This window comes from Zingiber officinale, chromosome 8A, assembly GCF_018446385.1.
Source record: "Zingiber officinale cultivar Zhangliang chromosome 8A, Zo_v1.1, whole genome shotgun sequence".
NCBI lineage: Eukaryota > Viridiplantae > Streptophyta > Magnoliopsida > Zingiberales > Zingiberaceae > Zingiber > Zingiber officinale.
Window position 1 is genome coordinate 7,546,664 of NC_056000.1, and position 68,997 is coordinate 7,615,660.

General features: G+C 39.0%; 5 protein-coding genes and 1 long non-coding RNA gene across 6 annotated transcripts; 2 read left to right on the top strand and 4 right to left on the bottom strand.

Moving 5' to 3' along the window:
• The first annotated feature begins 11,971 nt into the window (after positions 1-11,971).
• LOC122012200 (auxin-induced protein 22D-like) lies at positions 11,972-13,222 on the top strand. Its single transcript, XM_042568660.1, has 4 exons — positions 11,972-12,288; positions 12,372-12,583; positions 12,681-12,780; positions 12,871-13,222. Exons 1-4 carry the CDS (start codon positions 12,095-12,097, stop codon positions 12,944-12,946), a joined length of 582 nt encoding a protein of 193 aa, XP_042424594.1. The 5' UTR covers positions 11,972-12,094; the 3' UTR covers positions 12,947-13,222.
• A 1,587-nt stretch (positions 13,223-14,809) lies between these two features.
• LOC122012203 lies at positions 14,810-18,586 on the bottom strand. The gene is made up of 2 exons (XR_006120158.1): positions 18,324-18,586; positions 14,810-15,090 (listed from the first exon to the last, which is right to left on the bottom strand). It is a non-coding gene; the product is annotated as an uncharacterized LOC122012203 (long non-coding RNA).
• A 269-nt stretch (positions 18,587-18,855) lies between these two features.
• On the top strand, positions 18,856-22,344 carry LOC122012202 (bZIP transcription factor RISBZ2-like). The gene is made up of 5 exons (XM_042568662.1): positions 18,856-19,657; positions 20,274-20,370; positions 20,830-20,947; positions 21,563-21,839; positions 22,095-22,344. The coding sequence occupies exons 1-4, from the start codon at positions 19,184-19,186 to the stop codon at positions 21,657-21,659; spliced, it is 786 nt and encodes a 261-aa protein (XP_042424596.1). The 5' UTR covers positions 18,856-19,183; the 3' UTR covers positions 21,660-21,839; positions 22,095-22,344.
• A 228-nt stretch (positions 22,345-22,572) lies between these two features.
• LOC122012201 (guanylate-binding protein 5-like) lies at positions 22,573-30,160 on the bottom strand. Its single transcript, XM_042568661.1, has 17 exons — positions 29,772-30,160; positions 29,191-29,293; positions 28,843-28,912; positions 28,722-28,760; positions 28,467-28,584; positions 28,339-28,396; positions 28,142-28,206; positions 28,033-28,039; positions 27,894-27,954; positions 27,267-27,326; positions 27,148-27,167; positions 26,911-26,976; positions 26,012-26,179; positions 25,611-25,868; positions 24,970-25,182; positions 23,057-23,328; positions 22,573-22,946 (listed from the first exon to the last, which is right to left on the bottom strand). The coding sequence occupies exons 1-17, from the start codon at positions 29,867-29,869 to the stop codon at positions 22,799-22,801; spliced, it is 1,824 nt and encodes a 607-aa protein (XP_042424595.1). The 5' UTR covers positions 29,870-30,160; the 3' UTR covers positions 22,573-22,798.
• Positions 30,161-32,502: 2,342 nt separating this feature from the next.
• Positions 32,503-37,445, bottom strand: LOC122010479 (circumsporozoite protein-like). Its single transcript, XM_042567020.1, has 2 exons — positions 37,260-37,445; positions 32,503-32,916 (listed from the first exon to the last, which is right to left on the bottom strand). The coding sequence occupies exons 1-2, from the start codon at positions 37,443-37,445 to the stop codon at positions 32,503-32,505; spliced, it is 600 nt and encodes a 199-aa protein (XP_042422954.1).
• A 19,978-nt stretch (positions 37,446-57,423) lies between these two features.
• On the bottom strand, positions 57,424-59,502 carry LOC122012205. The gene is made up of 3 exons (XM_042568664.1): positions 58,561-59,502; positions 58,266-58,455; positions 57,424-58,173 (listed from the first exon to the last, which is right to left on the bottom strand). Exons 1-3 carry the CDS (start codon positions 58,951-58,953, stop codon positions 57,653-57,655), a joined length of 1,104 nt encoding a protein of 367 aa, XP_042424598.1. The 5' UTR covers positions 58,954-59,502; the 3' UTR covers positions 57,424-57,652.
• Between the last annotated feature and the right edge of the window lie 9,495 nt (positions 59,503-68,997).

Genomic DNA, 68,997 nt, shown 5'->3' on the forward strand with positions numbered 1-68,997 from the left:
ATTATCCTTAAGAGTCATGGATTCTAATTTTTTGTTAAGCATACTAATCTCATTTTTCAAGGATTTGTTTTTCTTTTTATTCTTAAGCAAATCTTTATTTGTACTTGAAATAATTTTAACTAAAGTATGAGTGGGTAGATTGTATACCACACTTACCGAAAAGTCCGAATCCAATGTTTTCCCTCCACTTCACTTGAGCTCCCTTCTTCTTTTTCTTTACTTAAGCTTTTTCCTTCTTTATTTTTAGATGTGGCGGAGGCAATGTCATCAATTCCTATTAGAGTCAAATAGGATATATGGTGTTCTTCTTCTTCTTCCGATGATGATAGATCATCCCATGTTACCTTTAGACTTTTAACCTTTTTCCCTTTTTCTTTTGTTTCCTTCTTTTCTTCCTTCTTATTTTCTTCCTTTTTTTTCAAGAGGGGGCATTGATCCCTCATATGTCCTTCTTCTTGCAATTGTAGCAAATAACTCTCCTTGTCCTACTTTTGCCTCTTGAACTTCTCCTATCATGAGATTTGTTAGTTGAAATTAAATGCTTTTATCATTTTTCTTACCATATACGCCTCTTGATTGCTATCCATTGAGACACTTAATTCTTCATAGTCGAAGGATGGTGTGGATGAAGACTTCTTCTTACCCTTTCCCTTGTTTGCCACAAGTGCTACTCCTCTTGATCTATGAGCTTTTCCATCTAACTATTCAATTCTAGTTTGATAAAGCTCCATTGTTGAGAAAAATCCATCTAAAGAATGTTGGGTTTTTCGGGCCGCGAAAACCGCTTTTCGCGTCGCGGAAACCCCGAATCACCCAAAGCCGTAGATCCGTGCAAGGAAAAATTTCGAAAACACAAATACGAGTTTTATACTACGATCTACGGTAGATCTACAAAGGAAAAATCATTTTACCTTCGATGCGTGCCCTTGCAAAATCCCGCTCGTCCAAGGTACTTGTCGGATCTCCAAAGTATCAAGGTAGATACTTCTCTAGTGATATCCACACGAACAAGGAGTGTCTTTCACACTCAAAGGATGGAGAAGAGAGCCCCAAGTGTGCTAGCACTTTCTAGAGCTCTCGGATAGGATTTAAATGGAGGGAAAAAGAAAGAAGAAAGGAAACTCTTACACTCAAGAAGTAGTCTCCTCTTTTGTGACCTTCACCCTTTCTTTCTTCTCTTGGAATATAACTCAACCACTTTCTCTCCCTTCATGGAACCCACGACCAAAAGAGAGGAGAAAGCAAGAGAGAGCTAAGGAGGAAGAAGATGGAATGAATGAGAATGAATTGCATTCACTCTCCTTCATGTGTGTGTAACCCCCTTCCCATTTAATGTGGCCATTAAAGAGGGGATTTGTAACCTCTATGAGGTGTCACACACATGTGCAACCATGATGATGTGGAGCATCATCAATGGTCCACCTTATGCCAACTCACAAATGAGGTGGCAAATGGTCAATTCAAAATTGACCTTTGATCTTCCTTCTCAAATCAAGTCAAACTTGATCAAATCTCTCTCATGGTTGATCTAATCTAACCATTTGATTCAAGCCAACTTAATATAATGAATCTAATTCATTTAATTAAATTGATTCAATGAGTCATAATCCAAATTAGACTCATTGAACACATGAATCAACTTGAGTCTAACTCAATTAGCCCAATTTGGATTACTCTTAATCCAATTTGGTTCATCACATGAACCTAATCCAATTGGTTCATCACATGAACCTAATCTCCATCCACTTGTTCTTTGTGTGTGACCCAATAGGTTCTTGTAACGTTGGCAATGTTTCTAAACTCCTTTAGAAACATAAGCAATGAGCGGCATCTAGCAATACATCATTGCTACCCAAGTTACAAGAATGTTGAGATCCAACATCACCTTGTGACTACTAATTGTGACTCCTCACAATATGTGACAAGTGTCCTTCTATCCTAGACATCTAGATTGATTAATGTGAGGCATAGACCGTGTTATCCTCTAATCAATCAAAATCTTGAACTCCAAGTAGACTCACTCGATCAAATGAGCTCAACATCTAATGTTGACTCATTTGGGCATGACCATGCACTTCGTGGTCTCACTCTATCAAGAATAGCGATGTCGCTCCCGTCATATGGGAGGGATAAATCCCATCTACATCACTCACATCCCTCTGCATAATTCGTTACATACCCAGTAATCGCCTTTATAGTCCACCCAGTTACGGGTGACGTTTGACGAAACTAAAGTACATAACTCCTTATGTAGGGATCCATGGTGACTTCAGGTCTAAGGACTAATAGTCATACTAATAGCCACATGAGAAAGTATATGACACTCATATAACGATCCATGATACTTTCTCATGGCGGGTCATTCAGTATACATTCTCCAATGTATACCCATGTGTCAGCATGATATCTCTATATCCATGACTTGTGAGATCAAGTCATCGAGTTGACCTACATGCTAGTCTTATTGCATTAACATTGTCCCTGAATGTTAATACTCGACTAGGAATGATTTAGAGTAGTGTTCCCTATATCATCTCACTATCGATTCAACTAATCGATTGATATAGGTATGAACCTTCTACTCAAGGACGCTATTATACTTAGTCTATTTGGCACTAATACAAATAAGTATAATAACCAAACAAATGCTTTTATTAATATACAAGAATATGATACAATGAGTCCATACAATCATCAAATGATTGGCTCTAGGGCTCTAACTAACAAAGAACACTTCTCTAGATCCTTTGAAATGTATAATAAGTCTACAATTGAGCTTCAAGTTGTGGTTTTGGGGAAAACATTGATATCTTTCATCATTATGCCACGGTTGGAGAGTTTCTCACCTACACTTATTAGTCCACTTAAAATTTCTTTAATTTTAGCATGAAGTGAAGATGTCTTTTCTCTTTTTTGAGTTGATATTGTTGAGTTGAGTTCAGAGAAGGTCTCTTCTTGCCAACTTTGCTTCCGATGTGTCTTCATAAAGTTCTACTAGTTTTTCCCATAAATCCTTAGCACTCGTGTAGTTTCCAATCCGGGTTACTTCTTGTTGGGGAAGAATACTTAGGAGGTGATGCATTGCTCTTGAGTATGCTACGTGCTCTTCCCTTTGCTTCTTGCTTCTTCTTATTTTCTTGATTAACTTATTGTTTTGATCCCTACGCATCGCAAAACCATTTTCTATAATTGGTATAATATCAAAGTCGGTTTCAAAAAATACCTCCATTTTCTTCTTCGACCAAGAGAAGTTTCCTTCGAATTTGAGTGGTTGAATGTGTGAGCCGACCATTTTGTTTAAAGTACTCTTCTCGACGATTAGTCCATTGAAGGGCGTCCTCGCTCTAATACCATTTGTTGAGGATTGTTGACCAGCTAGAAGGAGGGCTAAATAGACGGTGCCCTCAAATCTTGTGCTTCTCTACAAATTGTTAGTTGCTCAAGAGGAATAATAATAAAACAAAGTAAAGAGAAAATAAACTCTAACACAATTCCTTTTACGTGGTTCAGAGATTGCTTGCTCCTACCCCACGGCTTGTTCTTGAGGTAGACGAACCCTTAATCCTTCGGTAGATTAGTCCCCGACAATCTTTAGCTAGAGCTTACTCCTTATCGGTGGAGTACAACTTCTCACAATGCACTCTTCTTCTTTTACAAGATGGAGATTAAGAGTAGGAAGAAGAGTGTGGTTTGGAAGCTTTGGGCAATGACTAAGGAGTGATTCAACAACATGAGTAATCTCCTTCATACTCCAAAGCTCTCCTTAAGTAAGAGGAGAGAGTTGATTATTAAGTCAACTCATCTCGGCACCAGTAGACTGGTCCATGCCCCAGTCGATTGGTGTAGCCGTTGGACACAGCCAACGGCTCTCCGCAGAATCTGGGATTCTGCCAATGGCTTTCTATCAGTCGATTGGTGTCCACACTAGTCAACTGGTCTTCGCAACCATCGGGCATAGAAGCATTTTGTGTTCTCATGAGTTTGGATCAGTCGACTGGTCTTAGTACTAGTCGACTGATACCTTACATTCACTCATACTCATCCTTTCTGGAGTCACCCCTGAAACTCTCTTCCTTGGCCTTCGTCCCTCAGATGTACTTGAGCCCACGACTCCTCTCCGTGTCATCCTCCACGTTGCCTTAAATCACCTCCCTCGGCTCAACTCCGTTGCTCCTCGTCTGCGGTCCCTCAGATGTACCATCCTTCATCAATCTTCATAGACCGGAGCCGTAAGATGAGATTCCTAAGCTTGACTGCACCAAACTCCTCATGTGAGTCCTGCATGACTCAAACTCATATCAAAACAATATGAAACTTAACTAAAACTCTTTGATACACACATCAAAATTATGATCATACCGATCAAACCTAAGTCGATTGCATTCACAGATTATAGTTTGGATCGGGGCGAGTAGCCGGAGGCCGCTGACAGTGGGTAAGTGGCCATGCAACCTGGAGTCGAATGGGGAGCGGCCTTCGGGTGGCCTCCGACCACCAGGCCCGACCCAAACTATAACTATATATATATATAGATGTCCTGCGCGCCGAACAGTGCACGACTGTATGCACGCAGGACATCAACATCATTTTTTATTAATCTTTTTTTATTTTAAATTAAAATAAATTAACATTTTCTCCCATAAATCCCAAATACATTAATATATCCCATAAACACATTACTATACCCTTAAACACTTAAATTTTTTCTATTTTTATTTTTTTTAATTGAATACTATAATCCAATTAGAAAGTTTGAATCCTAGAGGTAAAGTCTTAAAAAAATTTAGCTTAAACACTATAACCCAATTGGAAAACTTAAACCCTAAGGGTATGCCTAAATTTTTTTCATTTTTAATTTTTCTTTTAACTAAACACTATAATCCAATGGGGAAGCTTAAACCCTATAAGATCTTAAAATTTTTTAGCGTGAACACTATAACCCAATTGGGAAGTCTAAACTCTAAAGGTAAGTCTATTTTTTTATTTTTAATTAGATTATAATGTTTAAGTTAAAAATTTTAAGATTTTACCTTTAGGATTTAGACTTCCCAATTAGATTATAGTGTTCGGTTAAAAGAAAGAATAAAAAAAAGAGGTGTTTACAAGCTCTAATATTATATTTATTGAGTATAATAATTATTTAAGATTTATATTTAAGAAAATATTAGTTTTAAAATATTAAAAAAATAAAGAAAATAAAAAAACAGGCACTGATATCCTACGTGCATAGCCAGGCGCTGATATCCTACGCGCATAGCCGTGCACTGTGTAACATGTAGGATAATAATTTTGTAGTGATGTCCTACGACGTCGCACCATGCATGACTGTAAGCGCATGACATCAACATTATTTTTTATTAATTTTTATTTTTTTTTAATTTTAAATTAAAAAAATTAACATTTCCTCCTATAAATTTAAAATACATTAATATATCCCATAAATACATTACTATACTATGTTAACATTTAAATTTTTTGTGTTTTTAATTTTTCTTTTAACTTACATTAATATATCCCATAAATACATTACTATACTCTATACTAGGTAAACATTTAAATTTTTTCCGTTTTTAAATTTTCTTTTAATTGAATACTATAACCCAATTAGAAAGTCTAAGTCCTAGAGATAAAATCTTAAAAAATTTTAGCTTGAACACTATAACCCAATTAGAAAATCTAAACACTAAGGGTGCGTTTGATTCAAGTCATCATGTATAACCTTGGTTATGTGATTACCAGGTAATCACGTAACCAAGGTTATAGGGAATAAAACATAACCAAATGTTATTTGGTTCAACTTAGGTAATGCAACAAAAACTTGTTTGTTTGAAGGTTTTAATGAATACCCTAATTTAATATTTTACCGTATTACCCTCAGTTACAAAACCAACTATACAAAATAATAATAATATTATTATTATTTATTTATTTATTTTTTAATGTTTTTTTACTTTTCTTTTTCCTTGTATATTTTTTTACTTTTTATGTGTTTTTTTTATTTTTTAATGTTTTTATATTTTTATATTATTTATATTTATATTTTTTTATTTTTTTACATTTTTTAAATTTTAATTTTTATTTTTAAAATTTTTAAAATTTTATAATTTTTTTTTATTTTTTTTTAATTTTTTAAAAAAAATTAAATTTTTATAAATTTTTTAAAATTTTTAAAAAAAATTTAACATTTTTAAAATTTTTTTTTTATTTTTTTAAAATTATTTATTTTTTTAAAAAATAAATTTTTAAATTTTTTAAAACATTTTTTTATTTTTTTACATTTTTTAATATTTTTTTACATTTTTTCTTTTTTTTTTTTTCATGTTTTTGCTTATCGGAGGGTATTTTTGGTAAAAAAAATTCGTTAACCCCGGAATCAACAAAAACCTTAGTTTTCTGAGGTTTTCCGATTCCGGGCTGAATGACCCTTTTGCTGACGTGTCGGGCATGGAACATTACTTGGGAATTATCAAATACCTAAACTAAACAAGGTTTTTGTTGATAACCTTGGATGGATAACCAAGGTTATCAAGAATAACCCCGAACCAAACGCACCCCAAGGGTGCGTTTGATTCGGGGTTATCTTTAATAACCTTGGTTATCCATCTAAGGTTATCAACGAAACCTTATTTAGTTTAGGTAATTGATGATTTATGAGTAATGTTCCATGCCCGACACGTCAGCAAAAGGGGCATGCAACCTAGAATCGGAAAACCTTGGAAAGCTGTTTTTTTTTTAATTCCGGGGTTAACAAATTTTTTTTACCCAAAATACCCTCGAATAAGAGAAAAATATGATAAAAAATGAAAATGTAAAGAAAAAAAAACAAAATAAAAAATATAATAAAATAAAATAAAAGACTTTTAAAAAATATAAAAAGTAAAACACATAAAAAAAATCAAATAGAAAAACATTTAAAAAAAATAAAAAATAATTTAAAAAAGGAAAAAATAAGAAAACATTAAAAAATAGAAAAACGTAAAAAATTTAAAAAACATAAAAATCATAAAAATCATAAAAAAATTTGGAAAATATAAAAAATATTAAAAAAAATAAAAAACATAAAAATTTTAAAAAATATTTTAAAACTTATTTTAAAAAAAATAAAAATGAAAAAGTAAAAAATGGAAAGAAATAAAAAAACACATAAAAATAAAAAAATCATGAAAAATTTAAAAATTAAAAACATAGAGTTTAAATAATAATAATAATAATAGTTAGTTTTCTAATTAAGGATAATATAGTAAAATATTAAACTAAGTTATTTGTTAAAACCTTCAAACGTCTTTGTTGCATTACCTGAACCAAATAACATTTGTTTTATTCTCCATAACATTGGTTATGTGATTATCACATAACCAAGATTATATATGATAACTTGAACCAAACGCGTCCTAAGGGTATGCTTAAATTTTCATTTAACTGAATATTATAATTTAATTGGAAAACCTGAACCCTAAAAATGAAATCTTAAAAAATTATAGCTTGAATATTATAATCTAATTAGGAATCCTAAACTCTAAGAGTATGCCTAAATTTGGGAGAGAGGGAGTAGATTGAATATGCAAATGAGATTAGGATGGAATGATAAGCGTAAATAATCCTTTTTTTTTGTTTGGTAGTTATTTTATCGGTAAAGTAGAGAAAATTAATTCCTAATCATAATCACAACTTTGCATGCATTCCCCAATCATAAAAAACTTTGTTTCCACTTCCTGCATGCAAAGTATTACTTGTTTCAACTCCCTCATACAAATATTGTTACCTAAATAGCCCCTCAGATTTTTTAGTATAAAAAGTCTAAAAACGAATATATTTCCGGTTAAATTCAACACTTTACACTAGAATCCAGTACTTTATGCTAGAATTGAGTATATTTTCTATCAAAATTAACCCTCATATTTTTTTGGTACAAATAGTCTAAAAATGAGTATAATTCTTATTAAATTCAGCACATTAAATTAGAATTGAGTATATTTTCTATTAAATTGAGTACGATTTTTTTCTTGCTTAATATATGTCCTTATAAAGTATATGTTTCATCCAATTGAGTATCATTTAAAGAAAATATAGTATATTTTCTATCCAATTGAGGTGAAAAAAGAATTATACTCAATTTGATAAAAAAATATACTATATTCTAATTTAATGTACTGAATTTAAGAAGAATTATACTTATTTTTAGACTTTTTATACCTAAAAGTATCATGGGCAATTAGGTAAATATATTTGATTAGGGAGTGGAAATAAAAATTTTTATGGATGAAAATTATATGTAAAAATTTATTTATTAATAGGGACTGCATGCAAAAATTCTCTTATTTTATTATATATTTATATATAAACGCACTTTAATAGTTTGACCATGGTTTTCACGTGAACACCTCAAAAATATATATTTTACATGAAAATAAACTCAAATATGAAACCAGAGAAATGTTTTGCGACACATTTTAGCTCAAACTTGAAACAAAACAAATAAAACAAGAGAAAATTGCCAACTTTGACGAGAGAGAAAAAACACATAATTTCCGTTTCATTTTTTTTTTTCTGAAAATAACACTTTGTTTAAATTTCTCCCTTCCGTGTTTCCACGGACCAGAAAACAGATCATGCACGATTTCAATCCTCAAACCGAGTAAAGAATGATCTCGGCGACGGCGTCGAATCGGCCTTCATCCATGCGGCGGCATTCGGGGGCGTCGGCGGAGGCGGGGAGCGTCGGGTGGCGTAGGGCCTCTGGACGGGTTCGCCAGCGTCGGAATCGGTGGCGGGCGGCTTGTAGTACATGCGCGCCGTCTGGGGGCAGTGGGAATGGAACCGGGTCGCTATCCTCACACCCAAATCGAAGAACTCCACGTACTTGGCCATGCTTTTCCTCTTCCTCTTCCTCTTCTCTGCAAGTGCAACGATCAACCAATCGATCTCTTTCCTCCCCCTTTTCCCTGGAGGGATCCCTGCAAAGCAAAAAAAACTGCTCAGCAAGGTGAAGGAGGAGGAAGGAGATGGAAAGCGAGGAGATTGTCGTTGGTGGGTCAGAAAACTTCCCAGAGGAAGGTCATGGAACGGGGGAGGATGCAGAGGATCATGGAAGGAACGTGTTTATAGCAACAGACAAAGTGGTGGATCAACCGTAAATACAGCAGGCAACACGCATTCAAGAAGGTATATTATCAACTTGATCCTTAATATTTACTATTATTTCAAGTGAGGCCGATAAGTCAATTTTAAATGGAGTCAAAATAACTTGTTGCATAATTTTACTCTAATATACAAAATATATAGTATTTTTAAGATGGAAAATAAAATTAGATAAAAAGAGGGAAATTATAGTATGCAAAAAATTACAAATGGACGCGTTTGCAAAAATGTTGGAAGGCCACCAACCACCACAAGCCGACGGAAGCATGTGTTGATTTATTTATTTATTTATTTTTAAAAAGGGATTCATACGAGCCTTCCGGTATACAGCCGGCAGTTTGACTTTGACGAAACTTTTAAGAATATAATAAAATAGTTACCTATTCAATTAAATAGCTGTTGACCATCTTTATTTTAAAGCACAAATTACTTTTAAAAATAGGAGGCCTCTTTTTTTGTTTTTAAAAAAAGGGTCCACAAATTATTAGTTTGTCAAATAAAAAGTAAATTTTAATTCCTAATACAAAGGGATATATATAAGGTAAAATATTCTTATTTTTGGAAATCATTATAATCTTTTGAGACGCATTTAATTTTGAACCGATTGATTTATTATATAAATAGTTTTATAGTTACTATAATATGATTATAATGTATAGTAGAAATTAATTTTTTTATAATTATAAAATTAATAAATAATAATAAAGTAGTTAATAGGACCTTTAACCTTTTCCTTATATGTATTTTTAAGAAAAAGAATTTATCCATTTTCTTTTTTTTTTCTCAAAATAAAGTAAACATACCTAGAAACTCTTGAATTAAAATTGAAAATGAATGAAGCTCCATTTTCCAAAGGTGAACGATATCATCTTGATTTATTAACTTGGTTCTACTTCTTTTTTTTTTTTTTTAATAATATTGAGTTAGATTCTTCTTTTATCAATATCGAATAGAACATGTGGAATAAAATTTTCTTCATGTAAAACTTGCTCAATTTAGATTGAAAATTTTTTACATGATTTGTAACTAATATAATATAAATATTAAATGAATCAATTAAATATGTATTGTAGCATATATAGAGCTAGCTAATATAATGTGAATATTTTTAAATAAGTTAAGTGTGCGTTGCAATATCTATAAAATTATAATTGCTACCATTTAAATATTATTAAACAGGTCAAAGCTCGCCCAAACTTAAAATTAATCGGATAAAAAATTAAAATGGGTCTGTCAAACAATCAAAATTTGCCAAACAGTCTCTTGAAAATAACTGTGTCATTTTATACGGAGAGTTGACGGATTGGGTGTCTTCTTTTATTAAAAAAAAATAAGTATTTTTCATGATTTCAATATATATATATATAAAAGACTCCGTGTAATTATTACTTTGTTTCCATGCACGCACACAAATAATTATGAACTAGACTTAAGTTAAATGAGAAATTAAAGTAAACGAAATTACAATTAAATTGAATAACAAAATCAATGATTTAACACAAATGGCCCAAGTAGCCAAATGGGCCTATTTTCTTACTTTATGCCTCACCAATAATATTAGTACTTTGTGTTCTTCAAAAATAAATCTTAATGACACATTAATTTTTAATTTGCCTCCCATATCATGATTTATTGATTTTTTTTATTTACAACTCGATCCATCAACTCTTAATTGATGCTGAAGCAACAAGATACAGAACCCATCCAGCCGGTTCATGTGGCTGTCTCCTTTCTATAATTAAAGCTCCGACACTAGACCATGGTCATGGAGTTGAGTTCACCAAACTTAAATTTTCATCGATTTGTGTGATGAAAATCCAAGAGCAGCCAACTGCTTCAGATCCACTGAATGTCTCGCAGTGTTGTGAAACCACAAAACAAACATGAATAATTAAACGACCGAAAGTAGGTGAAGCTTATTAATTAGCAAGCACCGTGTTGCAAACCAACATGCACCTTGGCATAATTATTTCTTCAACGGGCCTGGCAAAATTGCAAATGAAACGAAATGAAATGACACGACACGCACATTTCGCTCTAGACGAAATTACTGTGATAGTTATATATCAGATGAGACAAGGCATTTAGGCAAGCAAATGAAACACTAATTCCACACGCATGTGCGCATCCTCATTATCATCGACCTTCAACGTCGTTCATGCATCCTCCCGTGCGTACATTTCATTCGATTAAATCGGTGAATTATTGGTGGTCCAAAAAATTTTGTTTCCATGTATCTTCCATATTCAATGCTCAATAAATTGGGTTGTTATAGGTTGCTATGTGTTTTGTGACGTTAATACACCACCTTAATTATTCAGGAGAGTATATATATATATATGATTAATTGCTAATTAGACTTGTTATTTGTCTCCTTGGATTCCATTCCACGTGATGAAAGTTGTTTATTTTAATGATAAATGAATATGATATTAGGGTTATGTCATAGTTAAGATTAAAAATTATATCAGCCTGATTAATTAGTTAAATGGTGATTAATCGATTAATTAAACGGTCCTACTGACCGTGCCTAGACGCGTCGTGGACCATCTACTTCACATGGCGGCACATGGGCTGCCCGTCGGTTCGACGGAGGTGATCGTCCCTTGGCCAATGAATCAGGAATCTGAGCCGCACGTTCCCGACCGGGGGAATAATGGTTCGGCACACCTGCCCCGGCATTAGACCGGCGCGGTCCATTTCGTTGTCTGCCATCCACCCGACCGGCCTCGTTGTCGACTTCAAATCCCTAATTTGTCCACACGCCTGTCGACGATAAGTCCGCCTCTTCGTCTTCTACCTTTTTATTTTCTATTGCTCTATAAATCTATATCGCCATCATTTCCACAGCAAGTCGGCAGCAAATCGGGCTCAAGGTTGGAGCGTCGGATCGATCCGTGGTGGCCTTTGGAAACGGGCGGTGATTCTGCGGGAGGTTTAGAGGAAATCGAGTGACATGGAAGCTGTGGCAGCCAGCTACGTCAAGGACACCGAGCTGCGGCTCGGTTTGCCGGGATCCGAGGCGCCGGAGAAGCCGGCGATGAGGGGCGGAAAACGAGCTCTGCCGGAAGATGATGAGGCTGCCTTCTGCAAGTCTTCACCGGAGGATGCCTCCGGTCTCCGGAGTGTCGGTGCGGCCCCGGTGGCTAAGTAAGTCTCAGGTTTCGCGTCAAAGGTGTGAACTTTGTGGCGGATCGGTTTTGCTGACCAGTAGGTGTTTGATGAAATGCCAGGGCGCAAGTGGTTGGGTGGCCGCCTATCCGGACGTACAGGAAGAACAACTTCCAGGCGAGGAAGGCTGAGACGGGGGCGGATGCCTCCGGGTTGTTTGTGAAGGTGAGCATGGATGGGGCTCCTTACTTGAGAAAGATTGATCTCAAGCTTTACCAGGGGTACAAGGAGCTCAAGGAGGCATTGGACAGCATGTTCAAATGCTTTTCACAAGGTAACAGAGCATGTTCTTATCGGTTGGGCGACCATACATGAAATATGCGTTTTGTAATAATTCATGATGCAAACTATGTTCTTCTCATCTCTTGCAGGGGAATCTTCACGAAAAGAAGGCTGCAATGGATCTGAATATGCCATCACCTATGAAGACAAAGATGGCGACTTGATGTTGGTTGGAGATGTTCCCTGGGAGTGAGTGTCGTGAACTAATTTGTGTGTATATGAGGGACTGTTCTGTCTTCTTATGAGCTAACAGGAGTCTCTTTCATTTGATGTTTGCAGAATGTTTACTTCTTCTTGCAAACGACTGAGGATCATGAAAGCATCTGAAGCAAGAGGTTTAGAATCAAAACAATAAGAAGTCAACAAGTTCTACAAGGAGATACAACTAGAATTTTGAGCGTTTACTTCATGAAAATAGATGTTTTGTCCAACTTCACGAACGGTGAACAAGCAAAAGAAACAAGTTTGGAAGTGGTTTTTGGATCACCTTGTCATTCCTCTTCAAACAAGAAGTTAAAAATATCAAAAGAAAATTAGCAAGATATGCTAAAAGTTGTTCAAGCATGAATATTATGCATCTTGTATATAAGAAGTTTGTCTACCTTTTTGAATAGAGAATAATTATATTTTATGTTCTTTTGCAAGTTATCACATTTTGAATGGTGGGGTTGAAGGACTGCTTACTCGTGTTATTAATTTCTTATTATTATTTATTAGGTTTTGTAGATCTCTCTTGTTATTGTTTTTAATATCTGGGTTTGTGGTGATTCATGGTTGTCTAGTTGCAGTGTTGGCAAACTGCATCTCAAATTTCTTCTTATTATTTATTACGTTTGGTTCTACCAACTTGGTTAATAGTTTTTTTTTTATAATATAGATATTTAGTTTTTATTAATTTTGGAGGTGATGAGTTTTTCACCGCGGGTAAATTCTAAAAATGCCAACTGGTCCGACAATTTTTAAAATTAATCAGAATGGATTGCTTGCCACTTGAGCTGTGCGCGCCTCACAATGAATGAGACATTATTTTTTTAAATTTTCATTTTTTGAAAAAAGATTTATGAAAATGTTTTTGCTAAGTTGATTTGTCTGACGCAATTTTTAAAATAGGAGAAGACGTGAAAAATAAAAGTTTCTGAAAGTATCTTTTAATTCTTTTCTTTTTTTTTGAAAATAAAAATAAATTAATATAAATAATTTGTTGCTATTGTTTTCATTAACCATTTTTAGTATTGAATATTTTAATTATTAGTGCTACTATTATTAAACAAGTGTTTAATAATCACCTATTATAGCTTTGCTATTATATAATAAAATTGATCTTACTATTCATTGTAATTTAAATTTGTTATTACTTTTCATTACTCTTTTTCTCTATAAACAATTTAAGATTATCAAACCAAACAAGTTTTCACATGTTTACGTTTTCAGCTTAAAAGTAAAAAATTATATACATTCCAGATTTTTTAAAAAAAAAAAAAATCATTAATCAAAATGGGCGTGTTAATCAACTATGGCCAATTAATTAATTTGTTTAAATACAGTTCAATCGATTGATGCCCACTCTCTACCTAGTGATTCAGAGCTTTTTCGATCCACACGTTGACGGTGATAAAGCACCCGACAACAAATGCAATGGAAAAGATATGAAACCGGAACAAGGACGACAGCTGCCCTCTTGATGTCCTTCCACATTAATGGTGGTGACCCATTTGTTTTCCTTGATGGGATAATTATAGGCTGAGTAATTGTTATATATCTAATACTCTTATAAAATTCAATAAATTAAATATAATTTACAGGTTAATTATATATGTTTTTAAACTAAGAAACAATGTGATCAATTATTTATTGACACTTGTTTGGTTTATCTACGTATGGATAATCTTGGAGAAGAAGGGCCCGATGCAATCCACACATCAGGCTTTCAATCGATTTGACATATTTAAAGAGACGGTGTGGTATGGGCAAGGACAGAAGAAGCAATCAGTCAAAGAGTCATACAGAAAATAATATAATAACAAGTCTTAATCAATAATGACACTACAACGAAACTTCCTTCTGATCATGTCCTAGCCTTTGCAAAGGCAAAGGATACTATAATGGACTTGGAAAGTAGAGGAGGAGCCAGAAGAGACTAGACACAAAGCCCTTTGAAGTACTTTTGACTAAGAACGAGTTCCAAGGAGGCTTAAATGAATCACCCATTTTGAAAGAGTAACATGTTCCCAAGCAAATTATATTCAGGAAATATACGAGTGTGAGCAGAGACTTACAGTATAAGAGAAGAAGTAAAGAATTACACGTGCTCTTTGGCACTTGCAGTTTTGAGTCCTTGACCAGTGACAACTTTGGGGAGTCTTTGAGATTTCTTTTCAATTCAATTCAGTTTCAAATTCTTTTGCTGGCTGAAATAATAAAGGATAAGACCAGGAATAGAACTCAAAGGCAATATGGTGAACTCGCGCTTTAGTTTTCCGGCACTAACTGTGATAAACCCTGGCAAGCTCAATAAACACAAACAAATGAACTCCGTATTGTAAGTTAAGGTCCAATATAAATAAGTATCGCTGATGAAAAATATGCACTCTCAGGCATTCCAGCTCAAGTATGGAAACGGTTAAACATTTGATCCTTGTCCTGCAAGTTAGGTGTAAAATTTCCCCAGCTGTAACTCCAGCTCAAGGAGGACCTCCAACTCAAGAAGAGTGTTTTACCTGGGTGTGCCTAGGCACAGGCCTGAAAAAACTATGTGAACCCAAAATTTTTAAGCACGTTTCTAGTTCTTTTATTTTTTTAAAACATGCTTCAGAACTGAAGTTGACAACAGTAATCTTGTGCCTAGAAAGTATGAACCTACAAAAACTAGTCCACCTGCTTGCTGGTCTAAACTCGAGCATTATCATCTACCTGCTTATGATTTAGTGTCCTCGAGGTCAAGTGAATCGTGATTAATTCAGCTACACTGATGGCCAACTGAACACCCTTCTAGCCAACACATTTATGATTTGTGGCCAAACTAGGTCGCTCACTCTGACGTGTGATCAAACTAGGTTGATTACTTCTGCTTTATTCTGTATCTCGAATAGGCTTATGGACAATTTCACGTATTTGTGGTGTAAGAGAACTTGTCATGACTTGTTGAATGCAGAGGATTTAGAAGGGACCCTCTAGAATAAATCAGTACAAAGAGGGCCAGATGCAGCAACAAAGTATTCTATAGCTTCTCGTACCAGTTTAAAGAGAGGAGAAAATTAAGTTATTTTAACTGCAGAATGGATTTTGCTTCGCATATCAATGATTGAACTAGCAATGAAAAATCCAGAAATGAGCCATCCAAAGATGACATTTGGATCACAAAAGGTAACCAAATACTATTATGTCTAGCAATATATTGGTCATTTGGCAAGTTTGGTTTGGTTAATGCTATCTTTTGACCAAAAAACAAAGTAGATCAATACTTTCTTTCCCAACGTTTCCAAGATGAGTTTGATATTGTTATAATATTACTTCCATGGCATTCTTCTGGAGCTTACAATTTTCTAGGAAATTTCCTCCATGTTTGCTAGAGCGAATTATATTTTTGGTCCTGTAAGTTGCATTTTTTTTCCAATTTGGTTCTTGTTATCTACAAATTCACATTCAGCATTAACTTGCATTTTTTTCCAATTTCAATCCTTTGTTTTTTTTTTGCCCAGAATTCTAATTGACCACTTAGCTAGCGGCGGCGATGCTAACATGGAAAATGAATTTGGTCATTTTTGCTTTTGGTGGTCAAATCACCTACGTGGTAAATTTTTTAAGTCCAGCCGGGCATTAAAATAAATAAGGAACACAGAATCAAAGCCACATCACCTTAAAAATAAAATTCTTAAAAACAAATATTACACCCATTATAGATCTTCCCCCCAAACCAACGATCCCCCATTCTTCTCCATCATAAATCCTAGATTCGGAAACCTGTAACTCGACCCAAGCTTCTGAATCTGATTTTCTCACATAAGTAGGAAGATAATGAAGCAACATTCACGTTTGGATCTGTAATTTATTTGAAAGAGCCAGATGTCTTCATCCTCCGGAAGTGTATTCATGTTCTATAAATGCGCGAAACGGTTAGTGTTGCAAACTTCTTGGACAAATGATAACCCCAGTAGGAGGTTTCATGGCTGTAGTGATTGGAAGGTGATATTTTTTTTCTATTTCATTTATCCTTGATCATTATTGATGTTATTGTGAATGTTAATGTCTCACACTCTTGTTTTTGACAGAAGGATGGTTGTGACTTTTTTGTTTGGAAAGATCCATCAATGTGCTATAGAACACCATAATTCCAGGATTAAAACGTAAGTTAACTGTGCTTGAAAAAGAAAATCTAAAAATGGCGAGGGAGAATAAAGCTCTAAAGTTACTGGTTGTGCTGCCATGGTTGCTTTTGTTTGTTTTGTGGATGTTTTAATGGGTGATTTTGCAGATTTGAAGCTTTTAGAGTATTTAAGGACTTTGTATTTGATCTATCTTGTTGTGAATGTTGAACAATGTATTGAAGAAATATGATGAGTGTAATATTTTTTTTAAGAATTTTATTTTATTGATTTTATTTTCAACGTGATGGGGCTTTGATTTTGTATTCCTTATTTTAATGGCCAGGTGGACATAAAAAATTTGCCACGTACGCAATTTGTCCACCAAAAGCAAAAATGCCCAAATTCATTTTCTATTTCAGCATTGCTGCCGCCATCAGGCAATTACCGGTGGTCAATTCAAATTCGAGACAACAAAGGATTGAAATTGGAAAACAATGCAAGTTAATGTACTAAGAATGTGAATTTGTAGATAACATGATCAAAATTGAAAAAGTGCAACTTACGGGACTAAAAATGTAATTTTCTCTATTTGCTACATTCTTTAAGATACCTTAGTTTCAAAACAAAAGGCAAAGTAAACAACAACCAACTTGCCATTTCACACATGGTCATGAAAGAATCTCAAATCATACAAAAGTCATTGAACTGGGACTCTTATAGTTATAGATAACAAATACACCTAGTATGATACCTAGATAAGGTTACCATCATTGATGTGCTACCCTGTACCCTAAATAAAAAATTCTCAGTTTTAAACGTATTATTGCCACCACATAAAAACAAGAGAGTAACTCATATAGACCATGTCACTAACAAATCCACTTGATTGGAAGAAATTGTTCCATAAAAGTAGACTACATTTTTAATTAGATGCATCATTAGTGAGCACAACCTAATCGCAACTATAATGCTTAGTGAGGGGTTATTGAAATTTTACTTGAATAACAGCAAGTTCACTCCTATGGAAACCAAAAAAATATCATAACAACTTTAAGGAAAGTGAAACAAAAGAAAGACCATGGTTCATTAGCGGTTGAAAATGGATGTTATGCGATTCAAAAGAGCAAGAATAAACTAAATCCAAAGATCCTGGTTCATTAGCAGTTGATAATGGATGTTAAGTGGTTCAAAGTAGCTAGAATAAACTGACTATAACCATTTGGTACTACAGAATAAGTGTGTAGCAAGATTACTTGAAGTTCCACCACTAATAATCTTTAAGCTGCTTGAGAAGTATAGAAAGGCCGTATAATCAACAACCGAACGGGCATTAAACAAACCTAAAAAGTTTTTTTTTTGAAGAAAAAACACCGATAAATCCATCAAGAAATAAACAGACAAAAAAAGGAGTGGGGGTGGGGGACGAACCTGTTGGAAGCCCTTGAGAGTCTTGCCGACGCTCCGTCCGATCTAGGGAAGCTTCCTCGGGCCGAAGACGAGCGACACCACTACATAGGTCACGAAGAGCACGGAGAAGCCAAGACCAAACACGCATCGGCACCCGAGGCCGCCCCCCTCCCCGGTTTCCGCAGCCGCGGGCGGGCGAGGCGGGTCTCGAAGGCGAGCGCCCTCCCGCCTAAAATGCGAGGGTGAGGGAAGCCGTCGCCGGTAACCGAGGAGCCGACGCCATCAGAGTCGTGAAAGAACAGGACGAGAAGCCCATGGCCGCTGCCATCCTCGCCCCTCCGATGCGCCCACTCTCGTCGCCGTCCTCCTCCGTGGTCCACACACGTGTTTGTTCTTTTTGTCTAATTAATTAATCATTGTTTTCTTGCTAATTAATTAGTATGAGCGTGCGAATCAGCCTTCGGAATCTCCGCCGAACTGGATGAGTCACCCATGAATGCACCCACTGTGGATGCCCTAATCGCACCTGAGAGGATTTCAGAGTAGTTTCTAGTTCCGCCACGTCAGCTGTGAAACTTCGGCAGGGTGACTCGACTAACCTCGGACGATGAATCCTGCCATTTATTCACGGACATTCAAGGAAAACGACCCAACATTATACCATTTTATATTAGTTAATATACAACAACTGGCGGATCCATATAGAATGCAAAATAAGGTGTAGACTGGATTAGGAAATAAGAGGGACGAAAAGTTTTTCACCTTTTTCACGTCCTTCCTTTTCTACTTGTCCGCATAATAAAAACCAGCCAAGACAGTGCGATCGATCGATCGAGAGAGTCGAGAGAGGGCGATTGAGATAGAGATCGGAAAGGATAGAGATGGAGAGGGCCTTCTCATTGGAAGCGATCATTGAATCCTTCTGGGTTTCCTCCCCCATACCCACGCCGTCGGGGATTCCTCTGCAAGGAGGAGGAGGAGGAGCAGCTGGGGAAGGAGGCGTCATCAACATGAATAATGCCTCGGAGTGGTGTGTCGATAAGTTCCTCGAGGTCGTCGACGGGTGCAATGCTGATCCAGCAGCGGCTTCCCCCCACGACCGTAACCTTAGCGTCAGTCGCAATTATGACACTAATCTTGCCCCCAACTCCGGCGCTCCCTCCGCCTACGTGGTGGCGAACGTTTGCGGTAGTAGGGGAGACTTGGGACGAGTTGGGTACCATGAGTTGGGGGAAATGAAGGCACCTCTCACGCCACAGCCCTCAAATCCTGCGGAATTGATTGACCCGGAGGAGCACCAGGCGCTTCTCAAGAAAAAGCTGGACATTGTTTGTGCTGCCGTTGCCATGTCTTGGGTACGCTCTGTTTCATGATTTTTTTTTAGTAGTAATTTTAGCTCTATGGTAGAATATCTTTTTTTTGTGAAGTTGCATGTTTTTTTTTTTTTAACTCTTGAAAACAATAATCTTGGCATGTAAATTTCTCTTTTATTTAAATCTCAGCATGTTCTGATTGCCTTTGCCAATTTGGTACTTATCTTGCATCCTGTATTATGAATATTTTTCATTTAACACTATCCACGCGTGTTTTTAATAATATTCTGGTAATGTTATATGGGAAACAATAGAAATGAAGCCTTGAAGAATGCTATCCAGATAGGTAGGTAAAGTGGTATGAGAAAAAAATTCACAAGTGAAAAACCCTAAAATTCGACTAGCCTCCTCAAGAAGGTAATATGATAGTGATGGAGAAAACATTAACTCTGGTTAGCTACAGTCAACAAAGTGGTAAATAAAATTGCTGCTGACTCGGTAAAAGTGGAATTCAGTCTAAACACAAGTGTATACTATAATTAACCCTGTCATTTAGCTTGGATTTTTTTATTCTTTAACAGGGTAAATGCTAGTTTAAATTTAAATATATCACTGTATGATCATTTTTAAAAAATAATCAAAGATTCTTATTTTACAGGGTTCAAGTGTGAATACGCAGGAGTATGCTTCTGTTGCTGACAGTAGGTCCCCTATTTCAGATGTTACACGGCCTGGTTCTCAAGTGCACACAAATGGTATAATTGCGTTTGTCAGTCCTATTTATTGCTCTATAACGAGACAATTTTGTTATTTTTGATCTACATGTTAAGATAATGATGCATCACAAGTTTCTATGATATCAAGGTATTTCTTCTGAGATGAATAATATGTGCATATACCAAAAAGTGTAATTGTTTCAATGGTTTTTCGTAGTTCTTTTCATTTGGATTTGTTTTGTTTCATTTTCATGATTTTTTCTGGTCTGTAATGGAACTAAATGAGGAAATGCAACTTCCTGTCGACCATAGCTATATTATACATGTACATAAAATTGCAGATTGCAAATGTAGAAATTTGATGCATGCTTGTATACTATAGCTCAAAGCATTCTGTATTTTTGCATTAAATGTTGCACGGTCGATAAGTTCTTATAAAGTGCAATGTGAGCCTAGTACCTAGTAGACTTCCAACTTCATCTATTCTTCATACTTCAGTTACCCAAGGGAAGCAGGCTACAAGCAATTCATCAGGGGAGCAGTTAGATGAGGTTGATGAACTTGAAGGAGAAGCAGAGACCAACAACATTGGCCCTTCAGATAAACGCATGAGGAGGTAACGATGATTATTATAATATTCAAATAATTGTTCATTGAGATGGTAAATCTGTTTTCCCTTTCTCAAATATTGAGTATTGCACTGATTATATTATCTGAATTCAACAATGTGAACACTTGTTCTTTATAAATACAACATACTATTAGTGTTTGATTGTTAAAGCTTCAGAGTATTTGTTGGTAGTGCATAGCTGACTGCTAGAAGAACCAACGGATCTGTCTAATTATCTGCCAGTGTCTTCTTACTATTTCTCGTTTACCTTATGTTTCAAAAGTTTCTCGATTGTGTATATTTATTTGAATCAATCCATGTTAATCCTAGTTAATTAGGGTCTGCTATAAGAATTTTATTCCACCATTAAACTCTTTTTGAGGCTATATCATTAGTAATATTTACACCTGCTAAATCACTTTTAAGTGCATGCTAGAGTTAATTTCTTTTATCACCCAGTTACACTTTGAAGCAGTTTCATTTTTTTTTTTTAATAGTATTATTCTATCTACTCTTTGATAGCACTGAATTTCAGTAATCTGGTAGACTTTTTATTTAGACAAGGTATTTTATTGCTTGCGTTGGTACACCAAATGCTTTAAGTGCCCAATCGGTGTGCAGAATGCTTTCAAACAGAGAATCAGCAAGACGATCAAGGAGAAGAAAGCAAGCACATATGAGTGAGCTCGAAGCCCAGGTCATTCAGATTGTTATTTAAATCCCATGTATCTTCATTTGTATTAACTATTAATACATACTTATTTTGCATTAGGTCTCACAATTAAGAATTGAACACTCATCACTGTTGAATCGTCTAACTGACATTAATAAGAAGTATAGTGATGCTTCGGTTAATAATAGAATACTAAAAGCAGATTTGGAGACTGTTAGAGCCAAGGTAAAGTATTCATCTCTTCATGTCTGTTTGGTCTATATATCGTCAGGTGTTTCTTGAACTACTTGGTGGGTTTTTGTGTGTATTGGGGTTCTTCATAATTCTCAAATTTAATATGCGCTGATTTGCAGGAATTGCCTAATATTAGCCCACCTAGTTTCTTTGACTGTTCGTCTTCAACTGCCTCACAATGATGTAGCACGTCTAGTTACTTCTTCAACGCCTTTGATTTTAACATATGACATCCTCTGTATTCAGGTGAAAATGGCAGAAGAATCTTTAAAGAGGGCAACTGGGGTGAAGCCTTTATACTCGGTCATCTCTGACATGTCAAGTATCGATTTTCCCTTCACTCCGAGCATGTCTAATCCAACCCCCAACATGGCACTTCCTTTCCAAGAAGGGACGAATCACTTCTTCCACGCCTCGATGCATGTCCAAGATGTTCCTCATGGGCCTGAGTTTTAGAGCCACGTGAATCTTTTAAAAACAAAAGGAAAAGAAAAGAAAGACTGCATTTGTATACGAGTATACCAGATCACCTGCAAATGTACTCTATACAAAATGGGCACATCCACATGTTGAAGTATAAGAATTTACATAACTCATACTTGAGACTATAATAAATATGCTACTCGACATTTTTACCATGGTAGCTAGTGAACATTTCTTCTAGTTTCTTTGACACCAATGTGTATAATGTCAGAACTTTAGAGTAACAACAAACAATGAGCAATTTCGATTCAAACTAGCTAAGCCGATCTCGATGTCTCAATAAAAAAAAAGAATGTTTAAGTAGACAAAACATATCAGACAATCTGCATATGGCTTTGTCTCTAAGCTTCTCCCTCTTGCATGCCCTCAAAGAATGTGGTACATTTGTGATGGCACCACCGTGATAAAGACCGCAGATGATGGAAGTACCAGATTTGTTGGGGTACTCGAGTTTCATCTAAATTCACTTACTCAGATCTTGATCGGTTGGAACCACTTTTATGGTGACGGCCAATGTACAATGGCAACAGCGAACCAGATCCATGTTTCCTCCTACCAAAACATTGCCAATATAAGACCAGAGCCAGTAGCAATACACCAATTGGAATTGCCCATCTGTTGCAATAATGAAAATGTTAAACAAAAACAAAAGATCAGTGGTAAAAGTTGGGAATCAGTTTAGTGAGTTTTATTATTTATGTGCAGAGGCATGGTGAGAAACTTGCCTGTCCAAGTCAAGAATAGGACTATACACAATAGTTTCCCATGTAGACACAATGACATGCCAAGCAGGATTGTAATATAGCGACTCTGATGACCAAAACATTCTAGTGTATGTCTCTAGGAAAATGAACATCACCCAACCAGCAATCTCAAATAAAATAAACTTGACAATGAACCGGCCCACTATCGCCACAATGAGTGAGAAAGTCACCAACCAGTTACAAAGTCTCTGATTGTAATCTTTGATGAAAAGTGATCGAGCTTTACTCAGCATCTGAAGCAAAACAAAGTCCAATAAACACATTGGTTCACCGAATCATCCAAAGATGATACAATCCAGAGAGAATGACGGCGTATAAACAGATAGAGTAGCAAAAGTAGCTTACTAGATTATAACTCCATCTGGCATCACACAATTAAACTCTTTTATCTCAAAATTAACTGAGATATCATAAATGAATAATTGCATAAAAACAAGCACATGTATCATCTGCTTATCCTTGATTTCTCACATGTAAAGGTTGAAATTATATATTAACCCCATCTTAGAAAACCTGATTCTCCAGATTCAATTAAAAAGAATATATTTAATAATATTGACTGGTTGAGATTACACAAAATAGACAGGGCAAGAATTCCCTTTAACAGCATCATACAATGTCACCATTCTACATCAAATTTTTGCAAATGTTAGCAAACCACCTAGCAATAGTATATTTTTCTGAATATGCTTAACCAAGAGTAAATTATTTTGATCTGTACTGTTGGAGAAAATAGAATGTGCAAGTGTATAAGATTAAGGGAAGCTAAAGAACTGGACATTCAAAATGAAACATTGTGATAAGGTTTTTACAAATGGTTTATTTTTCAACCATTGAAGGAAAACAACTTTCCTTAATGACATCAACTGAAATAGTGGTTTGTTGGCACAGGTACATTTTGTTCGACTATGGTAAAAGCCTAAAAGGTACCTGATGTAGTTACATATACCTGACATGGAATAATGCTTTATACTTCGGAAACAAGAACTAGTTTTCCTTTCTATTTGTGTAATTTGCATTTAGATAACTTTCTTAAGCAATCAAAGGGGCTATTATGTATAGATTAAAATATACTCTGGTAATCAACTCAAAATTAGATCCTTTGATATGCATAAATTCTCATATTTAACTTCACAAGTATTAAAAAGATAATTAAATTAACAAAAGGAATTCCAAAAATATTCTCTATCCTTTAGTTTATAAGCTGAGGCTTTAGTGTTTATTTTGCTGATAATCATCATATGCATTTAGAATTGTTTTTTTCAATAATTAATTTTGTGAAGAATGTATAGTGTAGTAGAAGAATAAATCATTGATATATTAGTTTCATTCAAGATGCTATAGTTTTATTTTTGGTCTTTGACCACGAGATCTCACATCATGTTCAATGTGAGGCAACTGTGTCCTCAGGGAGGGAGAGCATAACATCAACTTTTAAGTAATTATGTAAAACTTTCTAATGGGAAAATCAAGTTGATAGTTATTTTAATTTAACTAATTTATTATTCTTCATATAATTACTAAATTATTCTTATATTTATATTTATTTATGCAGTTTAATTGTTGTTAGTCTACCGTTTTGTTATGATACAAACATGTGTATCAGTGCAAATAGAAATTTCCACTCGTGCATGTATCAAATTAAAGGAAATCAAAGAACACACCATGTGAAATAATGCCATACCATAGAAAGTCCCCCAAATTTAGAATTTACTTTCAAGTATCAAAAGAAAGAGAAAGAGAAAGAAAAGGAACCAACATTGCATATACTTTCCCATCATCCAGTTGTAATAAACAAATTTCTTAGAACTTTAATAATAACTAAAAACTGACTTTTTATTGTGCAAGTATTCAATTGGTTACTTAAGTTTTACCTTTGTCATTTTTTGCGTATACATTTCTTTTGAAGGCCCAACACACTCTCTCTCGAAAGTTTGATTGCAGTGAAGAAAACCATCATTGAATTTTGCCATGGAAGGAAGTCTCATAACTTGAAGATGATCCATTTTATCTTCACACTGAGTATATCGGACTTCACACAATTTTGATGATTGATATTCATTAATACGGAGGAATGTTCTAAAAACCTGCTAATGGTCATTACATAAGTAAACAGAATATAAATATACACATATACATTATGCATACATAAAATATAGGAAAGATGGAAGACTAAATTTAATAAGGAAAAAAACCATTTCACAAGACACAAGTATACATGTGTATCCAAAATTAACTCCAACGACATGAATAAAGAAGTATTATGATCTACCTCAATATGTGCAAATTCAATTTCATACTTGATGCATGCTCTGCAACTATTCATTGCCTAAGTTTCCAAGTATGGTTAAACACCATTAAAATTCACAAGCAAATACAACCATGAGAACACAAATATTTCAAACAAACAAAAAATATGTTTATGTTTGAATCAATTAACAAAATTAATATGTATAAGCTATACTGTTAACACATGGCGAGCTTCAATGTGCTGTCCTTACGAAAAACAACGCACCTTTTGCATTTCATAATCGAGTTCTAAAACAGATTGTGCAGCATGATTCCGACCAAAATGCTGGTGATCAAACAACTTTTTAGCTTCTACTTTCAATTTTTCATGAAGCTCCTGCAGCCTCTTTTCTTCTACTGGTAATTGCAGAATTTCCATTTGCTCACTGTACAATCTCATGCAACGCTCAAGAATCACCTTATTGAACACTTCGACAATAGAGCCTGTGGATGGAATTTCTCCTTTATTCAAGGCTTCAATGATCTGAAAAGAAACAAAGGATAGATATTAGCATTTTCCAAAAACAAATTTTATTCGTGCCTTTCAGATTATGAAGGTGAGGCACCATTATTAAATAATAAGAAAAATCAATCTGATGGCTTTGGCAATCATTATTAATTCATTACCTGTTCCAGGAAAGCTACGAAATCATTTCCATTTTGAAGTTTTCCCTGAACAATCTTCGGGTGAATGATTGATACAACAAGCTGTTTCAATTGCTCCCTCTTTTTCACATACATTTGATCCAGTTCGCTGTCGTTCAAATCACAAAGTTTCGTCCTTTGGAGATGAGGCTGTCAAGACTCAAGGTTTTCAAACGTCTTCTAACCATGAAACCGAAACAGAAATACAAGATGTATGTTAACTTGCATGAGCATAATTTCATTATCAAGTGTGGGCAGCATAACAAAGTTATGAGAAGGGTTAAATGACAATTAAGAAAACAGAAATGTCAACAAAATACAATTTGGAGATTTCAATCAATATTTAGCTACAGAAGAACAGCACAAGATAAAAACTTGAAACACAACATGAATCATGCGGCTTCAAATTTGTATTCCATACACACTAGAAAAGACTATACATGGCAACTGATGTTATCTAATATGTTATGAACAGTTGATAGCTCTCCTTTAGTAAATTATATATTGTTTGCTGAAAATAAGTGATTGAAAAACATACAAAGGAAATTACAAGAAGTATCTCATAATGTGCCTTTGAAAACAAAATTTTCACAAGTGACCTTCAGATTTTGTCTATGACCATTGATATGAAATTATGGCATTGCACAACCAAGATAGATAACTCAACTTCACATATGTTTTTATAAATAAAAATGAAAAAAAAAACTGATGCTTCAATAAATGCAACTAGCTAATACCCACAATATGTGATGGGGACAACTGATGGACCCAATTTAAGCACGAATGAAAACTTGAGACCTTAATAAAAAGAGAAAAAAATCAAATGAAAAAACATTGTTGTAAAAAGTGTGATAGGCCAAGAGAAGTGAAAGAACGCATACTTGTGGCAAGCTAAAAGCTGTGTTATTGTCACCCATTATTGCCAAGGAATCTCGAATTCGGTTTACCTGATTCAACATGTACAAATGAATAGAAAGAGATGAGTGAGCCCATCAACCACTACTTCCTTACGAACAAAAATGAATGTCAATAAAGGAAAGTTCATAGAGAGGAGAAAGGAAAGAAACACAAAGTTTGATCATTCAAGTTTGACATTACAGTTTGAATGAATACAATACCTGATCAATATTTTTATCACCTGAAAAACAGGAATAAGATGAACATAAGTTGTCAAGATTAATAGTAAGGATCCTGTTAATATCAATCACACACCAACAGACTAAAGGGTAAGACTAACCACTGCTATTTGGTACAAGCTGGAGGGCTTCATTCACCATTTCTTGCACCGACTTTCCCTCTGTTAGATAAACAAAAATGCATCTACAGTGAAATAAAGGCATACAAGACATATGCCACAGTCATGGAAATTGAAAGAGCAAAAATATATAATGGTAACATCAAATGATAACAAAACCATCATACATGGTAGTGCAGTATTAAACATCCAATGATGCCTCCCTAATCCAAGTGCAGACTAAATATCAAAAGACTGTCTCAAGCATAAGCAGAGACACACCAAAACACTGTTACTTCTGTTGGCGGTGCAAAGATTTGTTCTAGGCCAACTGATCCTATTGAGCTGTTGAAATCTACATTGTTATTATAACATACATAGAACATAATCAACAGTACTAAATTAGACACTTGCAATTATCAGAAAATTAAATACCTAAAGTGTGATCCGTGTGTAGATCACAGTATCAAGCACTTGCAAACTCTAATTAATACAGGAGAACTGAATTTATTCTCTTACAATTTAATTGGCACAATGCAGCGAGTACAATGTATCCTTATGCCAGCATTTTCATGAACAATTAATATATAGTTAACGCATTATTGAAAGGCTAAAAAGATGATAGCTTACGTAGGAAATCTCGTTGGATAAGCCACAAAAGTTTAGCCGGCTCAAAAGCAACATCTTGCCCCTGTATAAACATGCAGCAAGGTGAATAACCAAAATTAAAACCTTCCAGAGAATAAGACTCTTGGTAATGTTACATTACCTTGACCCTTTTGTTCAACAAGCAACATATAGGAAAAACACACAACAGTCAGGAAGAGAAACCCAGAATAAATAAAATAATTGAATTTATTGCAAATGCTAAATTAGACCTTCCATAAAATTCTTCTGCAATTTCCACTGCAAATGATAACCGAGATATATCAGCCTCACGAATCTACAACAAAGACCACCAAAGGGAAAACAAAAATTGAGATTAGATTGCATGCCTAAGGAATCAAATGGATCTAGAGTTGATTGAAGAAGTTACAAGTGCCCATTATAAATTTCCAACAGATGAAGTACAAACCGTCTCAGGGAGATTATAAATCAGCACAGAGCTCATAATTGTAGCGAGAGCAAATATCCTGGCGAAGACAAAAAGAATAAATATATATCCTATATGTGATGGAGAAATTATTCTAATTTATGAATTACCTATCATCATAAACATTTGATTTCCCGACACTTTCAAATCCTTCTGTATCTAGGTATAAGACAGATATTTTTCTTCCATTGATATCAATTTCGAAAGGCGTTCCCCAAACCCATATTCCTGCACCAAAAGATAACTGCTTATTGAAGGATATTAAATCTGATAAAAAAGACTTGATAAAAAAAAGCTACCAAAAGGCATTGAGAAGTAGTTATATACAAGCTACAAAGACATAAAAAAATTGAATATATATGAACCTTTGGTTTTAGTATCACGCATATGTCCTACACCAAAACCTGCACCATGATAGTAAGGTCAAAGAAGAACAATAGCATTCAAGAATTTCACAAAAAAAAAAAATGAAAAATAGAAATATACCTTCATCGCATGACAGGGATAGGAGTTGGTTGAGAAGAAATGATTTGCCTGAGCGATATGGACCGATTACCTGGGAAATACTTGTTAGAACCATTTAGAGTAGGGAAACACATTTTGTGGAGTGAATGAATCCTCCATAGCACATTAAAGGCAAAGGATGATTTGAGCTCATGGTCAAAAGCTAATGTTGTTGAAGTCATGATTTAAATAGAGTGGCAATTCATCATAATCTAGAGTTAGAACAAATAATAAATGCTAGACTGAATCTTTAAGTTCTTGAATTTTAAAGTTAATCTCTGTCACTTCCATGGATTCTCATTTTCAGTTAATGATTAAGTTGCCACTAACCGCAACAACAGCTATAGGGGTTGTAATTCTTTGAATTGCGTCCAAACCCTCCTTTGCAAGGCGGAGTTTTGTATGCTCAGAATCTGGTTCCACAATAGGAAAACTGCAAAAAGAGTATCAAAGATAAGATTCCAAAATAAGAGTCTTCTAAGTCAACCACACTGATATTTTAAAGTTATTTCAACAACTTATACGTGACTGTCAGACATAAAATGCAGGGAGTCATCAGACATAAAATGCAGATTTGACAAACTGAGAACCGATAAACAAACACATGATATCATGTTTTACTTATTTTTCTGCTTTTGTTGCCAGAAGAATGATCATTCTGATTCGAGTGAACAAGGAGGGACTCGAACAAGGAGGGCAACATAACTGGTACGAGAACTTCCGCATAGCCCTCCCATTATGCATTCCGACACAAAATTATTACCATTTTTTTCCAAATTACAACCCGAGAAAATTTCCTAATCGACCGAAAGTGCGACTACTGCCGTCGATGAACACAAACCGAAACCCGCAAAAAGTTCCGATCTTTCCACGTAGAAGAAATTGAAGACAACAAAAGGTATCGTACTTACGCACGGCGGAGATCGACTGCGTCATCGGAAGTACCAGATGCAAAGAAAAAGCCAAAGACCAGGACCCAAAACGCCAAAGCCCGCAAGCAAGCCCCCATCTTACTGCGCCTCCTCCCTTCCGAACCCAGATCTCATCGAGCAAACCCCTCCCCGGCACAGGATCGGAGGAACCGCCCCAGCCCCGCCATCAGGAATAGCTCCAAGAAAGGAGATACCCACCTTCTCCAAGTTAGGTATCGCTTTCCCCCACTCACTTCAGAGATGCCCCGAGCTAAAATACCGACGAAAGGAGAAGCAATCGCAATCTTGGCGCTCGGGTTTCTTCCGAGCGAGGCAGAGAGAGAGACGACTCACTTCAAAGAAATAACATGCATCCAACTTTGAATCGTTTTAGGTAAGTCAATTTAAGGACCGCCGACTGATGCGGCCATTCGGGAGGGTAATTTACTAAGTATACACGACGTGTGGGGCGTTTTGTCATTTTCATATATATATATATTTTTAAATATATTATTATTTTAATATGCCAATAAATAAGGATGAACTACCATTAAAAAAAATAATTTTTTATATCCGATATTAAAAATAGATAATATATTTAACCTTAACTAAAATATCGAGAAAAATATATTTTCTAATATTATTGACCTTTAGATATTTATAGAAACTTTTAGTTAAAAGAATTAGAAAAATATATTATTTTAATATTATTGATATAAAATATTTATAGAAATTTTTAGCTAAATAAAAAATATACTTTATAATATTATTGGTTAAGATATTTATAGAAATTTATTCGTTCATGGTGTTATTAATCTTAACATGTGAGATTAAAAAAAAATTATTATAGTATATATTTTTTTATAAAAAAAATTAGAGAAAATTATTAATAAAGTTTAAATTTATTTTAAATGTACAAAAAAGATATTAATGAAATTATATTTTGGACTTCATCAAAATTACATAATAAAGGGTCAAGTAAAATAATAGAATAGAAAGATAGTACATTGACTAAATCGGTGAGATCTATTTTTTTTTTAACAATACGATGGCTGAAGGCGGTTTAATGAAGAGGCCAAATTTTTTTTTTTTTGTTTATAAAAAAGTTGAAGTCGGATTGTGATAGTGATTCGATCGTAATTAGTTATGATTTTTTTTTGGGTTTATCATCCCCTCAAGTTATAATTTGGATCGAAGTAGGTGGCCGGAGGCTACCCTGCTCGGCGCCAGACTGTCTGACTACTTGCCCACTACTAGTGGCCTCCAAGTACTCTCCGATTATCTGTTTTAATTCAAACTATAATTTGAAAGAGGACGATGAATTTAAAAAGATATTATAATTAATTATGATTAAATTAGGATTATGATTTAACCATAATTATAAATGATCTATTGATCACTAGAAGATTTATCGATTAATATCTTGATTGTTATTGGAGAATTAGTAGATTTTAAGATTTTTTTTTTCAAATACAAGTATATAAGCTTTAATAGTTTTTTAAATTTGAAAATGGAACAATATGTCAAAATAATCAATTATAAAACTAAATTTTTAAATAAATCAAACTGAATTTTTAAATATTTAATGAATTTGATCGATTAATTCTACTCGCCCTAAACATATTTGACTACGTTTGATAGGGTGACAGATCTTGAAATGTAATTAGAATTATATTATAAAGTTGATTATTTTATTTAATTTAATTTTAAATTTATAATATAATGTAATATGGATTACAAAGTAAATATTACGTAATCTTTATCTTTTAACCAAAATTTAAATACCGAATATACTTCTAGTCCACCACGACCGCCGCCCAGCGTCGTTGGCCGCTGCCTCTGCCGTCGGCCGCCTTCGCTAGCCGTCAACGGTCGTCACCATCGTCGATTGTCGATTGTCGGTTGCCGGCAGCGGTCGACGGAGGAGGCCAACGGCGACAGCCACAAGTTCCGACAGAGGTGCGACGACCGCAAGATATTTTTATCATTTTATAATAATACGAATTACATTCCTTATAAAAAATAATAAACAACAAATAAAAAAAATATAATTATCCTTCTAATAAAAAATTAGATATATTACATTACCAAACTTAGTAATATAATCAAGATTACATTACAAGGCTGATTAATCTGCCTTGTAATGTAATCCAGATTACATTACAAGGCTGATCAGCCTTGTAATGTAATCTGGATTACAAAATATAATGAAATTTTGTAATCTGGATTACAAAACAAACACATCGTAATCTGATTACATTACAAGGTCATCGTTTAACAAAAATTTAAATGTCAAATATACCCCTAATCTGTCACCGCCCATCGTCGTCCGCCGGCGGCGGCAACCGCAAACTCCGACAGAAATGTAGCGCCCACCGGTAAAGGTCGTAGGATATTTTTGTCATTTTATAATAATACGAATTACATTCCTTATAAAAAATAATGTACACCAAACAAAAGAATGTAATCATCCTTGTAATCAAAGATTACATACATTACATTACCAAACGTAGTAATGTAATGAGAATTACATTACATTACATTACAAATTTGATTACATTACAAGTCTGATTATTTTATTTGGATTAATTTTAAACTTGTAATTATGTAATGTAATATGGATTACAAAAGGTAGTGAAGTTTTGTAATCTAGATTACAAAACAAATATTATGTAATCTGATTACATTACGAGATCACCGTTTAACCAAAATTTAAATGTCGAATATACCCCTAGTCCACTGCGACCGCCGCCGCCCACCGACGTCGACCGCCGCCGCCCACCGACGTCGGCCGCCGCCGCCCACTGACGTCCGTCGCCGCCCACCGACGTCGGCCGCCGCCGCCCACCGACGTCGGCCGCCGCCGCCCACCGACGTCGGCCGCCGCCACCCACCGCCCGCCGCCGCCACCGGCAACCGCCCGCCGCCTCTGGTGGCCACTGCCTGCCGCCGCTGACCGCCGCCGCCACCACCCACCTCCGCCACCGGCCGTCGCCCGCAGCCTCCGGCGGTTGTTGCCCCGCCGATTGTCGGTTGCCTGAGGCCGGCAGTTGTCGTCGTCACCGGTTGTCAGTTGTCGGCGATCAGCATCGGCCAGCGGTTGCCGATGGCGGCGGTCGGCGGAGGAGGCCAACGATGGCGACCGCTGGTTGCTACAAGCTCCGTCAGAGGTGTGGCGGTCGTCGATAGAGGTCGCAGAATATTTTTGTCATTTTATAATAATATGAATTACATTGTTTATAAAAAATAATGGACATCAAACAAAAAAATGTAATAACCCTTGTAATAAAATATTACATATATTATATTATTAAATATAGTAATATAATCAAGATTATATTACATTACAAATTTAATTATACTACAAACTAAATTACATTACACTCAATCAAACGTATAAAAGAAGATGCTAATGTATTATGGCAGTGGGCTTGGGCTTATCAGCCCAAGTGGACCAAAATAATATTTTTTAAAAGGGTGGATCTTCGTGCAAAAAAACAAAAAAGAAGAAATATTTCATTATGATTTACAGTAAAAATACTTATCATCGAAGTTGAGTTTAACATTTTATCAATTGACATAAAAGTAAAAATAATTTTGATGATCAAAATAACCATCTTGACCTTTAAATTCATCAAGAGTGTGCAAACTCTGGAACAATCATATCCCAACGATAAAAGCTCAAGGTCTAGTTGCAACTCGTGGCAATCAAAAGCTCGCACCTTGTGAATCATAGTTGCCATTGTTGGCTCTAGAGCCGTTAATTTAGGTTGGCCCGTTGAGTTGGCCTGTCCCGTCAAGCCAATTAAGCGGGTTGAGTTAGAATTTTATCAACCCAAGCCCACTGCGGGCCGACCCACCTAGGCCCGCGACCCGCACGGATTGGCCCGCGACAGACTTGGGTTGGCCCGCGGGTTGAGAAACACATATTCGTGGATGTGGAGAAGAACACGATATAGTTTAAGATATGAAAGTTTTTCTAGTTGGCTATCGACTTTATTGATCATGTGATTGAGTTCATAGATGGCTGAATATTTTTTAGCTTGAAGCATTTAAATTTGCTTCTGCTAGTCAACAACTATCAACTTTTGTATAGCCCACAATCCATCTATCTCACCCTTCGCTGCTTTGATCTTTCTAATTGTCTCTTGCAAATCATCAATCTCTTCTTCCAGCAACATTTTCTATGAATTTATCTCAAACTGTAATTTTTTTATTCTCCTTTTAAAGGTTGCATATCAAGATGTAGAAGCTTGCCGAAAATATGAAAGTTTTTTAAAAAAATTTATAAGCCCGCGGGTTGACTCGCCAAACCCGCAATCCCCCTTCGATTGGATTGGGTTGGAGATTTCTCAACCTGTCAAGTTGACGGGTCGACCCGCCCCGTCCCATCAAATGGTTGACCCGCCACGGGTTGACCCGTTTAACGGCTCTAGTTGACTCTCTAGGGCAGGAATATATAAACAAAATCGGTAAATTATAAACATTTACAGTGAGATATCACAAGATAGAGCAAACCTTTTGCTCAGCACCTCTTGGTGATGAATTCTCTGATTTCCTTTGGACGAATATATATGAAGAGGAGTGGGCGTTACTCCCACTCTCTTGTGCCATTATTTAGGAAGATGAATGGGAAAGTAATGCCACTCCGTATATAACATGTGTAGTAACTATATATGTCCAACATCTTCAACTCGTCTAAATCAATTCATAAAAATCATCTAGTTACAAAGATCATATAAAAATATTCAATTTATAGTTCAGGAAAAATGGTTCATACAATTGCAAGCTTAATGCTAAGAAAGTTATTATACTTAATTTAGCTACTCTATCAAACGAATCAAAGATATCAATATTTTTGTTTACCCACATATTAAATTATTTATATCAATATGGTCATCTCTAATCTCTCATAATAACTAATATGCCAAGAGCATATTCAATATTATCGAATCAATGCAATTATTTACAATCACATTTTAAGTACTTAACAAAAAAATATAATTGGTTGACCAGTAAATAAATGTCAAATATATATATATATATATATATATATATATATATATATTTGATCCTGTCCGAATGTTAAATCAACGGACGCTGGGCACGGGGCGCTCTTCGACTGCTGACGTGGATCTTCGACTGGTGTCACGAAGCTCCGGCGAACCTGCACAGAAGTCGGGCAGGGAAGGGGTTCCTGGCAGCGACCCTCCGACGCTCAAGTCAGGCAAGCAAGTGGTGGAAAAAACAGCTCCAAAGGCCTTGAACGCGTACCTCCGACGAAGTATGAGGCTCGTTATATAGGATGGTGAAAAGGTTCCTGTGCGTCCACCGAGGCACATACATGTCCGTAGCCCATACTTCGGTATGTGTATGTCAGAACACTTACCTGACGCCATACTGCTACAGTCCAATCACGTCTTCGATGGGACAGCAGAACACCTCGTTGTCAGGCTTGGAGTATGGCCTAGCCATAGGACTTGACGGCTGTCAGAAGATGTTCCTGTTCTCCTTTACCCACCGCTGGTCGGGACGTTTGTCCGTCCGGTTGAACGGGGAGTTCACGCGCCGGCCGGACGGATCTCATCTCATGCGCAGTCCAGGCGGCACTCTCCTCACGTCCGGACTGCCGTTTGCAGCGATATGCTGGGGAGAATTTCGGTAGGGTGCTATGTAAGAACTGTTAGCAGTACATCACCTTCTCTTAGGCCTTCCGCTCGGCTCTTTGCTACTGTTCCATTGAGCGTCGGAACCCCAACTTTAGTCGGGGCGCCTATTGCCTCAGCTATTCACCGGTCGATCTGCCTAGACCGGTCGGTCTGCCTATCCGATCGGCCACTTGGCCTTTTGACTTCAGCGTAGCATGGACCCCTCAGGATGGGGGTCCCCTGTTCTAACCGCCGGATCACTTGCCTCCCCCTCAAGTCTAGTCGAAGGAGGCGAAGTCCGACTGACTGGACTGCCAATCTGATTGAGTAACGACCACTACATTAGTCCGCTCGGCCAGGTTTAGGAGTGCTCATCCGTTCGGCTGTATCTTGTCCGTGCCTTGTATTCTTCTGGACTCCATGACCAATGCTCTCTCCTACTGCCCATCAAGTGTGCTGCACACAGTAAGGGGCGCTCATTAAATGTGACCAGTCTCCTGCTGACACGTGGCGATCGTGCGTTTGTCAGAGTATGGCGGTGACGTCACTTCCGATGGGACATCCGCCGTTTGAAATGAACGGCTGGATGATGACCTCGTTATCGACGACCTGGATCGGACGGTGTAAATTGATCGCGGCCGCCCTTATAAAGCTCCCGCCCCCAGCTCTTAGCCGCATTTCGACCTTATCGTCTCCAGTCATCCCTCTGTTACTTTTTTCCGGCGACCTTGCGTTTCAGCTCTCCGACAACTCTACAGCCCCCTTTGATCATCTTTTTTGCCCGTAAGGATTCCTTTTCCTTGCTGCCTCTCCTTTTTTCTCTCTATTAGCTATTTCTTTCATCATCCCGCATTCTTTCCCTGTTTTTATTTCTCCCTCCTTCCATCGCGCGTCCATCCCTAGCCTTATACCATGACCAACACCTCACAGCCGACCGGCGGTGCTCCGGGTCTTTGGTATTCGACCATGGAAAGCCGGTTCGACGAGGAGGACACGTTGCGTCTCGCTCGGACTTACGACATTCCTTCCGACCACCAAATAGTATTAGCCACACCGGCCGATCGACCTCATGAACCGCCGTCCGACACAGTTCTTTTTTTCCGAGACCAATTTTTGGCCGGGCTGCGTTTTCCACCCCACAAGTTCTTCTTACAAGTCTGTAATTATTTTCGCATTCCGCTCGGCCAAGTAGTCCCTAACTCCATTAGGCTGTTGAGCGGAGTGATAGTCCTTTTTAAACTGAACAATATCCCCCTTGACCCTAAGATTTTTCACTACTTTTTTTATCCCAAGCAAGCCGAGTGGGGTACCTTTATTTTCCAATCTAGGATAGGTTTCGTCCTTTTTGATAGTATGCCGAGCTCCAACAAACATTGGAAGGAGCACTTTTTCTATGTGCGTTTTCCCGAGCTGCCAACTTTTCGTACCAAGTGGCAGACGGCGATGCCGGCGCAACCGGAGCTCGGCAAATTTAGAGGCGATGCGGCCTACCTTCATGCGGCCGAGCGGTTGGTGGGTCAGCGCTATCACATTGACAAGCTGCTCCTTCCGGGAGTAATGTATATATTTGGCCTATCTTCTACCCCGGCCGATCTACCCTGCAGCATGAGTAAGCGATTCTCATCCCTCCTTTTTCTTTTGTTCTAATTGATTTAATCTTTGTTTCTGCAGCTGAAGTTATGTGGCGCGCTAAGGCGACCGAGAAACTCAAATTGAAAGCTGCTCAGATTGAGGCGGTGAAAAACAAGGAGGTCGCCGAGCGGGGCCTTGATCCAGCCGATCCGACCGACGAATTAGGTGAGGGGACTCAGGATGCGCCTGAAGCCTTAGCAGTTGCTACCTCCCATGACGAAGCAGCGGGCGGCACAGAACCTTCTACCCAAGCCGAGGTGGAAGGCCGTTTGGCCGATGATGTTCCCCTGCTCACTTGGAAGCGCAGACGACCAGAGCCGACATCTGCATCAACTGCCTTGGATGAGCCACAGCCCGAGCAGAGCGCGGATGCTTCGATGATATCGGGGACCATTTCTCTAGAGAGTACCCCGACCCCACATGGCTCTCCGAGGGCAAGCTATGAGGTGCCGCCATCCAGCCCTTCAAGAACTCTGCGCCGTATCAGGCGTTTGGGCGAGCTTCCCTCCTCTTTCACCGGTGGGCCATCCGGTAAGGCCGATGCTTCTCAGAGCGAGCCGAGCGGCCAGAATTTAATTAAAACCGTCCTGCGCCTCCCCTCAGAGGAATACATGGCTGCTGCTGATCGGCCAGTGGTCCCCGAGCAGCAGATCACCTTGACGGGCCCTCTTGCAAAAGCTTGGGAGGACGCTCGGCGCCGAATAAAAGCGATGACTCCCGGGCAGCTCGGCGACAGCAATGTTTAACAGGCCACCGGGGTATGCTCTTTTTCTTTGTTCGTGTATTTGAATTAAGTTTTTAACCTGTTCACTTTTGCTCGTAGAACTGGGTGGAGCAGATTGCTGTTAGCAATCGGTTGGCCGAGCTGGAGGATGAATTGAAAAAACTTAAAGCCGCAGGGGACAACCGACAGTCGACGGCTGCTCTGGAGAAGGCCAAAAAATTACTGGAAGCCGAACGGAAACGAACTTCCGATCTGGCGAGCGAGGTCGCTCGGCTTGAAGCGGTGGTCAAACAACGAGATAAGGAGATCAAGACGGCTACCACCCGGAAGCGCCAGGCCATCGATGACATGGACCGAATGAAGGTGGAGATCAGAGGGCTAGAGCAACGCATCAAGGATCTGGATGCCCTTCTGGCCACCGAGAAGGAGGGCCGCTCGGCCGATTTACTCAAATTTGAAGGGGATTTAAAGGATCTCCAGGCCGCCAACGATGCTTCCCAAGTCGCGCTTAAAGAGTATCAGGATGGGGAGTCGGTTCGTTCTGACGAAGTGAGGCGGGCGTTTATCCGCTCGGACGACTTCGGGGAGAAGTTCACCGACAAGATTTCCCTCACCTTCGAAGAAGCGATTAAGGCGACAGTAGATTATTTGAAGACTAAAGGTCACCTTCCCGCCGAGCTGACCATCCCCCCAGAGGATCTGGCTAATGTGATGGGCGCCATTCCTGATGCCCTTTTTGATTTTGACGCATGAGGAGTGTATTTTATTCACCTTTTTGTATCTTCGCCGTTCGGCAAGACTGATTTTCGCCGTAACTTCTTTTGTTTGCCTAGTATTTAGCGTAAATAGACCATCTTTCTGTTCTTGTCACCTTTGTTTTGGGAAGAAAATTTTCTTTCGTCATGTGTGAAGTGTTCTTTAAAACTCCTCCGCTCGGCTTCACGCTCTAACATGGACCCAAGCCGCCTGCCTTCAATAACGTCTTTCGCCACGCAATTAAGCAGTCGCTCGGCGCGCGAACGTCCCTCTTTCACTTGCTCGCATTTTTAATTCCGATTAACCATCTTTTGCTTCGCGCCTTACCTCAAAGGGGTTTTCGCTAGATTTTCGTAATGCGAGCCGCTCGGACGTTTATAGACGCCGGCTCGTCTCTCGATATTTAACGTCGGAGCTCGACGGCCTTCCGCTCGGACGTTTATAGATGCCGGCTCGTCTCTCGATATTTAACATCGGAGCTCGACGGTCTTCCGCTCGGACGTTTATAGACGCCGGCTCGTCTCTCGATATTTAACGTCGGAGCTCGACGGTCTTCCGCTCGGACGTTTATAGACGCCGGCTCGTCTCTCGATATTTAACGTCGGAGCTCGACGGTCTTCCGCTCGGAGGTTTATAGACGCCGGCTCGTCTCTCGATATTTAACGTCGGAGCTCGACGGTCTTCCGCTCGGACGTTTATAGACGCCGGCTCGTCTCTCGATATTTAACGTCGGAGCTCGACGGTCTTCCGCTTGGACGTTTATAGACGCCGGCTTGTCTCTCGATATTTAACGTCGGAGCTTGACGGCCTTTACGGCTAACTTCGACACTGCCGATCGGCGGAACCCTTGGCCATCCTTTGAATTAATTTTGCTTCCTGCATTACAAGGACACGGGCGACTAGCATATACACAAAAATAAGTTACATTCGTGCACCTTTCATCCAGCTCGATAAGGCTGGATGATTTGCACTCCACGGTCGATCCAGCTGCCGCCCGTCTTCATCCTCCAAGTAGTAAGCGTCCGAGCGGAGTTTTTCAATAACCTTGAAGGGACCCGCCCAAGGAGCTTCAAGCTTGCCGACGTCGCCGACCGGCTTGACTTTCTTCCAAACGAGATCGCCGACCTGGAATGATCTGGGGATTACGCGGCGGTTGTAGTTTTGCTTCATCCGCTGCCGGTATGCCATCAGCCGAACGGACACCTTGGCTCGCTCCTCGTCGACCAAATCCAGCTTCATGTTCCTCCGTTCGGCGTTGCCATCATCATAGCTCTGGATCCGGACGGACTCAACGCCGACTTCAACTGGAATGACCGCCTCGCCGCCATACACCAAATGGAACGGCGTGACGCTCGTCCCTTCCTTCGGCGTCGTTCGGATGGCCCATAAGACGCCCGGCACTTCATCCGGCCAACTTCCTCCCAAATGGTCGAGCCGAGCGCGCAGAATATGAAGATTTCCCGATTAGCTACTTCAGCTTGAGCATTGCTTTGGGGGTATGCTACGAACGTGAAGTGTTGCTCGATGTCATAGCTTTTGCACCAATCTTCGAGCAACTTTCCCATGAATTGCCGCCCATTATCGGAGATAAGTCGACGGGGGATGCCGAACCGACAGATGATGTGTTGCCAGATGAATTTTTTGACCATCTGTTCGGTGATCTTTGCTAGCGGCTCAGCCTCCACCCACTTGGAAAAATAGTCGACCGCCACTAGCAAAAATTTCCTCTGCCTGGTCGCCATCGGAAATGGACCAATAATATCCATTCCCCATTGATCGAACGGACATGAAACGGTTGATGCCTTCATTTCCTTTGCCGGTCGGTGGGAGAAGTTGTGATACTTCTGGCACGAAAGGCACGTAGATACTGTCCGAGCGGCGTCTGCTTGTAAGGTTGGCCAAAAGTACCCGGCCAAGAGGATCTTCTTGGCCAACGATCGTCCGCCCGGATGCCCCCCGCACGATCCTTAATGTACTTCTTGGAGTATGTAAGCTGAGTCCTCCGAGCTCACGCATTTCAACAACGGGCGTGAGAAAGCCTTTTTGTAAAGCTGATCGTCGATGAGTGTGAACCGACCGACTCTCCTCCTTAGCAGCTGGGCTTCATACTCATTGGATGGTGTGGCGCCTGAGCGGAGGAACTCTATGATGGGTGTCCGCCAGTCGCTTGGAAATGTGAGGCCTTCCATCCGGTCGACGTGCGCCACCAACAGTACTTTTTCAATTGGCTGCTGAATGGCGACCGACGTTATTGAGCTCGCGAGTTTGGCTAACTCATCGGCTGCTTGATTTTCTGCTCTGGGTATCTTCTGGACAATAACTTCTCTAAAATCGGTTTGAGCTTCTCGAAGGCTTCAGCGTAGAGCTTGAGCCGAGCACTAATGATTTCGAAGGTACCAGAAAGCTGCTGAGCGGCCAACTGCGAACCAACATGCCGAGCTGCCTGCAAGCCGGCTATGAGGGCCTCATACTCTGCTTCATTGTTGGTAGCTTTATAATCCAGCCGGACGGATAAGTGCATCTTCTCTTCTTGAGGGGAGAGTAACAATATTCCAATCCCGCTTTCGAGCCGAGTGGACGACCCATCCACATATATTCTCCACATAGCTTCCGGCTCCGGCCTTTGCACCTCAGTCACAAAATCGGCCAAGGATTGCGCTTTGATCGCCGAGCGGGGCTGGTATTGGATATCAAATTCACTTAACTCCGTCGTCCATTTGATGAGCCGTCCGGAGGCCTCTGGATTTAGTAGAACACGTCCGAGCGGGCTATTGGTTTTGACAATGATCGTATGCGCCAGGAAGTATGGACGAAGGCGCCGAGCGACGAGGACCAGAGCGAAAGCCAGCTTCTCGAGCCCAGTGTAGCGAGATTCAGCATCTTTTAAAATGTGACTAAGGAAATACACAGGCTCTTCTCCGCTCGACCTCACTAAAGCCGAGCCGATTGCCTGCTCGGTTGAAGACAAGTACATATAAAGTGACTCACCCGTCGGCTTGGCTAATACCGGGAGAGAGTTCAGATATGCCTTCAAGTCTTCGAACGCCCGATCACATTCTTCATCCCAGTAAAACTTAGTGGCCTTGCGCAAGATTTTGAAGAAAGGGAGGCTCCGGTTGGCCGTTTTGGAGATGAATCTGGCCAAAGCAGTTATCCGACCGGTCAAACGCTGCACTTCCCTTGTATTTCTTGGAGACGACATGTCTTGTAGAGCTTTCACCTTGCTGGGATTTGCTTCGATTCCCCGCTCGGTCACTATGTACCCCAGAAAGCGCCCTCCTTTTGCTCCGAACAGGCACTTCTGGAGATTTAGCTTGACTCCATATTTGCGCAGCGTTCGGAAGGTTTCCTCCATGTCTTTGAAGAGATCGGTCGCTCGAACGGATTTGATGAGAATGTCGTCCACATACACTTCCAGATTTCGCCCAATCTGCTCTCTGAATACTTTATTCATCAAGCGCTGATATGTGCATCACGAAGCTGACTTTTTCTTGATCTTGACGGGCGAGCGGCACTTGATGATAGCCTTGGTAAGCGTCGAGCATACATATTAATTCGCAGCCGACCGTAGAGTCCACCAGCTGATCTATCCGGGGCAGGGGATAAAAGTCTTTCGGGCAACCTTTGTTGAGATCCCTGAAATCTATGCATACTCTCCATTTGTTGCCCGGCTTGGAGACCAATACTACGTTCGCCAGCCAGTTCGGGAACTGCACCTCGCGTATATGGCCGGCTTCCAGAAGCTTCTCCACCTCCGCCCGGATGATGGCATTCTGCTCGGCGCTGAAATCTCTTTTTCTCTGCTTTACCGACCGAGCGTCCGGTCGGACATGTAACTCGTGCTGCGCTATGCTCGACGAAATTCCGGGCAGCTCATGTGTCGACCAGACGAAGACATCATGATTTCTTCGGAGGCATTGGATCAGCTCTTCTTTCTGCTTCTCCTCCAGATCGGACGCGATGAAGGTCGTGGCCTCCGATCGGGTCGGGTGTATCTGCACTTCCTCTTTTTCTTCATAAACTAAAGAGGGAGGTCTTTCAGTTATGGCGTTTACCTCGATCTGGGGCGATTTCCGAGCGGAACTTGCTTCTACTCGGACTATTTCAATGTAGCATCGCCAAGCTGCCAGTTGGTCTCCCTGTACCTCTCCCACTTTGTCTTCGACGGGGAATTTGATCTTCTGGTGGAAGGTGGAGACGGCCGCCCGGAACTCGCTGAGCGCCGGTCGTCCTAAAATGACGTTGTAGGAAGAAGGAGAGTCGACCACCACGAAGTTTGCTGTCCTCGTCCTCCTGAGCGGCTCCTCTCCCAGCGAGATAGCCAGTCGGATTTGCCCGACCGGCAGGACTTCATTGCCCGTAAACCCGTAGAGCGGGGTCGTCATGGGTAGCAGCTCGGCTCGGTCAATTTGTAGTTGATCGAACGCCTTCTTAAATATGATGTTGACCGAGCTTCCTGTGTCAATAAATATGCGGTGAATAGTGTAGTTGGCTATTACCGCTTTGATGAGCAGAGCGTCGTCGTGGGGCACTTCAACTCCTTCCAAGTCCCTGGGTCCGAAACTGATTTCGGGTCCTTCCGCTCGCTCTCGGCTACAACCGACTGCATGGATCTGGAGCTGCCGGACGCTCGCCTTTCTGGCTCGGTTGGAGTCTCCTCCGGCCGGACCACCAGCTATAATGTTGATCTCGCCTCGGGAAGTATTGCTTCTATTTGCCTCTTCCTGAGCGGACGGTCGGGACCGTTCTCTGGACGCTCGGCGATTCTCTTGCCTTGGAGAACGATGCCGATCGGGAGTCTGTGGCTGTCGCCTATCAGCTCGCGTCCGATCAACTTCATTAGTTCTCTGTCACCTGTCGACTGAGGGAGACCGTCGTCCGGCATTCCGGGGCACGGGATGAGTCACGAAGGGAAGACTTCGGTAATCCCTTGTGTTGTGTGTATCCGTCCGGTGGAAGGAGCAGAACATCGGGGTCCATTTCTTCCTTGGCTTGGGCCGAGCGGCAGCTACCTCTTGCACATGGGACCTGGCGTGGGAGGATCGGATTGCTTCGGCCCTTGGTCCTCTGGGCGGCTGATGAGCGGCGTGCTGTTTCCCCTCGGCAGGAGGAGCCCGCTCGGTTGGAGTTTCTTTTTTCCTAGCCGCTTGCGCTTCTTCCACGTTGATGTATTCGTTCGCCCGGTGTAGCATGTGATCATAGTCTCGGGGCGGCTTTCGGATGAGCGATCGGAAGAAATCCCCATCCACTAAGCCTTGTGTGAAGGCATTCATCATGATTTCCGAGGTGGCCGTTGGAATGTCCATCGCCACTTTGTTGAACCGCTGGATGTAAGCTCGAAGCGATTCACGGGCTTCTTGCTTGATGGCGAACAGGCTCACGCTCGTTTTCTGGTAGCGTCGACTGCTCGTAAAATGGTGGAGGAAGGCCGTTCGGAAGTCCTTGAAGCTGGTGATGGATCCGTCCGGCAACCTCTGAAACCACCGTTGAGCCGATCCCGAGAGGGTGGTGAGGAAAACCCGACACTTCACCCCATCTGTGTATTGATGCAGGGTTGCCGTGTTATCAAACTTACCCAGATGATCATCTGGGTCGGTTGTCCCATTATACTCGCCGATCGTCGGAGGCACGTAGTGCTTCGGCAGAGGATCTCGTAGAATAGCCTCTGAAAATTGCCGATTAATCCTCTCGGGCGATGCGTCTGCTCGGGGGGCTTTCCCTTTTCGGTCATCTCGTCTAGGCATTTCATCCGAAGAAGACCCCCGATCTCTATGAGCTGCTGCGGCTTCAGGAGTGCGGAATAGGGCCCGATGAAATGCAACGGTGGCCGGCGGTGCTTTCGCTCGACCGCCAGATGCTGACGTTGCTTGCTACTCCGGCCGCTCGACAGTGGCTTTCTATTTTTGCTCCACAAGCTTGGCGGCCCTTATCTCGATCAGAGCATCGAGTTCCTCGTTCGAGAGCGTCACCATATGTTGTCGTCCAGCCTCGTCCATTGTTTCCGCTCGGATACAGGAACGTTCCCACAGACGGTGCCAATTTGACCCTGTCCGAATGCTGAATCAACGGACGCTGGGCACGGGGCGCTCTTCGACTGCTGACGTGGATCTTCGACTGGTGGCACGAAGCTCCGGCGAACCTGCACAGAAGTCGGGTCGGGAAGGGGTTCCCGGCGGCGACCCTCCGACGCTCAAGTCAGGCAAGCAAGTGGTGGAAAAAGCAGCTCCAAAGGCCTTGAACGCGTACCTCCGGCGAAGTATGAGGCTCGTTATATAGGATGGTGAAAAGGTTCCTGTGCGTCCACCGAGGCACATACATGTCCGTAGCTCATACTTCGGTATGTGTCTGTTAAAACGCTTACCTGACGCCATACTGCTACAGTCCAATCACGTCTTCGATGGGACAGCAGAACACCTCGTTGTCAGGCTTGGAGTATAGCCTAGCCATAGGACTTGACGGCTGTCAGAAGATGTTCCTGTTCTCCTTTACCCACCGCCGGTCGGGACGTCTGTCCGTCCGGCTGAACGGGGAGTTCACGCGCCGGCCAGACGGATCTCATCTCATGCGCAGTCCGGGCGGCACTCTCCTCACGTCCGGACTGCCGTTTGTAGCGATATGCTGGGGAGAATTTCGGTAGGGTGCTATGTAAGAACTGTTAGTAGTGCATCACCTTCTCTTAGGCCTTCCGCTCGGCTCTTTGCTACTGTTCCATTGAGCGTCAGAACCCCAACTTTAGTCGGGGCGCCTATTGCCTCAGTTATTCACCGGTCGGTCTGCCTATCCGGTCGGCCACTTGGCCTTTTGACTTCAGCGTGGCATGGACCCCTCAGGATGGGGGGTCCCCTGTTCTAACCTCTGGATCAATATTAATATTTATTTTTAGCTAGAATATATTCATTATAATTAGTTATTTTCTAGTTATGCTTCGTAGACTGAATTATCTATAGTTAATATGATACATGCTATAGTAATATATACTAATTAGAACTTCAAGTAGACAGCTAAATAGTTACTTAGGATCAAATTGAGATTAACTTATAATCTCAAATATCTCATATAGTAGAAAAATAGAGATTCATTCTCATACTACTTTTATTATCGCTATATCACTTGTGGTATGAATCACATATTACGATGTTTTTCTCTTTGCTAATAAAGAGTACATTTTTTTTCTCAAAGTTAACATTGTATATATTTTTGATTTAGACATTCTCAATGCCTAATTATGAATTCAACTTATGAATTTCAATATGACTTTCAATAGATTCAGTAAATAGTGGATACATTTACTCTAATCATTATATATTCATAAATGATCATATCTTGATACATAAATCAAGTCGATCCTTACTTATAGGTATGTCTCAATGCATAGTTTTATTAACTGTCTCATAAGTAATAGTTTTGCTTCTATTTGTACTTAACAAATAAAGATAATTGTTCATGTGAGTGAATCAATCTCAACTTGCCAACATGTTCATCGAGACTTTATCCAAATGTAACAAAGATACATACATTGAGTAGATCATGACTTTTCATATATTGTCTTTATAATATGTTACATTTTACGAAGTTTCAAATACTTCACATGTCATTGAAATGACGTTTTAGTTAATGGCTTAGTGAAAGGATCTGCAAGCATAGTACATGTAGGGATATACTCAAGGATTATCTTTTTCTTATCAACAATATCCCTTACAAATTATATTTAATAGCTATACGCTTACCTTTACTGTGATATTTGAGATCTTTAGAAAAAGTTATAGTAGCTTAATTATTACAGTATACTATAACAGGACTTCCACTGCCCAGCAATCTTGAGATGCTTCAAACTTTCTTAATCAGATAACTTCTTCTACAGTCGGTGTACAAGTCACATACTCAGCTTCCATTGTCAATAGCGTTAAACAAGCCTATTTTATTGTTCCATGAAATGACACCACTATTCAATAAGAAGGTATAGCTAGATGTGAATTTTCTATCATCAAGGTCCCCTGCCTAATCTGCATCTGTGCAGCCCTTCAAACTCATCTTTGATCTTGAAAATATAAACAATAATTTGTTGTCCCTTTAAGATATCTGAATATCCTCTTCACCGCTTTCCAGTATCTTAATCCTGGATTTGACTAGAAACGACTAACTAAGTTAACAATATAACTTATATCAGGACGAGTACACGATATAGTGTACATTAAACTATCAATGACACTAATATATAGTTTTTTTTTCATTTAAGCTATTTCTTCAAGAGTCTTAAGATATATACTTTTGCTCAGAATAGTACCTCTCGTTGCAGGTATTTGTTCAATGTTGCAATCTGACATATTAGAGTATTGTAGTATCTTAGTGATGTAAGCATCTTAACATAGACATAAAAACCTAATGATCTTTACTCCTAAGATGTACTTAGCTTTTTCCATATCTATTATGTCAAATTGTGATGAAAGTCATGATTTAACCTTTATCACAAATTTTATGTCATTTTCAGGTATTAACATATCATCAACATACAATGATAATTAAGATGACAAACTTTCCTTGTGGATTCAATTCTCTCCGTTTCAAGTTCAATATAGCGTGAGACATTTATGAATGTCTTAATATTTTTACCATGTGTAAGATTCTATTTCATTGTTTCCAAAGAATCGGAAAGGGAACTGATTATTGTCTGAATCTATTATTAATTAGTCAACTCATGACCAGCTGTCTTTAGATCCTGAATTATATTCGCTATTTCCCTCAGATGTTGGGTCATGGAGACATTCAGACATTGTTTTATAGATGTCAAGTTTTATTGTTATCTGATGAAGCTTTCTCAAGCTATCCATTGTATTTTTCTCACAAGGCAACCAAGACGGTATGAGCTGTTGGAACCCTATGGTAATTTTGATGTAATCAACCATGTTAAGTTAGGTCCTATTGTATTTGACCCTTTTGTCTAAGTGTGCAGGAGCTTAGGAACACAAGAAGTCGAGTGGAAGATGCAGCTAGCGAGAAGGATGACACGGGAAGAGAGCCGACGGGCTCAGTGCAAACGAGGGATAAGGTGCTACGGAAGAGTACACTGGTGAACGAGAAGGATGTGCACGACGTTCCGAGGGACGAGAAGTCGAAGCGGAAGCTTGCTCGAGGAGAAGGTCGGAAAATGGATTCGGGTGAGCCATATTCTGGTTGACCAAAATCACCTAGGCGATCGGAGCAGCAGAAGAGCAAAAGGTGGCTGGAAGTGCTACTGGAGGCACCTTCAAAGGGAGTTGAAGGCGCCTCCCATGCCTCACTGTGGAAGGTGCCTTCCCTGGCTGGAAGGCGCCTTCGATGAACAGTACGAAGGCACCTTCCAGCCCTATGGAAGGCGCCTTCGACTAGAAAAATATTATCGTTGCCAAAGGATAAAGCTTTATCCTTTGGCGCCTCGCTGGAGGCACCTTCCACCCATGGATAGGATTTTCCAGGAACTATAAAAAGACCCATGGATTTAGGAAATAGATAACAATTTAGTATCAACTCATGTATTCTTTTCCTAGCAACTGTCTGAGCGTCTAATGATTGTAAGAGACTTCTCCGCCTACACGAAGAAGATCTTTTAGAGCTTTTCATTGCCTTTGGATTAACAACCACCTAGGTTGTAACCAAGTAAATAGTGTGTATCATCTTTTTAATTGTTAATTTAACTTATTATTATTGTTGCTTTTAATTTGAGTTTAAAAAACGAGAAAGACATTGTTTTCTTTTTTAGGTTATTCACATCTCCCTCTTACTGACCTCCACAAGTCATAACATGAGCTGATGGTAATGACTCATATTCAAATACTAGGTCATCTATCACTGAACTAATCAATATCCCCTTAGTAGTTGAATTTTTTATAAATACTAGGTCGCATGTATCAAATGAATCAAATTCAAATGATTTTAAAATTTCACATTTGTGTAATTCGGACATGTGTTTCTTACTTATATTGCTAAGGTGACAGTGCCACGAGTAGGAGGTTAATTGATTATCTTACCGTTTACTATTCTTTTAGCCCACTTATATCACTACATATATAAGGCACACCTTGTATTCAATAACCAAGTGTTTTAACAAATAGTATTCAATCTCGAAGATATTTGAAGGAGAAAGGGGATCAAATGCCTTTCTCTTATTTATGGACTCAAGACAAATCTTATCGTTTCTTCTCCAATATTCAGTAACATGGATCATTTGGAGTCGATTCTTCTTTCTTGGCCTTAAGAACAATTCTCAAGTTGTGAATTCAATTTAAGAAATTCGGCCTTGTTAGTTTAGTTGTTACCAAAGTTGAGCAAAAATTCAAAGAAAAATACTTATTCTAATAAACTAGAAATACACAATCAAGCAAATATGAGAAAGATGATTTTACAATGTATTTGTAGATTATTTACATACATTATAGAATCTCATTCATTTATCGAATTCAAGAGCCTTTATATTGAATTTGAGAGATCAAACATTTATACAAATAAACATCCATACAAACAAACTAATAAAAAAATTACACTATCAATCTATATCAATAATCCAAATAGTATATTCATATATAAAATAGTAATACAAAATCCTGTAGAAAGTCAAATACGATCTATTTATATCATATTTATGTAAAAATAAAAATATTGCATATATATATAACCAATTTTGATACTTGGATAGAAGAAATAAGTAAATGATGATCATTAATATCAATATGCCTAGACTTCTGAAATATATATTTAGACATTAGCATATTAGATTATCAAAACAAAATAAATATATTTTGTATGATTTATATATGATAAAAAAAAATTGAGTTTTAGTTGAACAAACTTCAGAAAAAGTTAATCAACATGATATAATAGATCCTGAGTCTCTTGTAAATCAAAATGAAATAGAACGTCATATATCACTCGCTTTGTTAAGTAAATAAAAAGTAAAAATAAATAAAGAAGGATAGGCTTCTCAAGGCACTGTAGTTAATGATGTTGCGGTGAGAGCGCCTCGAGCCCTCGGATGAGTAGTATCGAAGGCGCTTTCAAGTATATTGGAGCCGTCTTCAAATATAGTAGAGTCGTTAAACGATTGTTATTATGTCGATGAAAATTTATCTAATTAAAGGTACTTTGGATCATCAAGGAGGTGCCTTCGAGTAATGGATAGGTTTTTTTTAAAGACTATAAAAATACCTCTAGAATTAAGAATTCAACAACAATTGAACTACAAGTCTTGTAATCACTTCTTAGTCTTTCTTGTGAGTTGTCAACGTCTGTAAGAAGTTACTCCGCCTTCAACAAAGATATTTTTCTAGTGGGGCACTTTCAAAGTCTTGGATTAATAACCACCTAGATTGTAATCAGGTAAATCCTCGCCTCTTCCTTATTTTAGTTTTTCAATTTGTTTTTTATTTAATTGCGCTTAATTACTAATCAAAATCCAAAAAATGAGAAAGAGATTGTTTTATTTCTACATGCAATTCACTCCTGTTGGATCGAAAGCGTTAGAGAGGGGAGGGGAGGGGGAGAGTGAATAGCGCTCGTGGCTATTTCGTTCGTTTCGAAAAACTCAAAGTAAAACACGTAGCAGAAATAAGAGAGAGAGAAATAAAACAAAGACACTAAGAATTTACTTGGTTCGGAACATGTGACGACTCCTACTCCAATGCTCGCACATAAGAGTGCTTTTGATGGACAACTACTAAATCAATCCGAAATAAGTATAAGTACAATGATTGATTACAAGTAATAAGAAAACTTTAAAGAATACCAACAACTCAGAAATATGGATCTTCAGCGTGACGGTTGTCGGAGCAGCTTTTGAGCGTCGAGAAAGCGTTTTCTGAGTAGCTCAAACAAGTGAAAGTTGTTCGTTGTGTTGTTTTGAAGCTTCTGGTCGAGGATCCCTACATAGGCAGTTCCGGGCACCCGGAACCCCTCCAGGCACTGGACCACGTGGCTCGGCCACTCTGCGCGCGCTATGTCAGCTTCCCGATAACTTTTGGATTCCGAGTGCCTGGACCGACTCCGGGTGCCTGGACCAGATCGGGCCACCCGGAGTCTGGGCGCCTTGACCCCTTCCGGCCGCCCGCTCCAACTTTCTCCAACTCTTTATTTTCTGCAAAACAAAGTTAGTCCAGGTAAAAATAATACAATATGAAATTATAACAGCCTCAGACTGTCTGGTTCTGACTTCGGATTTCTATTCGGAAACCCTAGGTCGAACCGACGCCTACTGTTCCCTCACTGGGGAACGCGTCCTCACCTACTCCACTCAAGAGAGTTTACATATTGTCAGTTGATCCTCCAGACCAACTGGATTTTTGCTTAGCGTCCGAAGGTTCCGGTCTCCATGCTGGGCGTCCGCTCCACGACCCGTCTAGTCTTCCACCCAGTTCGCGATATCAGGATTTCCACCTAGGGTTACCACCCCTAAGATTTTGCTCGAATCTCTCGACCCACCAAGACTTTCCGCCTAGGGTTACCACCCCCTAGGACCTAGGGTTACTGCCCCTAGGGTTTTCCTTTGCCTAACCGTAGCTAGGACTTTTTCTCACCTAGGGTTGTCACCCCCTAGGACCTAGGGTTACCAACCCTAAGGTTTTTCACCTGCCCAACAACAACTAGGACTTTTGTCTAAGTACACTTAGGACTTTCCTGCAAATTCATTCAACCTTGTTAGATAACAAGACCACCTAACTTTGAACCCTTTGACATAATCAAAACACAAGTTCGATCGTCGAATGTTTCCTGCACCAACAACCCCCCCTCCCTCTTGCTGGGTTTCGCTGCACCAACAGTCTGGGACTTGGCGCGAGAGATACTCGAATGTTGACTGTGCGAAGAAATTTAATTGGGAAAAATGGACACGAACTAGACCGAAAAATTCTCTCTACACACACTAAAATGAGTAAAAAACTAGGGAAGGGTCCCTAGCGAAGACCCTTCAACGTTCAAGTCAATGTGGTGTCCGAGCGAGAAGAAGAACAGTAGATGAGTAGTAGGGCATGCGTGTAGTAAAAAATGTATTCAACGTGTACCTTGCTATCGGAGAGGACCCCCTTTATATATCACCTCTATAATCTCCATAATTATGAGATGACAGAGAATGTCGGGTGTCAGAAATTGTCGAGTAAAAGAATATGCGTAGCCTGGGAGGTGTGTAATCATCGTCCAAGGAATCTTTCGTTACCAGTATGCACCATTTTTGTAACTGACGTCATTAATGAGATAGTTGAAGGAATATGCTATCATAATGTGTCGGCTGATGGAAAGTGTAGAGTAGTTACTTTTAGAGAAGGTTCCATTGAATGCTCATATAATAATGGAAGAATATTCTCTGACAAATAGTTGTTATTTTCTGATAGATTGTTGTGATTCTTTGATAATGTTGTCCCTTGAGTATATCCTTGCCGGACATTTAGCCGACCGGGTGCATATCATAGTGGTAGATTGATGAATAAAACACTGTGTTATGTAAGGATGTTCAACCCTTATGGCTGCCTGGATATATGTTATATGATGTTAGAGATCTGATTATGAAGTGGTGGAGAACCAAGTCTCCTAGGTCTTGGCAGTTCTATGATCGATCAACCATTTGCATGAATACTTGTTCCTGAAGAATGGAGAATTGAGCCTCGAGAGACCTGATTGGTGCTTTCAACCGATCGTCCTTGTATTGGGAGACTCATCTCTGGTCATGGAAGTAATATCCTAAGCTTTAGGAATCTGATCGAGTTTCTTCTGAGATTTGCCTATGTTTACTTTGTAGAGACAAGAATACTAAGCCCTGTAACTCTGATCAACTTTATACCCAGCCGCTTAATTATATGCAGGAGGATGGGGAAATGAACAGTGAAAATCATATGTTTGACTGAATGTATATTAAGCTGTCTTTTGAGAGTGAAAGACTAATCCATGAGACCTGGTTGAATATATTCTCGGCCAGTCTTGTGACAAGCTGGTCCTCTTTTAAACCCCAAACAATCCAGGAACAATCAATTATATGCTAATTGTCCTGGAACAAGAGCAACACACTAGGCCCCTCAAGTTCGGTTGACTATAAGGTCGGTCGTCCTTATATAGGGAACCTTAGCATTGGATGAGGAGCCAAGCCCAGTTGAGAGTTACCTTTTGATTGTCATCTCCCCCTTGACTTGGATCGCTATCTTACCTTGACTTTAATTGCTCTGTCACCTTGACTTCGACCTCCGCATCACTCCAAGGTCCGTACTTAACACCCTATATCACTAGTCTCCCCTTTAAATCTAGTCTAAGGAGGTTGATAGTGTATGACTATAAATACACTAGAGGGGGAAATATCATTAATAGAAAATCATGATTTAAAATAAGTCACACAACAGAAAAGAGAGAGAACAAAAGCACATGCTAGTACAAGTAGTTTTACTTGGTTCAGAATCTTTGTCAACTTTTACTCAAAGGCCCACACGTGAGAGTGCTGCTGATGGACAATCACTATTAATTCAAAATGGATTTACAAAGTTAAGTACAATAGCTAAAATGTAAACATTACCAACAAACAGAAAGGAAATATGAAGAAGTCTTCGTTCTTCAAATTTCAGAGCAGCTTTTTGATATCATCGGAGACTTTTCATAGCAGCATGTGAGTATAAAAGTCGTAGCAAATGTTATTCTCAAGCTACTGGTCGAAGACGATTTTATAGGCCCATCCGAGCGCCTGGATCCCCTCCCAAGCTCTTGGACTATGTTGATGTGGCGAGCTCAAGTCGAAAATTCATCCACGAAGTTTATCCACCTGCGAGTGCCCAAACCCCTCCGGGCATTTGGACCATTGAAGCGGGCTCGGTTAGTCAACACGCTCTAACTCAGCTTCTGGATAAATTTTCTGGTTCGGGTGCCTGGACTAGCTTCGGGATCCCAGACCGCCCGAGTGCCTAGCTAAGCACCCCACCCGATAAAGCTGGTTCGGGTGCCCAGACCAACTCCGGGCTCCCGAAGTGGCGCTCGGACACTCTTTTTTTTAACCCTTTCTGTCTTATAAAAAAGAGTTAGTCCAGACAATCAAAATATGTTTATCTTACAAAATAAATTTAGCACAATGCAATAAGATAGTAGCATTAATTAGATCCTATCTCCCTGACACCAGGATCTAGTCAAAGTCTCAGCTTAGGTTTCCCAAATCGACCTAAGCTGGATCAACATTTACTATTCCCTCTACCAAGAACATCTTCTCACTGGATCTCTGCTTTAGTTACTTACCTTTTACTTACTGTAGTCGCTTGACTTGCCTTTAACCCACCAAGTCTTCCCGCCAGTTGTCAGGTCCGTAGACCCAACTAGACTTTGGTCGGTTGTCAGGTCTCATGAACCCAATCGGACTTCCTGCCAGATATCGAATCTAGAGGATCTATCTAGACTTCACACCAGCTATCGGGTCCTGCAGACCTACTTGGATTTTAGCCTGGCGTCAAGTCCCTTAGATCCATCAACTCCTGCACACTTGGTAAAGTAATTAGATCACAAACACTCTAACTTTAATCCACTTATCATTCATCAAAACCTGAATTAGATCATTAGTACAAATTGTACCAACAATCTCCCTCTTTTTTATGCAATGACAACTTGGATTAAAGTTAGAAAAAAAAATTATTAAAAGATGATATGCAAAATGCAAACAAATGATCTAAGTTAATTTTAAATTTGATTTACTTAATCAAATTTGTTTGTTCTTTTTGTACATTAACTCTTACCATCCCTCTTTGACATTCATAAAAAAAACTAAGGTAAAATAAAGACAGACATAATATGAGATAAGTAATGTCAGACATTAATATAAAAATATAACTAAAAGTAATTAATACTTTGTATGTATCAGACTAAGGGAGAGGTTTGAACAAAAGTTTAGTTTAGCAAACATTTACAAATATTTTTAAGAGCATTTTCTTAGTAATGCTTTGTCAAAATTATTTTCCAAATAAGACTTTGCCAAAGAATTTTCTAAGTAAACTTCTTCAAAATTTTTTAAGTAAACATTTTCAAAATTTTCTAAGCAAACCTTTTCAAAAATAATTGAAAAAACAATTCTAAGTAAATATATGTAAAGGAATGATAGTTTTAATAATATTTTTCAATAATTTTCTACCTAAAGATTTTCAAAAAGTTTTTAAAGCAGTAAGATTCGTTGAGTAAGATTTTTAAAATAATTTTAAAGAAAAATTTTTAAGAAAGATTTTTAAAGTAATTTTAACGAAAAATTTTTTAAAGAAAGATTTTCAAAGTAATTTTTTAAAAAAATTTCTAAGCAAAATTTTTTTTCTAAGCAAAATTTTCAAAATAATTTTCTAAGCAAGATTTTCAAAATAATTTGTAATCAAGATTTTTAAAATAATTTTAAAGAAAAATTTTATAAGAAAAATAATGTTAAAGAAAAATTGTCTAAGAAAAATGCTTTAAAAAAATTTGTTAGGTAAATATTTCCAAAAAAATAATACGTATTTCACAATAATTTTAAGAGCACAGAATCAAAATAATTTTCTAAGTTTTTTTAAAAAATTATTTGATTTTTCAAAAACTTTCAAAATTATGTATTTTTCAAAGCAAATAATTTTTCAAGATATTTTCTAGGTAATTTTTTTTTTCAAGAAAAATTTCTTAAGTAAATTTTTTAGAGTTTTGACAATTGATTTGAAATCATATTCTCCCCTTGAATCTGCTATCTTTATTTAAAAATAAGCATTCAACTACCAATATTTTTAGTACATGTCTAAGTATCAATTACTAACTATCTATCAGAAAATAGTATTAACTTTGTTAGTCAAGTTAAGTAAAATTTGATCCATCTTATTATTTATTAAGAAATATTGATAAATGTATTATTGTATCTTTGTATTTATAGCCCAAACTTGTTTTAATGCACTGATATAAGTATCTAAAGTCTAGGTAAAAGACCTACACATCTCACTCCATTCTATGTTTTGAATCCACAATCACTAGTGTGTTTATAAAATGCTCATTCCATATATCTATAAAATCATGCTTTCTATGGGTTCAATCTAGACTAAGGCCAAAATGATTTTTGCAACACTAGAGAAATAGAAAATTTTAAAAAAATATAAGTAAATATTTTTTTAGAATTTGCAAATCACTTTGAAAATTTATTTGATAACAAGAGTCCTAATCTATCGTGCACATTCCCAATCGTCTTCGTAGGTTACTGAATTCAGATTTAGATAGTGGTTTAGTGAAGTGTCAGTCAGAGTTGACTTAAACTCAACATATTTGAGTTCAATGCCTCATTTAGTGACGTAATCTCTAATGAAGTGATATTTGATTTCAATATATTTGGTTCTTGAATAATACACTGAATTTTTGGTTAAGTTGATTGAGCTAATATTATCAATATAGATTTTTATATTTCAAGTTAAAGTCTTTTAATGTGTGCATCATCCATAACAATTGTGTTACACACTCACCTATTGCTATGTACTCGGCTTCAGTAGTAGATAAAGCACCACAGTATTATTTTCTACTAAATCAGTTGACAAGTGATGATCCAAGTAATTGGTATCCACTACTTGTACTTTTATGATCTAATTTACAGCCGGCATAATTTGAGTTAGAGTAACCTATTAGTTCAAAATTAAGTGTTCTAGGGTACCAAATTCCTACATTGGTGTGTCTTTCAAGTATCAAAAAAATCCTTTTTACATTAGTTAGTTGGGATTTCTTAGCACAAGTTTGGTATTTAGTACACATATTAATTGTAAATAAAATATCAGATCACCTTATAATTAATATAAAATTCCGTCAGAATTTTCTAACGGAACTCGCATTCCGTCAGTATTTTTCAATGGAACATGATTTTCATTAGAGAATACCGATGAAAATAATTGCCGTCGGGATTTCCATCGATATTCTGGATAATTTTTGACGTGATAGTTCACAAACGAAAACCCATTGCTGCTGATAAATGTTCCTCTTCATCACCAAAGGTTTTACCAAGACACGTAGCCTTGAGGAGCAAACCTTTCCCACAACACCCCTTTTCGTTGAATTCTTTGATTTCCTTTGGACAAATATATACGAAGAGGGGTGAGCATTACTTCCACTGTCCCAATAATGTATGGAGTAACGGTACATTACTTGGTAAAAAAGAGACGGCGGTCTTTTTTATCTCCTTCCTCCTCCTTTCCTTCTCTTTTCCTTTACATTATTTTTCATTAATATCTTTTCCTCCTCTATTCGTGGTGAGTAAGCTGAGCCTCAATCATACAATGGTCCTGCAAACTGCTGCCATGGATGGATGCTTCAAAAATGGGACCAAAACAAGAGGCCCGGAAGCCTCGATGCCCTGGCCAGTTGATGAGAAAGCCACGCAGTGCAGTGTGAAGCCTAAAAAGAGTTGGTGCTCAGTTGCTTTCCGAGGAAACAACATAATTGCTCACATTATTACTATCATGCTTGTCCATATCAGCAAACTGACCCAGAGTTTTATTTATTTATTTATTTCTTTTAAGGGGAAAAAAAAAAGCTCAACACAATCAAACATCAAATAAGTAGGAAAATATTAGAGTAAAAATCAAAAGATTACTCTTTTTTTTTAAAAAAATATAAAGGTAAAAATTTAAAAAACATTAGCAACTATAATTAATACTTTATCTATTTTCAATACTAATCAATATTATATTATAACAACACTTTAAATCTTATCCATACTAATAATATTGTATTATAGCAACTACAATTCATTTCTAATTAATACATATCAATATTATATTATATGAATAATAGACAATTTATTTATAATAATATTAATCAACATTTAATTATAAATGTCATGGATTATAATTAATGGATAGAAGAAAAATGAAGTCCATTTAAAAAAAAAACAATATAAAGAGCATCCTCTTGACTTTTATCTAAAATATTAAATGAAAATATATCGAAAGATTATTATTATGGCAAAACCTTTGTTCATAGTAACAAAAGATCTCTTACAGTAATAAACCCTCTTTAAAAGGGTTAAAAAAAAAGGAAGATATGTGATGTAATATATAAAGGCTAGTGAACCTTTAGACTCTTAAAAGACGTCATATATCACTCGCTTTGTTAAAGCAAAAAAAAAAGGTAAAAATAAATAAAGAAGAGTAGGCTTCTCAAAGCACCGCAGTTAAGCCGGCGACGACCTTGACGCCCGTTCTTGGCCTCGGCGGCGGCGGTTGCCACGGCGCCGCCGTCGGTGCGCTGGAATCGAAGCTTTCCGAGGAGGTGTCAACGTCCGGGCTCGGCTCGGTTGTTCCCTGCAGGATCGAGGCTGGGTACCCGGTGATGTTCTCGGCCGCGCTGCCCATGACCGGTTCGCGGTCGTCGTCGGGATTGGCTTCGGTTTCGACCAAGCGCGTGTAGGGGGAGATCCACTTGGCCCGCATGTAGTCGGGTTTGCGCCACGGAGGAACGTGGAGGCCCTTCTTCTTCAGGCTCTGTCGCGCTGCCTCCGAGACAACGGCGACGATCTGTTGCAGGCGGTCAGGCCGGCCGACGAAGAGGGGCGGAAGGTGATGGAGGACCGCGCGGTACAACTTGGTAGAACGAGCGATCTCGAACTCCGACCGGAAGTCGACGTCGACGAGGATGCGTTCGCCGCCGTCGATCACCACGTCGATGTAATCGTACTCTCCTGAAGTTATTCCACTCGTGAGCGGCGATGATCGGGGAAATTGGCTCAATAAGGCTTGTTCTAGATTAGGGAAGGAGCAGAAGAGTGATTACCTGCGTGAAAGGAGGGCTTTCTATCCCACTTGGACTTGCAAATGGCAGCGTCGTAGCCGAGCAATTGCAGACCTTCGACCATGATCCTCCTGCAATCGCCCTTGCACTTCGAATGCTTGGCTTTCTCCATGATTTTTGATGCGTCGGCCAAAAGATTCCTCTCGGCGACGCTCGCGCAGAGGATCAATCCCTAAGAAACCTCCAAATTTTAGTTGGACAATCGACATCGAAGAGAAGATCCAAGATCGCAACTTTTTGTGCGGATAATTTATTGTGTCGAGTAAGAAAGACCTACCTTGATAAACTCGGCGGCATCGGTTGGGGCCGGATGATCTCCGCCACCGCGGATATCCATGTCGTCGTCGGAGCTATCATCGTACTTACCATTGAAGCAGTTACATCTGCCGCGAGGCGGCCTTTCGTTTTCCCCATCCTCCATGAAGCCGAGCACCATCTTGTCCAAGCACACGGAGCTCGGCTCCACCTCAACGACGTCGTCCGTCCGCTCCCTCTCCCTCCCATCGCTGGGCTTCTCCGCCACGGAGATCCGCATCACGCCGGGGAACTGCCGCTCGAAGAGCCTCTTGAGCCGGGACTTAGGAGCGGGCTTGGCCAGGTCGATCCTCGCCGGTGCTCTCCCGTCGATCGGTTGAACTTTCATCTGGAACGGCATGGCGCTGGCGATCATAGAGTCCAGACCTAAACTTTCCTCTCCCCTTCTCACCCTGAGCTACTGCACACTACCACTCCATCTCTACAACACTCAATTCTCACAAAGCCACAAAAAAGGAAGGGGAAATCGAGGAAGAAATGGACGATCCCAAATGCCAATACAAATTCACGACGCCCAAAATTTCACAAAATGAAGCAAAGACCAGCGATCGGAGATTCTAGTTAGAGAACGTTAACAGTAATCATCGCCCCAATAATAGAACCTGAACAGCCCAACGCCTGCAGGTGTTGCTCCTCTTCCGTTTTCCTAATTTGAACCGATCACTGCGACAGACTCGATAAAAACAAAAAAAAAAAAAGTGCGCTTTTGTGCTTGCGGTTACTATAATGGCCTCCCCGCCGGGATCGCCGCCATAGATTCCGCCTGAAAGATGATTTCTTCCCTGTCCTGCATCGTCTAAGACAGGAGTTTGTCCTCTTCGGAAGGCGGAGGAAGGGGGGGTCGAGAAAGAGAACGGCGATGGTGTTTAAAACAGAGAATGCGAAGGGAGAGGAAGAGACAATTTCACCGCTACGACGTCACCAGAAATTGTACCCAATTCTGTATTGGTTCACTGGCTTGATAGTGTGGACCCAATAATATCGTTGATCGGGTACATTGCCTCTTGTATGGAGCGGTTTCGAATTCGATCCTCGATCGCGACGCGTGTGCTCCTTTTTTTTCTTCGAATGACTAAAACACCCGAAATTTTCAGATAATTTCGTTCGACCGACTGTAAAAAACCCGAAACTTTCTTGCAAATTCCTAAAATACCATCACTTTGTCGGTTCCTTATGAACATCCATGCCACAATGCACCTGGCCTTAGCGCCGGGAACAAGTATGAGACTGGTATTTTAGTAATTAAATACAAAGTCAAGGGCTGATATTAAACCCAAAGCGGTTCGGGGACCGCGAGCGCGGATGGAAAAGCGTGCGTACGGACACGGGGCTGACACGTGACTCGCTTCTTTGCATGGCGACACCAGTTTGAATCCCTTCATGCATACTCTGTGAGAGCCGTGAAGTCCTTCACGTAGAGTCTCGTAGATACTAATTGGATTTAACTAAACCAGTAAGTTTTTTATTTAAGTAAATAGAAAATTTAGTTCTAATGAAAAATCATTAAAAAAAATAAAGTTAAATTCATTTTGAAATTAACTCGGGCTATCGACGCGGGACAACGACTACTATTGACCGGTCTTATAGATTCTCCTACTTGTTTATTTATTCTTACACGTCGGCGAGAAAGCTCTGCCGGTAAAGAATGAAATGATTAATCGAGAATGTCGACATCTTTGTGGCTTGATGCATATCCAATTAATAAGTCGGAGACAGACTGTAACGAGTTTACCTGTTGACTCGGTCAGTTCTTGGCTCGGCGAGTTCACTCGGACTCTGCATTACTACTAAATCTGCTCATCTGGTTCTCGGCTGTTTAGTTGATGAAAAAGATATCGAACAATAGTTCTGCTACAAGTGTCCTAGAGGCCATTAAAGCCACACAGATATCTTCGTAACTCTATCTGATTTAACTTACTGGCCAAGTAAACGTCGATCCAAACTAAACCTGAACCGCAGATCCAATAACTGGGCCACAGCAGCACCTGCAGACAATAAATACATGATATATTGAGTCGCCTGGGCCCCGTCTTGTATTCAAAATTAAAATTAAATGACGCCAATCAATAATTTATCTATGGCTTTAAATGGGGACGTCTAACTGTCCTCAGATTATATATAAAAAATGGTTTATCCTTCAAATTATTGGATATGGTCTTCACCTTCACCAGCATAAGGTATTTAGAAGTCTGATGCGGCGATAAAAGGAACCCATTAGGTATGGATCAAAGATGAAAATAATAGTTGATTTGACGGGTCATTCGAGATGATAAGTAGTTGTATGTTTATCACATAAGGTCGCGGGGTTGAATCGTAAGATTGTCGGGGTGTAAATTCTCGGACCTTGTATAACTCACCCCACCACCATTTCCCCTCTCAGCTACTGTGATTTACCTCTCTCGTGATGGCCTGGGGTCGGGTGCGACGAGGACGCTGGGGGCGAGCAATTTCGCCTTTTTACCACAAAGATGAAAATAATAGTTGATATAGAGGTCAAAATTAAGGTGGTCGGCCGAGCGGATGACAATGTACCGAGCGGACATGAAGGATCCCGATCGACACGGAGGCTTATCTGAACAGATCCCTCATTCGGTCGAGACGACCACATAGAGGACATCATATGCTCACAATTGTAACTAAACGAAGACTAGTCCAATCGGATCGCTTATCCGATCGGGCGAGAAACGTCCTACTGAGCCGAGCGACCCTGGAGACGAACAATCTTGAGCGACCAGGCAAGGAATCCTGGCCGAACAATTCCCTCGCTCGGCCTAACAGTGGGACAACTCATCATATCCTTCTGAGAGTTAGTGTCGTGACAACAGGGCATACTCAATTGACAAATCGTACGACGGAAGTTTTTACTGTCATGTCAGGAATTTGACACCCTATTAAGGAATAATGTCAAAGACACTTTCCTGATATGTCTTTTCATAGGACAGTTGAGAAAACATGGATACGTCTCGAGAAGCATGCACATCTACTACCATAACACTATATAAGAGGGACCCGTACACTGACGGAGGTGTGTATTATTTGTGCATGAACTCTCGCTGTTGCTACATTTATCTGCCATCTTTCTACTGTTCCCGTGATTAATTTGAGAATCGGAGAGTCAATGCCGGAGATCCCTTTCTTGACCCAACATTGACATTCTTTGTGTTGTAGAGGGAAGAGAAATTTTCGCTGTTTTCTAACACGATCAAATTCCATTCAAAATTCTTGCTTTGTTTTGAGAATTATAGTTTAGATTTCCATCTGTTATCAAATGCATATATTCTACAAAATTGCATAGAAATAAATTCTATCATTTAAAGAATCACCTCAAGCCTAAATCAAACAAAGGATGAGAGCATGCAACTTTATGTTTAATCAAGCTACACCCACAAAAGATGATGCCAATGTCAGTTGGGGCCACCTGTTTTATCAGGGTTGCCTTGTGCTTATCAGGTACATGGTTTCATGATTTTAGAGGAATATGACAACATGATTAGTCCACCATATCTGTGTTATTTTTTCTTTTCCTTTTGCTTGGAAGAAAGCTTGTTGCTTTTGTAGGCAACAATGGAAACAAAGAAGGCACTCACCATTGCACTAAGCACTGAAAATGACATGCGATGCGATCAGGAGCGATTTAAGAAATTCTGTCAACATTTACTTTGAGGGCTATGCCAATTGATAACTGTGTTTTGCTAAAGGCATTGATCTTTAGGAAAATACAGTCTAAGTTTAGTCAGTGAGCAGATAATGCAGGCTGCAGAACACAGATTTACTCCTGATTCTTGTGTTGGTGGTCCTCTTTCACATAATGCAACATAATTTACTCGACCATTCTCTTTAGCTTTGGAATATAAACATGATGGTGGGGCGGCAAAAAAGACTACAGAAATCACACGGCAGGTTGAAAGTAAATTTAATGCATGCTAAGGCAAAATGGCTGGAATTCAAATCTAATGATGCTTTAAGAGAAAAGAGAGTGGCACAAGTCCTAATGGCTTTGCTTCTTTCTTTTTACTAAGAAAAAACACAAGGTTAAAGTCAGAAAATTACCTTCACTCCTGTTGAGAGTCCTTTGGTGGATCCCTTTCAAAAGTGAAGCGAGAATTGAAGCATCTAGAAACAGCAATATGACAGCAAAAGAATTAGTCAAATAAGGGAAATGCAGTCTCTAATTCAAATTCTGTGTATTTGTTAATTTCATAGAAATTTCTAATTGTAAATTCCATGTCCTAATTGAAAGGAAATGTTCTTTTTCTTTTTTAAAGAAAGATGGCAAAATAAAGCCTAGCGTTCCAACTTTTGACTTGGTTTCCCTTCCACTGCATTTCCTCAAACTTTATTTCCTAATTGTTGTCTAGATTTCCTAGTATATGTTCATTTTTAACCTTAGATCTTCTTCAAAGAATTGGGGACAAGGCTGTTGAACATCCATGATCATCAAGTCGAAACAAAAGCCATGTTTGCATATGCAACCTTGTAGAACAGTCTCCAAGGAAAATGTAATAAAATACACTCAGGTTTCTGGAATTCATAAAAAATGATGTCTTACATTCTGGTCAATATGCCAAACAAAATAGTCTATCAAAAAACTAAGCTAGAAATCTGCTCTACTTGATATAGGATAAACACCAAACATTTGGCAAAGTCAAGGAGGCAATAGCCACTTGCAGAAGAGATTAAATTAATTGGACAATTGCCACCAATCACATTGGAGCACCCTATTTGTGGGAGAATGACATGCCTATATATTTATTTCAGACCTTCAAGTAATAATACAGCTTTCCTTAGAACAAAACAAAGTGCATCGTTTTATTTATGATGCTGAAGACAAGCAGAAGTTAGATGCCAAGTTGGTCAACAGAAATAGAGATTCCTTGGTAGTTGATTCAAAACTATATTTGATAATAAACTGTGAAAAATAAAAGATTCAACAATGCGATGGATCATTAAATTGTCAACAGGGCATAGGCCATTCAAATCAAATGATTCTGATGAAGAAAGATAATATGGAAAGAAAAGAAGTGCAGCAAGAGATATATGCTTGCTCTAGAGACAAAAAAAGGGTGGTTAATTGATTCTCAAAACTACAGCCCGCTGCCTTGTGTTATAGCATTGAGATTTTTATTAGGTTCAGTTTAGCTTCATGAGATCATATACAAAGACTACTGTTGAAGGGGAAGTTCAATAATTCAAATATAATTACGACAGATCATGAGATGCAGACATTTGAGAACATCCATTTATACAGGGTTCTGACAACGAAAGAATTTCTTGTCGAAATTCTGATTCCTAAATTTTGTTAGTCCCGTAGAGAAAAAGAATGTTTTGTTGGTAATATATTTAAAGCAATATAAACAGTAATATTATATTGACACAAAAATAGTATGCAATAGACAGATAAATAAAATAGTCGGGTTTAAAATATAGTTATCCGGTTGAAGCGTCGGCACGCCGACTGTCCTTAGAGAATTTATTGCCGTCTCACGGTGCAAAGGCTCCCCGGCAAAATTCCCCCAAGATCCGACAACCGCTCGTCTTGTTCGTAGGTGCACTCCAAAATAGACGCGACACTCGGACCCAACCTCAGATCGCCGAAAGACCAAGCCTCAGGACACAACAAAGGCGCAGAAAGACTCGAACTTGAAAAGAAAAACAGAGGAGGTGCTGTGCAGAATGTATCGCACAGAGAAGGGAGAAGAAGGAAGATTGAGTGAAGAATAGAGACACTGCTTGTCCCCTTTTATTCACTCTGAGGAGGTACGAAGCACTGCTTCGCTAGCGAGGAAACGCGTCCGCGTCTTCTCTCGCGCGGTGTCGCGTCCATTCCGTTCCTTACGCGGAACAAAAATCAAACTCTGGTTTGGTTCGAACCAACCGAACCGAACCGGAAACCAAACTGGTTTGGTTCAGACTGAACCAAACTAACAAAAACAGACCGGGCCGCCCGTGAGCGCAAGGCCCACGGGCTGGGGATTTGCACCCCCCCTGTGCGCGTTAATCGCGTACGTGACGCCCGGTTTATGGATTTCCGGCTCGAACCCCCCAAATCCACTCGATTTGGGCTTGGCCCGCGTATGCGTGTAGGTCCCTTTATCATTGCTAAGCAAGGATGGAAGGACTTCCTATATAAGCCTTTCTAAGTTTCTCCACTTAGCAATGTGGGACTAAAAATACTACCAAAAAATACTTTGAATTTAATACAAAATTCAACAATCCCCCACAAATTCAAATCATTTCGGTTTAAAAGATAAAATATGTCCTGAGGCTAGGTTGCAATGAGCTTTTAGTGAAAATACCTTCCGGTTTGAATTTTCACCTGAGTACACCAATCTTATTCACATAGGTTTGAAGTGAACTAGGTCTTGAACTTAAACCTTTTTTTTTTTATATGTGAAGTCAATTGGTAACAACTCATCACGGGCGACGGTTGAATCCTTCTGGGTTGGTGCATTACGGCCATGCCATCGAATCTTGTTTCATAAGTGCTAAGGGGAGCTGCCTAGACCCCCCACACTGCGACCACACAGTTACACTTACATAGGTGAGTTCTCCAAGGATGTACTGCAAGCATCCTGTCATTAAGACCTTGAACTCATTAAGAGCTCCTAAGCTCATCCTTACTAGCAGTCAAGCATCTATCCAGGGAAGAGACTATGAGATTACATCTCAATCAATTTGATGCTTACGTTTCACCCTTATAGCTTGTTTGTACCACATTGAACCTACTTTTTGGGATCTCCAATCAGATAGGTTGGGTTGCCGTATAGATGAAACCAGGATAGGCCTCATCCCATTCCCTTACTGGATCTCTTGATTTTCTTAGAATCAAGTCCTTTAGTGAGTGGGTCACAATATTGTCTTTTGAACTTACAAAGTCCAATGACACCACTCCAAGAGACACTAGCTCACGAATAGACTTTAATCTTATTCGTACATGTCTCTTCTGTTTCTGGTTATACTTGGAGCTTCTAATCTGAGCTATTGTTGTTTGATTATCACAGTGTACCAAGCCAATCAGCTTCAGTTACTGTGGTATCCAAAGCACACAATTCTGCCTCAGATGTAGACCGGGTTATAATCGTCTGTTTAACAGACCTCCAAGCAACTGCACCGCCTCCAAGTGTAAAGACATAACCAGTAACGCCTTTACACTCAGCAGTGTCAGCTATCCAACTAGCATCACTATATCCCTCCAGGACTGCAGGGAATCTCCCATACCACAAGCCCAAGGATATAGTGCCTTTCAGATATCTGAGTACTCTGTCTAAGGCATCCCAATACGTTCTGTCCGGACAGCTGGTAAACCTGCTCAATTTCGATATAGCAAAAAAAATATCAGGTCTAGAACAATTAGCTAAATACATTAGACTATCTATTATTTGTGAGTATCTTAATTGAGACACTGCCACACCACTATTATTCTTGTGGAGAGTTTTTGAAGGGTCATATGGTGTGACAACAGATTTAACTTGGTTATAGCCATATTTCTCTAATACTCTCTCAACATAGAGTGACTGAAAAATTGCTATTCCATCAGTTGATCGAGTCAACTTCAGCCCTAAAATCATATCAGCACAACCCATATCCTTCATATCAAACTTACCACTTAAGAGGGTCTTAGTCTCATTTATAATAGAAAGATTAGTTCCAAACAGTAGAATATCATCTACATATAAGTATAGGATAATACAATTATCACCTTTTATTTTAGCATATACACATTTATCAGAGTCATTCACTTCAAAGCCAAATGATAGCATAGCTCTATCAAATTTTTCGTGTCACTGCTTTGGGGCTTGCTTCAAACCATAAAGAGATTTGACTAACCTACAAACTTTGTTCTCATTTCCAGAAACTACATATCCCTCAGGTTGATCCATATATATCTCTTCTTCAAGATCTCCATTAAGGAATGTCGTTTTAACATCCATTTGATGGATCTCAAGATGATATATGGACGCCAATGCTATTAATACTCGGATTGTAGTAATTCTTGTAACAGGAGAATAAGTGTCAAAATAGTCAATCCCTTCTTTCTGTTTGAATCCCTTAGCAACTAGGCGGGCTTTGAATTTATCTACTGACCCATCAGGTTTTAGTTTTCTTTTAAACACCCATTTACATCCTATAGTGTTACACCCAGGAGGTAAATCTACTAACTCCCAAGTAGCATTAGAGATAATAGAGTCCATTTCACTTTTAATGGCCTCTTTCCAGTACTTAGCTTTAGGAGAAGCCATAGCATCTCTATATGTCACAGGGTCACCTTCTATATTATAGGTGATAAAGTCCTGGCCTAAATCCGTAGACACACGTTGCCTCTTGCTCCTTCTCGGTTCTGTACACTCACTAGATTCATCTAGTCTAGAGTGACTTGAGGAAGGTGTACCGGCTACGGATAATGGGACCTCTACAGAAAAAGGCTCATTTCTAGTAGGAATACTAGATTGAGGTGTTCTCGTATTCATAGGAAATATATCCTCAAAAAATGTAGCATCGTGAAGTTCTACAATAGTATTTGCATCTATTCCAGGAATTTCTGATTTAATAATCAGGAACCTATATGCAATACTATTTTGAGCATATCCCAAGAAGATACCATCTACGGTCTTTGGACCAAGTTTTTTCCTTCTGTGTTCAGGTACTAGTACCTTTGCAAGGCACCCCCACACTTTAAGGTATTTCAAACTTGCCCTTCGGCCTTTCCAAAGCTCATATGGGGTTTTATCCCTTGACTTCATTGGGACTCTATTTAGCACATGACATGCAGTGTATAGAGCCTCCCCCCACATAAAGTTGGGTAACCCAGAATTGCCTAACATGGAATTAATCATATCTTCAAGGGTTCGATTTTTTCGTTCTGCTATACCGTTGGATTGAGGACTATATGGAGCAGTTACCTCGTGGATTATACCTGTATCTTGACAAAATTTTTGAAACAGGTTCGAGGTAAATTCTCCACCCCTATCAGACCTTAACCTCTTAATTGTTTTATCGGTTTGATTCTCAGATTCAGATTTAAAAACCATAAATTTATCTAAAGCTTCATCCTTGGTTTTTAGCAAATAAACATAACAATAACGAGAGTGATCATCAATGAAGGTAATGAAATACCTTTTATGGTCTCTTGCTATTACACCGTTAAACTCACAACAGTCAGTATGAATCAATTCTAAAATATCAGAATTTCTATCAACTGATTTGAAGGGTTTACGGGTTTGTTTATATTGCACACAAATTTCACATTTTTTCTTATCATTTATAGCATGCATAGGGATCATGTCAAGATTCATCATCCTTTTTACGGTATTAAAATTGACATGTCCTAATCTGTCATGCCACAGATCATAAGACTCAATGTTATATGAACAACCAATATCAGAAGTTTTATTTAAAGTAGCATTTTCTACATTGAGTTTAAATAAACCTTCATTAAGGTAACCTTTTCCAATAAAGGTTCCTAAATGTAATATTACAACTTTATTACATTTAAAGTTCAACTCATAACCAGCATGGACTAACTTTGATCCGCTAATCAAATTCTGACGGACCGCTGGAACATGATGCACCTCATGCAGTGACAGGACTTTTCCAGAGGTGAACCTCAGGTCAACTTATCCTATCCCAAACACCCTGGCTGCAGAATGGTTCCCCATGGTCACGGAAGTGCCTTTAATTACCTGATAAGTAAGGAAGGCAGAGCGATCAGCACAACAGTGTACATTAGCACCTATATCAACTAACCATTCATTGGGTTGATAGATCAAGTTTAGTTCGGGTTTGAAGGTAACAAACCTATCGCTGGTGTCGTCACTAGCAGTCACGACATTTACTTGTGCCTTAGTATTGGACGTATTGCTTTGGTTTTTCTCCTTGTCCTTTCGCTTAGGGCAGAATTTGGCATAATGTCCAACCTGTCCACATGCCCAGCAAGGCTTAGGTTTGGTTCCAGTTTTCTTTTGAACCTTTGGGTTGGGTTTCATCTTGTTTTTCATTTTCTGGTTTTTGAATTTTCTCTTGTCAGATGAGACTACTACATTCGCCTTTGGAATAAAATCCATAGGCATTCTTATATCATCATTTTTATGTTGCTTCCGATGTTCTTCTTCGATATTTAAGGCAATCATCAAATCTTCAAGAGAGATTTTACCTCTCTGATGTTTAAGAGTCATGCCAAAATCTTCCCAACTCGGAGGCAATTTTTCGATGATAGACAAGACCTGAAATTTTTCGGGTAATGACATATCTCCTTCAGCAAGACCATGAATTTGAACTTGGAATTCATGTGTCTGCTCAATCACAGATTTGCCTTCAACCATTTTGAAGTTCAGGAATTTTGCCACAGTATACTTTTCTAAACCAGAATCTTCGGAGTTGTATTTTTTATCCAAAGATTTCC

Bases quoted from the DNA above. Each gene is read 5' to 3' on its own strand.
- LOC122012205 (XM_042568664.1), bottom strand. From the start codon at position 58,953: ATGATCGCCAGCGCCATGCCGTTCCAGATGAAAGTTCAACCGATCGAC. The intron at 58,456-58,560 runs GTAGGTCTTTCT...GAGGTTTCTTAG, and splicing joins ATGCCGCCGAGTTTATCAAG to GGATTGATCCTCTGCGCGAG. The intron at 58,174-58,265 runs GTAATCACTCTT...GAATAACTTCAG, and splicing joins AAAGCCCTCCTTTCACGCAG to GAGAGTACGATTACATCGAC.
- LOC122012202 (XM_042568662.1), top strand. From the start codon at position 19,184: ATGGAGAGGGCCTTCTCATTGGAAGCGATCATTGAATCCTTCTGGGTT. The intron at 19,658-20,273 runs GTACGCTCTGTT...CTTATTTTACAG, and splicing joins CTGCCGTTGCCATGTCTTGG to GGTTCAAGTGTGAATACGCA. The intron at 20,371-20,829 runs GTATAATTGCGT...TTCATACTTCAG, and splicing joins TTCTCAAGTGCACACAAATG to TTACCCAAGGGAAGCAGGCT.
- LOC122010479 (XM_042567020.1), bottom strand. From the start codon at position 37,445: ATGGTCCCCGATATCATCGAAGCATCCGCGCTCTGCTCGGGCTGTGGC. The intron at 32,917-37,259 runs GTAGCAACTGCT...TGTAGCAACCAG, and splicing joins CCGCTGCTTCGTCATGGGAG to CGGTCGCCATCGTTGGCCTC.
- LOC122012200 (XM_042568660.1), top strand. From the start codon at position 12,095: ATGGAAGCTGTGGCAGCCAGCTACGTCAAGGACACCGAGCTGCGGCTC. The intron at 12,584-12,680 runs GTAACAGAGCAT...CATCTCTTGCAG, and splicing joins GTTCAAATGCTTTTCACAAG to GGGAATCTTCACGAAAAGAA. The intron at 12,781-12,870 runs GTGAGTGTCGTG...TGATGTTTGCAG, and splicing joins GTTGGAGATGTTCCCTGGGA to AATGTTTACTTCTTCTTGCA.
- LOC122012201 (XM_042568661.1), bottom strand. From the start codon at position 29,869: ATGGGGGCTTGCTTGCGGGCTTTGGCGTTTTGGGTCCTGGTCTTTGGC. The intron at 26,977-27,147 runs GTATTGTATTCA...ATGTTGAATCAG, and splicing joins GTGATAAAAATATTGATCAG to GTAAACCGAATTCGAGATTC. The intron at 26,180-26,910 runs GTATGCGTTCTT...GAGTCTTGACAG, and splicing joins CAGCTTTTAGCTTGCCACAA to CCTCATCTCCAAAGGACGAA.